Source organism: Mustela erminea, chromosome X (genome assembly GCF_009829155.1).
Source record: "Mustela erminea isolate mMusErm1 chromosome X, mMusErm1.Pri, whole genome shotgun sequence".
Taxonomy (NCBI): domain Eukaryota; kingdom Metazoa; phylum Chordata; class Mammalia; order Carnivora; family Mustelidae; genus Mustela; species Mustela erminea.
Genome location: NC_045635.1, coordinates 88,424,506 through 88,496,594, shown reverse-complemented (window position 1 = coordinate 88,496,594; position 72,089 = coordinate 88,424,506). Strand labels below are relative to the sequence as shown.

Below are 72,089 nucleotides of genomic sequence, written 5' to 3'. Positions count from 1 at the left end.
TTGGACATTTCTGAAAAAGAAAAAACTGTAACAGGAGAGCAAATGCAGCTCCTTGCTGATTAAGTAGGCAACATTCAGTTCAGGGGAATTGATCAATTGTAGCCTAATTTTTCCCCCACTCAGACTTCTACAATGTCAATTAGTACCTAGAATGATTTCTGTAATTTGTCTTTTGGGACGTCAAGTGTTAAAATTACTTTTCAGTGTAACCCACACAAACCCTGACTGGGTTTATCTGTTGTTAAATGGGATAAGAATTCACGGAATAAATCATGGTGGGCAGAAAGAATTTTTCAAATGAGACAGAACATAAGAGAGAATTCAGCTACTTATGTGAAAAATGAAGCCTACAGACTTTAAAAAAAAAAAAAGATCTTATTTATGTATTTGAGAGAGAAAGAGAGCACAAGCAGGTGGAGGGGGAGAGGGAAAGGGAGAAGCAGACTTCCCCCTGAGCAGGAAGTTCTATGTGGGGCTGGATCCCAGAACCCTGAGATCATGACCTGAACCGAAGGCAGATGCTTAACCAACGGAGCCACCCAGGTGTCCCCAAAGCTTACAGACTTTTAAGGGAAATAAGACACACACACACACACACACACACACACACACACACACACACACACTTCTAATAAAAGGTACTATGTGATCAGGACACAAAGAGAGCCACACAATGCATGTACTCACAGGTGGCTTTGCCTAGAAGAGTAGATGACACTGGATTTTTTTTTTTAAAGGGCAGGATTTTGGAAGAAGAAGGAAAACCAAATATCTGCAAGAGAGAGTTGTTCAGAGAACAGCCAGTAGCCCCATTAGGTTGAAGCTGAGTGTGTATGACATGAAAGGCAGGCAGAAGCTAGCTAGAAGGGTAGGTTAGAGTCAAATACTAAATGGTTAGATGCTGAAAGGATTAAAGAGGGGTGAACACCAGAGATGAAGAAACAATCCGAAGACTACTGCAAAAGTCTAGCTCAGGTTGGGTGCCTGGGTGAACTCGGTTGGCGTTCAACTCTTAGTTTTGGCTCAGGTTATGGTCTCAGGGTGGTGAGATGGAGCCCTGTGTCTACCTCTGTGCTCAGCAGGAAGTCTGCTTGAGATTTTCTCCCTCTCCCTCTGCCACGACCCCCTCAAATAAATAAATAAATCTGTTTTAAAAAATATTTTATTTCTTTGACAGGGAGAAACAGCAAGAGAGGGAATGCAAGCAGGGGGAGTGGGAGAGGGAGAAGCAGGGTTCCTCCTGAGCTGGAAGCCCAATGTGGGGCTTGATCCCAGGACCCTGGGATAATGACCTGAGGTGGAGGCAGATGCTTAATGACTGAGACACCCAGGCACCACACAAATAAATCCTTTTTCTTAAAGGTCTAGGTCAGGGATGAAGGCTTGAACTGGGGTCAGCAGTATTGGCTTGAAGAGAGCACAGTGGGAGAAGCACCATGAAGACAGTTTGGGAAGCCCAAGTGAAAGAGATTATAAGCCTCACATAAAGGTCTAGATAATCAAGAAACCCTGTCACTGTACCAATGTCTAAAGTCTTCTCTCAAAGTGGGAATCCACTATGATAAAACCATAAAAAAACAAATGAGAGATTAGTACGGGATACCCCAGTTGATGGAGTCAGGGAGTTAAATGAACATGCAGTTGTTTCAGGGGCTCATTTGACTATTGAAAAGATGTGCACACGGTGCTGAAGAAGGATGCCGGATGGCAGCAGCAGACAGCAGAGCTGGCAGGGTGTTCTCAAATCTGATACAGTACTATGCCACTTCCCTTCCCCCTCCATACTATCAATAGTTCCTTGGATGGTATTTATCCTCACCCTCAATCCAGCTGCTCCAAGATCCCATCTGGGCATGAAGTCTCCACAATTAGCAGGGTGGTCTTAGAAATAACATTTGTGCCTGCATTTCTGTTGTGTAGGATTTTTAGAATAATAAAACTGAAGATTGGAAAGGACTTTACCATTCAGCTGGCAAATCCGAATCCTCTCCATAAAATTCCCACAGTGTTGTCATGTAGTCCGTCTTTGAACATCTCCAATGATGGACACCTCATTCCATTTTTGGCTTGTCCTAAATATTATTTCTATGTATCAACCCTTCTCTAACAATTATTGTGTTACTACTTTACTGTGTAACTACTCTTGGTGGCTTTATTAACTGGATGTCATTTAATCCCCAGAACACCTAATTTTACAGATGAGAAAACTGAGGGTCAAAGTGACTTGTTTAAGGTCACACAACCAGTGAGTGGCAGAACTGGATGTGAGCTCCTAAACTGATCTGACTCTGATGCTCCCTCCATTAGAACTCAGTCTAAGTCAAAATCTGTCTGCCTCTAACTGCCAGAGTTATACCATCTCCTCCTGGAAAGAGGGTGGCTCGATGAGGTACAGTTGGAGATGTAAATCTGGATCTCTTTCATCACCAAAACACTTGAGAAATGCTGAAAAGACTATCAAAATAAAATGAGATGAAAACAGAGAGAAAGAGGGGCAATCCATAAAAGAGACTCTTAACGATAGAGAAAAAACTGAGAGTTCCTGGAAGGGAGATGGGCAGGGGGATGAATTAAATGAGTGATGGGGATTAAGGAGGGCCCTAGGTGTTGTATGCAACTGATGAATCACTAAATTCTACACCTGAAACTAATAATGTAGTATATGTTAATTAAATTGAATTTAAATTAAAAAAAATTTTAAAAACAAAAAAGGCAAACAAAGCCATGCAGCAAAGCCTTCTGATAGAGTGACTGTCCTTATTTTCTCTTGACTTCTCCAATCATGGTAATCAGTCTTCTACTCTCTCAATGCTCACCAATGAGCCTTCTAATCAACAAATCTATGGTCACTTTCAAGTCTTCATCTTCTATGAAACTCCAACTTTTTGTAAGTTTTCTCCTCCCTTAGAGTCTGCGATACTTCCTTACAGCTGGACTGGCTCTTAAAGGAAGAGTAAGAATGTGCTATGCAGAGGAGGATAGCACATATTCAAATTCCTACTCAACATTATCACTTACATGCCTAATAGTCAATGTATAAAATATGAAGATTATTCTTACATCACTTCATACACAAAAATAACTCAAAATGACCTAATTGAATACCTTAATGTAAAGTGAAAACTATAAAACTCTGAGAAGAAAACACAGGAGAAAATCTTCATGAAATTGGAATTGGTAATAATTTCTTAGATATAACACTAAAAGAACTGGCAACAAGAAAAATGATAAATTAGACTACATCAAAAATTTTAAAACCTTGGACATCAAAAAGACACTATCAAGAGAGTTGAAAGGGTAACACCCAGAGTGGGAGAAAATAATTGCAAATCATCAATATAGGATACTCAGCTAATGTTACAGAACTACTTGGATGTGGGAAAACCCCACCCCAGACACACAAATCTGGTGGCAGAAGTGTTATGGATGTGGTAGTCGTGTTTTGTATGAGTGGAAAAAGAGACAACAGGAAGGAAAAGTGGGGCTTTTCTCATACAGTTGGTGTTAATGAAGTGAGATTTCCTAGATTGGCTCTCAGTCATGGAAACATGTGGTTTGGGAAAAGAAAGGATGAAAAGGTGGGGTATAAAGAACTTTTGACTCCTGGGTGGCCACACAGTTATCCTTGGTATGGAGTAGCAGCTGTGCTGCAATCAGTTACCAATGGAATTTGGAGATGGATCCAACTCCTTGGGAGATGGTTCACGAATGGTTCATTTTATAAGAAAGTGCAATCTAATAAGAAAAAGGAAAATATTCAATCCCTTGGTTGTTATTTGTAATACCTAAAATGAAATTAAAGAGAGTACTGGGTCCAATCTTAATGTTAGACCAAGCTCAGATTTTAGTCAGTCTGAGCTTTGGCTACTAACCTCAAAGCCAAGAAAAAAATTATGCAAGGACACAAGAAAGTCCCTCTGTGATCTCTGGTCACCAAGGAGTAGTCAGTGTTGGTGGAGGAAAAAACCAAGAAACTACTGAAACTAGAGTGTGGCCTGATGAGCTGAGACCCCAAGAGGGAGGGCCACAGGCTTCTCTTCAAGAGTGTTCCTTGTTGTGCATGAGAGAGAATTCGGGAACAAGCCATTTAGAGAAAGAGACAAAGATTTATTAAGTCTAATGTTGACTAACATAACATAATAAAAAAATGTAAAAAAAAAAAACAAGAAAGGACCTAATTCATAGACAAAGTAGTGGTCTCTACTCCCAGATGAGGAAAAAGACCACCCTTTCCTCTAATGAAGGGTTTTATAAGTTTTTAAATTTATCTAACCATATAGGGAGTGACTTACTCTTTAACTTTGGGTTTATCATTTGTATTGGACAGCACTGTCTTAGGACCATGAAATTACTCACAGGGCACAGTTTTTTTTAAAAAAGGCATTATTTATTTGACACACAGAGAGAGAGAGAGTGCACTAGCAGACAGAGCAGCAGGCAGAGGGAGAGGGAGAAGAAGGCTCCCGTGTGAGCAGAGAGCCTGACATGGGACTCAACCCCATGACCCTGGGATCATGACCTGAGTGGAAGGCAGATGCTTAACTGACCCATCCAGGTGCCTTCCCCACCACCGAGGGAGCAATTTTAAGAATGTCCAGGCTTTGTGGCTTTTGCAGCCAGAGGGAGTGAGGTGTTGTGGTCTTCCATGAGTTCAATATTGTGACTCATTTTATAATCTGCTAGCTTTTAGGTTAAGGGTCAGCCTAAGATCAAAATAACTTTACTTTCATCAACTTGTCTCCCGAGTTTCCTTTCCTCCCTGCCTCAAGAGGATATCGTGTGAAGAAGTTGTTTCATTTTGTGGATCAGTATCATCAGTTTCCTGAGGAACCTTTATGGAAATGGATTTTGAGAAGAACTAATATGGGGGCTGTGTCTTTGGCTGTGAGTGCTGCAGAGTGGAAATGTGAGAGGCAGTTAGTTTGGTTCTAACAGGAGGCCTGGAAATCAGCAAAAAGGAAGTCATTGCCCACCATGGGGAAAGTCAGAGCCCCGTCCTGGCAGCACTCCACAAGGAACTGGATCGAACCAAGATGGGGGGGAGAGGTTCTATGACAGGAAACCTCAGACCAAATAAAGAAGAAAATGCATGAAACCCTGCTTCCAAGAAATCCCTGCCTCAATTGATTAATATTTCACTCTCTTGTAAACAACTGTCAGTAAGAGATAGAGACCCAAATACCAGGGCTTGCATATCTCTGTCTCCATCTCTCTGTCTCTCTCTTAAACTTGCCAACTCTCACATCCTGAGAGTATACTTTTGCTTTAATAAACTTTATCGCTTTTGTCACTTATTCACTGTGTTGTGTCTGTCCTTGAATTCTTTCTCCCTGAAGGGACTGAGAGCCTTTGGTGACCTCTTGGGGATAGGCTGGGTTGAGGCCTCAAGGCCCAGGGTTTTCTCAGTTCACCAGGCAACAGAAAAGCCTGTTTGGGTTGATGAAGGACCCACATGGCTCACTACTGAACATTCACAGATGATGGCTATATGAGATTCAGATGCACAGGAAGTTATTCACAAGGGAATATCTAGTCTGTTGGACTGAATAAAAGCCACTGTAAGACCTGTTTATCCTGAGAAAGGGAATTCACCCCTTATGAATGCCAAGTAGAATATCCCAGAGGAAGCTTCTAATATGATTTATATGCAAGCCAGGTGAACTGGTTTTATGAAAGCTGAAATATTTTACCCACTAAATATGCTAATTACTCAGGTCATGGTGTATGCTGTGGTTAAGGGGGCCTTTTTCACATGGACACCCCAAAACATCTTACTGCTACAAAACCGAGAGACAGTTTAGGAGCTTATTAAACTTGCTGTCCCAGCTTCCACTCATGGGTCTTATAGATGCTAATAAAACATTAGGTTAGTTAAAAAGAGAATAGGAAGAGACAAGGGGAGGGGCAAGGGAATTCAAGAAAAAGCAGAAATTTTTAAACAGTTATTATGGAATAAGGTGAATAAGACAAATATTGATAGGAGTGAAACAAAAAGAAAAAAGAAAGGAGACAGTCACAGGACTTGTCCTACAGGGTAAAAATCTTTAGATGGTTAAGAAATGGGATGAATAAAATGGACATTAATGGGGTTAAAATGAAGGTTTTAATGTAGCACTACCAAAGGTTGGGAGAGCCAAAGGCCCTCTTGCTGGTCCACCAACATTAAAATGCTCCTAACAAGTCTAGGCTATTTATCCCAGTTTGAAAATTTTTAAAAAGCATAAAGGCTGAGTTTATAATGAGAAACCTGACCAACAATTGCTTGTGCTTGTGGCAGTGGTTAGGCATTTTAATCAAGTTTAAGACTGATAAAAAGGGCCAGGGTGCTTGGCTCAATCCCTTACTGGACCTTCAATGCCCTTTGTACAAAAGTGGGTAAAATGATCAGAGGTAGTAAAGAGGTTTTCAGGACTCACTAACATAGGAGCCTTATGCATTGTGGTACCAAAATCTATTAGTGAAGCCCAGACATAGGCTATAGTTAGAATGAGAGAACATTAAAAATATAAGTTAATAAGATTATGAAAACTGAGAGAGGGAGGCAAGATGGTGGAAGAGTAGAGGACCTTGTTTCATCTGGTCCCCTGGATTTATCTATATAACTATCAAATCATTCTGAACACCTATGAATTCAACCTGACATGTAAGAAAAGAATATCTGCAATTCTACAAATAGAAAAGCAACCACTTTTTTTTTGCAAGGAAGAGGTGCAGAGAAGTGAATCTGAGGGGATATATTGGAAGATAAATTGTGGGGGGAAGGGAGCCTTGGTAAACCAGCTATCAGAGAGTGATATAGCTCCAGAGTACAAAATTGGAACTTTTAGAATTCTGCTCCAGTGACAGACCTCCCTGCCTGAAAGGTGCTCAGGTAGCAAAGCAGGGCAGAATCATAGGTGGGACATTGTGGTTTCAGGATCTCTGGGGTCACAGAACGAATGGGAGTGCCTGAGCTTGTAGAGTTCCCAAGCATTGGAGTGGGGAAACAGGCAATGCTCAGTGGGCTCAGGAGTAAAGTCTCAGCTCGGTTTGCCATAAAACTTGAAGCCCGGGGTACATTTGGTGACTGCTTTCCATGCAGGGACCCTGCAAAGGGCAGGAACACAATGACCCTCCTTCTTCCCCCAGGAGGATCAGCACAATGTACAACATAGGAGTCTGCAGAGTTTGGTGAACACAAAAGTGAAGACTGCTTTTCCCTGAGGGTTTACTGAAGAGTGGGGGCCTTGATCTTACAGTTCCAGGACTCTGGATCCTGGCCCTCCAGGCCATTTTCATCCTCTAAAGTGGGGCGGAAAGCCTTCAGGGAACAAAAGCCACTAAGAAGGATGCTAAGCATTTTACACTGAGCACGGCCCCCCTGGTAAGGTGTGATGCAACTCTGCCCAGGCAAAGACACCAGAAAATCAGCACAACAGGCCCCACCCCCAGAAGACCAGCTGTAACATCAGGGGAACACCAAGTTTACCAAGCACACAGAACTGCAAAATTCCAGTGCTAGGGGAAAACAATATATAGAATTTGAGGTTTTTTCACATGATTCTCTTTCTCTCTCTCTTTTTTTTTGGTCTTTTCTAATTCTTTTTAAAATTTTATTTATTTTATTTTTTTATTTATTTTCAGCATAACAGTATTCATTATATTTGCACCACACCCAGTGCTCCATGCAATCCATGCCCTCTATAATACCCACCACCTGGTACCCCAACCTCCCACACCCCCCCCCGCCACTTCAAACCCCTCAGATTGTTTTTCAGAGTCCATAGTCTCTCATGGTTCACCTCCCCTTCCAATTTACCCCAACTCCCTTCTCCTCTCTTACTCCCCATGTCCTCCATGCTATTTGTTATGCTCCACAAATAAGTGAAACCATATGATAATAGACTCTCTCTGCTTGACTTATTTCACTCAGCATAATCTCTTCCAGTCCCTGGGAATAAACCTAACCAAAGAGGTAAAGGATCTGTATTCGAGGAACTGCAGAACACTCATGAAAGAAATTGAAGAAGACACAAAAAGATGGAAGACCATTCCATGCTCTTGGATTGGAAGAATAAACATTGTTAAAATGTCTATACTGCCTAGAGCAATCTATACTTTTAATGCCATACCGATCAAAATTCCACCGATATTCTTCAAAGAGCTGGAGAAAATAATCCCAAAATTTGTATGGCATCAGAAGAGACCCCGAATCGCTAAGGAAATGTTAAAAAACAAAAATAAAACTGGGGGCATCACGCTACCTGATTTCAAGCTTTACTACAAAGCTGTGATCCCCAAGACAGCATGGTACTGGCATAAAAACAGACACATAGACCAGTGGAACAGAGTAGAGAGCCCAGATATGGACCCTCAACTCTATGGGCAAATAACCTTCGACAAAGCAGGAAAAAATATACAGTGGAAAAAAGACAGTCTCTTTAATAAATGGTGCTGGGAAAACTGGGCAGCTATATGTAGAAGAATGAAACTCGACCATTCTCTTACACTGTACACAAAGATAAACTCAAAATGGATAAAAGACCTCAACGTGAAACAGGAATCCATCAGAATCCTAGAGGAGAACATAGGTGGTAATCTCTTCAATATCAGCCACAGCAACTTCTTTCAAGATATGTCTCCAAAGGCAAAGGAAACAAAAGCGAAAATAAACTTTTGGGACTTCACCAAAATCAAAAGTTTCTGCACAGCAAAGGAAACAGTCAAGAAAACAAAGAGGCAACCCACGGAATGGGAGAAGATATTTGCAAATGACAGTACAGACAAAAGGTTGATATCCAGGATCTATAAAGATCTCCTCAAACTCAACACACACAAAACAGACAATCATATCAAAAAATGGGCAGAAGATATGAACAGACACTTCTCCAATGAAGACCTACAAATAGCTATCAGACACATGAAAAAAATGTTCATCATCACTAGCCCTCAGAGAGATTAAAATGAAAACAACATTGAGATATCACCTTACACCAGTTAGAATGGCCAAAATTAGCAAGACAGGAAACAACATGTGTTGGAGGGGATGTGGAGAAAGGGGAACCCTCTTACACTGTTGGTGGGAATGCAAGTTGGTGCAGCCTCTTTGGAGAACAGTGTGGAGATTCCTTAAGAAATTAAAAATAGGGGCGCCTGGGTGGCTCAGTGGGTTAGGCCGCTGCCTTCGGCTCGGGTCATGATCTCAGGATCCTGGGATCGAGTCCCGCATCGGGATCTCTGCTCAGCGGGGAGCCTGCTTCCCTCTCTCTCTCTCTGCCTGCCTCTCTGTCTACTGTGAACTCTCTCTGTCAAATGAATAAGTGGAATCTTAAAAAAAAAAAAAAGAAAAGAAATTAAAAATAGAGCTCCCCTATGACCCTGCCATTGCACTACTGGGTATTTACCCCAAAGATACAGATGTCGTGAAAAGAAGGGCTATCTGTATCCCAATGTTTATAGCAACAATGGCCACGGTCACCAAACTGTGGAAAGAACCAAGATGCCCTTCAATGGACGAATGGATAAGGAAGATGTGGTCCATATACACTATGGAGTATTATGCCTCCATCAGAAAGGATGAATACGAACCTTCTGAAGGATGGCTTTTCTGGATAAAGGGTTCTTAGCTGCATGTTTTTCTCATTTAGTCCCCTGAATATATCATGTCAGTCTTCTCTGGCTTGCCAGGTCTATGTGGTTTGGTCTGCTGCCAGTCTAATGTTTCTACCATTGTAGGTTAAGGAGTTTTTACCTTGAGCTACTTTCAGGATTTTCTCCTTATCTCTGAATTTGTAAGCTTCAATATTATGTCATGGTGTTGATCTGCTTTTATGATTTTGGGGGGCATTTTCTCTACCTTTTAGACTTGAATGCCTGTTTTCTTCTACAGATTAGGGATGTTTTAGCTATGATTTGCTCAATTAACCCTTCTGTCCCACTCTCTTCTTCCTCTGGGACCCCCAAAATTCTAATATTGTTTCACTTTATGGTATTGCTGAATTTTCAAAGCCTGCCTTCATGGTACATTGGTTGTTTTACTCTATTCCTCAGTTTACTTTGTTTCCATCATTTTGAGATAAAGAGATTCCAGGAAAACAGAAACTAAAAGAATTTGTGATGAATAACCCCGCCCTGCAAGAAATATTAAAGGGGATCTTGTAAGTGAAGACAAAGCACAAAAATAACATAGACCAGAAAGAAACAGAGACAATCTATGAAACAGGGACTTTACAGGTAATACATGACACTAAATTCATATCTGTCAATAGTTACTCTGAATGTAAATGGGCTAAATGCTCCAATCAAAAGACACAGGTATCAGATTGTATGAAAAAGCAAGACCTATCCACATGCTTTATACAAAAGACTCATTTTAGACCTAAAGACACCTTCAGATTGAAAGTGAGAGGGTGGAGAACCATTTATGATGCCAGTGGACATCAAAAGAAAGCTGTAGTAGCAATCTTCATATGAGACAAATTAGATTTTAAATCAAAGACTAAGGGATGAAGAGGGACATTATATCATACTTACAGGGTTTATCCAACAAGAAGATCTAAAAATCGTAAATATATGTGCTCCTAACTTGAGAGCAGCCAATTATACTAACCAATTAATAAGCAAATTAAAATAACACATTAATAATAATACAATAATAGAAGACTTCAACCCCACACTCAAAGCAATAAACAGATCATCTAAGCAGAAGAACAACAAGAAAACAAGGGGTTTGAATGAAACACTAGACCAGATGGATTTCAAAGATAAATAGAGAGCATGCCATCCTAAAGCAACAGAATACACATTCTTCTCAAGTGCATACAGAACATTCTCCAGAACAGATCATATATGGGGTCACAAATCAGGGCCCAAATGGTACCAAAAGATTGGAATTATTTCCTGCATATTTTCAGACCACAATGCTTTGAAACTGGAACTCAATCAAAAGAGGAAATTTTAAAGGAACTCAAACACTTGGATATTGAAGAGCATCCTACTCAAGAATGAATGGGTCAACCAGGAAATTAAAGAATTAAAAAGAATCATGGAAATAAATGAAAATGAAAATGAGACAGTTCAAAGCCTTTGGGATACAGCAAAGGCAGTCCTAAGAGGGAAGTACATAGCAATACAAGCCTTTATCAAGAAACAAGAAAGGTCTCAAATACACAAGCTAACCTCACACCCAAAGGAGCTGGAGAAAGAACAGCAAATACAGCCTAAACCAAGAAGGAGAAGAGAAATAATAAAGATTAGAACATAAATCAATGAAATAGAAACCAAAAGAACATTAGAACAGGTCAACAAACCTAGAAGTTGGTTCTTTGAAAGAATTAGTAAGATCGACAAATCCTTAGCCAGACTTATCCATAAGAAAAGAGAAAGGACCCAAATTAATAAAATCATGAATGAAAGAGGAGAGATCATGACTAATACCAAGGAAATACAAATTTAAGAATATATCATCAGCAATATATATGAACACATTAGGCAGTCTGGGAGAAATGGACATATTCCTGGAAATGTATAAACTACCAAAACAAACAGGAAGAAATAGGAAACCTGAACAGACCAATAACCAGCAAGGAAATTGAAGCAGTAATTAAAAATCTCCCAACACAAAAGAGTCCAGAGCCGGATGGCTTCCCAGGGGAAATCCTAGAGGAGAACACATGCAGCAGCCTCTTCAACCTTGGCTGTACAGCTTCTTGCTAGATACTTCTCGAAAGTCATGGGAAACAAAAGCAAAAATGAACTCTTGGGACTTCATCAAGATAAAAAGCTTTTGCACAGAAATAGAAAAAGGCAACAAAACTGAAAGACAACCTATGGAATGGGAGAAGATATTTGCAAATGACTTATCAGATAAAGGGATAGTATCCAAGGTCTATAAAAAAAGTTACCAAACTCAACACAAAACCCAAATTATCCAGTGAAGAAACGGGCAGAAGGCATGAACAGACATTTGTCCAAAGAAGACATACAAACGGCCAAAAGATACAAGAAAAAGTGCTCCACATCCCTTGGCATCAGGGAAATACAAATCAAAACCACAATGAGATACCACTTTACACAGTCAGAATGGCTAAGATTAGCAAGACAGGAAACAGCAAATGTTGGCTAGGATGTTGAGAAAGGGGAACCCTCTTACATTTTTGGTGGGAATGCAAGCAGGTACAACCACTCTGGAGAACAATATGGAGATTCCTCAAGAAGTTAAAAATAGAGCTACCCTATGACCCAGCAATTTCACTATTAGGTGTTTACCACAAAGATACAAATGTAGTAATTGGAACAGGCACCTGCACCCCCAATGTTTACAGCAACAATGTCCACAATAGCCAGACTGTGTAAAGAGCCCAGATGTCCATCAACAGATGAATGAATAAATAAGAAAAGAAGATGTGGTACACACACACATACACACACACACTGGAATATTACTCAGCCATCAGAAAGGATGAATACTTATCCTTTGTACTGACACGAATGGAACTGGAGGGTGTTATGCTGAACAAAGTAAGTCAATCAGAGAAAGACAATTATTGTATGGTTTCACTCATATGTGGAATATAAGAAACAGTTCAGAGGATCATAGGGGAAGGGAGGGAAAACTGAATGGGAAGTCAGAGAGGGAGAAAAACCATGAGAGACTCTTAATTATAGGAAACAAACTGAGGCTTGCTGGGGGGGTGGTGGGTGGAGGGATGGATAATTGGGTGGTGGACATTAAGGAGGGCAGGTGATGTGATGGGAATTGAGTGTTACACACAATTGGATTATTGAACACTATATATGAAATAAATGATATTGGCTATTTGAATTTTTTAAAAGGTAAAAAAATAAAAAAAACCCAAATTATGAATGTTGAAATGTTTAAAAAGGCTTTACGTAAAGAAGTTGTGTCTCCTTTACCTAATATTTTCAGGGAATGGATATTATGTCATACTGGAGAACAATTTCCCTACCTTGCAATTTAAAACTAAAAGCCTCTTAATGAAGTCTTAATGGAGGCTATGTTATTCAAGGGTTAATAGAATCAGGGTAAAAGTATGTTGGAGAATTGGTATGTTTGAACATGTTTACATTAAGATGTCATGTCTTTTTAATCTGATCACATTATGGGGATGGACACTATATCTAACTGTGGAACATTTTCCCTACCTAGTACAGTAAGACAGAAGGCATGCAAATCCATCCTTCAGGCAAGCTAATTGGACATGCTAAATGGAAACGAGTAAGATTGCCTGAGTCCACACAGTATGGAATAGAAGCCAGAATGTTGGTGGGAACAAATTCTCTATGACAAATGGCCACAAAGGCTGTGCCCTGTACAACCCCAGGGGCTACCAATTACCATTTGTACAGGACTCCTGATCCTCGCCCCTGGGAACAAGAGCAGAGGCAGGGGTGACTAGAGGCCAGCCATCAGCAGTCCCATTGTTGGGCCGGGAAGATAGTGGCAGCTGGGACTCTACTTTAGCAGTAGAGGTCTATCCATTAGTGGATCAAAACCTCCTCCCTATGACCGAGCAATTGCACCACTAGGAATTTATGCAAAGGATACAAATATAGTGATCTGAAGCAGTGTGTGCACCCCAATGTTTATAGCAGCAATGTCCACAATAGCCAAACTATGGGATGAGCCCAGATGTCTATCAGCAGATGAATGGATAAAGAAGAGGTAGTGTATATACATATATACAGTGGAATACTACTCAGTCACCAACAATGAAATCTTATCATTTGCAATGACATGGATGGAATTAGAGGGTATTATGGTAAGCAAAATAAGTCAATGAGAGACAATTATCATATGATTTTACTCATGTGGAATTTAAGAAACAAAACAGAGGATCGTAGGGGAAGGGAGGGGAAAAAATAAAACAAGATGAAATCAGAGAGTGAGACAAACCGTAAGAGACTCAACCATAGGAAACAAATTGAAGGCTGCTGGAGGGTCGGGTCGGGGGAGGGATGTGGTAACTGGGTGATGGGCATTAAGGAGGACACCTGATGTAATGAGCACTGGGTGTTATATGTAACTGACAAATAGCTAAACTCTAGTTCTGAAACTAACTAACTAAATAAGTAAATCAAACCTCCCTAAATAGGATCTCTGTTTCCTGTACTTTATTCCCTTCTATTATATAGGGTTTCTGAAGAAGTTTGGTCTGTAAATATCAGCCTGTCTTGCCTGCATTCAGATAACTATTTCACAGTGAATACAAACTATTGAATATTACATTGTACACCTGAAACTAATATAATGTTCTATGTTAATTATACTTTAATTAAAAAGATGGGAAACATAAAAGGCACATTCCACAGTTCAACCATGAGAACTGAGGTCCCCTGGTGGCTTAAAGTGGTAGTGACAAGAGCCCTGCCAGATGGGCGATAGGGACACCTTAGGGGGTTGAGGAAATGAGCCCGGATGTTGGGACATACAGGGATTCCCTTCTGTCAGGGTTGTTCCATTCTGTATTTCAGATGAGATTCAGAGGCCATGGCACTAGATCTTCATATTTGTAGTTCATTAGCTTTTCTAGTACACTATGTGACAAGACCCTGAGATAAATACCTTAGAGTTAGTGGAACATTTTCCCTGTCCCTGACCTTCCATGGTAAGGAAGAGAGATACTGCTAAAAGAGATTATAGATGTTAAAAGACAGGTTTCTGTGGGTTTTTGTGACATTTGGTCCAGACTGATGGTGCATACTCCATGCTATAAATGAAGACAGGTTAATGTCTTTACTTTTGTCAAGCAAAATTCTTGAAATTCTTTTTAGAAGAATTTATAAACAGTTGTTTCTGACTTAGACTGTTGTCAGAAAATTTCAGAAATTCATGGGAGCACAGAATCTCTGATACAACTTTCAATATGGAGCAGAGTTGCCTCTATCACATTTCTGACAAGTAGCCATTCATTAGTTTCCTGAACAGCCATAGTAACAAGTAGAGACCTCACTCCCTTGAAATACAGCCCATTATATTTTTAGCTCTATTACAAATATAAACCCTGCAGGAATTCTAGGCAGGCTGAGCATAGGTAATCCAGTGAGTGAATACATATGGTCAAGGCTGAAGGTTGTAATAAAACACCATAGGAACAAAATTTTTCATTTTATATACTTCTCCTTAGAAATAATGAAAGTTGGATAGGGGAGATAACTAGAAGAATTTCTACATGGTTTCACTTTTATTCTGTCTTCTCTTAGAAAGTCATATAAAAGTACATTTCTCCATCCTTGGAGCTGAGCTGCTACTAACATTTTATTTCTGTATTAGTGTTCTTCAGAGAAACAGAGCCAACAGAATATATAGGTATGTGTGTTACATATGAACATAGGTAGACAGGTATGCGTTTATTTATTATAGGAAGACCACACATTATGGGGACTGAGAAATACCACGTTCTGCCTTTTACAAGCTGGAGAACCAGGAAAGGTGGTGGTGTAACTTAGTCAAAGTCCAAAGGTCTAATAATCAGGGGGCTAATGGTGTAAGTCCAAGTGTGGGTCTGAAAGTTGGAGAACCAGAACCATCAGTGTCCAAGGGCAGGAGAAGATGGATATCTCAGCTTAAGCAGAGAATGGATTCACTCTTCCTTCACTTTTCCTTCTTTTCAGGCCATCAATGGAATGACTGATGCCCCTTGTATTGGTGAGAACCATCAACTTTACTTAGTCTACTGATTCAAATGCTAATCTCTTCCAGAGACACCTCACAGACATACCCAGAAATAATGTTTTACCAGCTGTCTGAATCCCTTAGCCCAGTCCAGTTGACACATAAAATTAACCATCACAATTTCTATGGAGAATATTCACCATTTTTATATAGCCACTGAGATAAGGGACACATACTTATAGGATGATGACCTTCCATGTAAGAAAAGAAAACTGGTAACAGCTCCTAGGAGTGAGGTTGCTTCAACAAAAATATTCGTTGACAAGTGAATTTAATTAATTAGAAAGGAAATGGATAATACCTTTACAAAGTAGTCTTTCATGGTAAGTTTGGGAAAAAGGCATTTTAAAGGCCAGAGTCTAAAGGCTGATCTGCTTGTCTCAATCTGTTCTGTTCCTGCCTAAGGCTAAGACTTCATTATCTCTAATTTGGATCATTAACATAGCCTTCTTTCTCTTTTTTTCCCCCTCCTTTCAGTATGATGTGTGTAGGAGTAGATTTCTTTTTATTCATCCTGCCTAGGATTCAATGCGTTTCTAGAATCCATGGAGCATTGCTTTTTATCTGCTCTGAAAATTTTTGGCCATCATCTTCCCCATTTTTCTCTCTTGTCCTACCAAAACTCAAATTAAATGTACTGTAGATCTTCTCACTCTATTCATTGTATCTCTTAGCATACATTTTCTTTTTTCCCATATAATTTGTTTCATCAGTTAGAATTCTGTATGATTTCTTCTGATCTATCTTTCAAATTAATAATTCTTTTCTAAGGGAGTGGCATGGTATATTCAGTGTGCTGGGTGGGAAAAATCTTCAGCCAAGAATACTCTGTCCAGCAAAGCTATCATTCAAAAAAGAAAGAGAGGTAAAGAGTTTTCTGGAAAAAAAAAAAAAAAACTAAAGGAGGTCATGCCCACTAAACAACCCCTGCAAGAAATATTAAAGGGGAGACTTTGAGTGGAAAAGAGAGACCAAAAGTGACAGTATAAAGATACAAAACACAAAAGCAGTAAAAATGGATATTTCTATAAAAATTACTGAAGGAACTCACAAAAAAGGATATACAATATAATAACATATACCTAACAGGTGGGGAGGAGAGGAGAAAAGAATGGGTTCAAATTTACTCAACCATCAACTTAAAATAGACTACTATATGCAGAGGAGGTTATATACAAACCTAATGGTAACCATATATTGAAAAACACTAATAAATATATAAAGAATAAAAAGAAAGAAACCCAAATGTATCATTAAGAAAATCAGGAAAACATGAGAAAATAGCAACAAAGGATCAGAGAAAATCTTCAGAAACAACTACAAAACAAATAGAAAATGACCATAAATGTATATTTATCAATAATTACTTTGAATGTAAATGGATTACATCCTCCAATCAAAATATACAGGGTGACAGAATAAATTAAATAAAAACAAAACAAGACCCACCTATATGCTGCTTAGAAGAGACTTCTTTTAGACCTTAAGACACCTGTAGATGGAAAGTGAGGGGATGGAGAAACATGTATCATACAAATGGATGCCAAAAGAAAGCCAGGGTAGCAATAATTATATCAGATAAAGTAGACTTTAAAGAAAGATTATAACAAGAAACAAGGAAATCATAAAGGAGACAATCCAAGAAATAAAATAATTCTAAATTTTTATGTGCCCAACATAAGAGCACCCAGATACATAAAACAGCTAACAACAAACATAGAGAAACTTACCAGAAATAATACAGTAATAGTAGAGAACTTTAACACCTTACCTGTATCAATGGACAGATCATCTAAACAGAAAATCAATAAAGAATCTGGCTTTCAATGTCACATTGGACCAAATGAATTTAACAGATGCATTTAACAGAGCATTCCATCCTAAACAGGAGAATACACATTCTTTTCAAGTGTGCAGAACATTCACCAGAGTAGATCACATTACACCACAAAACAAGCCTCAACAAATTTAAGATCAAAGTCATACCATGCATGTTTTCTGACCACAATGCTGTGAAACTAGAAGTCAACCACAAGAAAAAATCTGGAAAGACCAGAAGTATATGGAAGTTAAATAACATGCTACTAAACCATGAATGGGTCAATTAAGAAATCGAAGAATATATTAAAAAGTACATGGAGAAACAAACTGAGGGTTTGGAAGGGGAGGAAGGATGGGGCGTTAGGTGAGCCTGGTGATTGGTACTAAGGAGGGCATGTATTACATGGGGCACGGGGTGTGGTGTATAAACAATGAATCTTGGAACACTGAAAAAATAAAATAAAAATTTTTAAAAAGTACATGGAAACAAATGAAAATGAAAACACAATGGTTCAAAACCTTTGGGATGCAACAAAAGCAGTCCTAACTGGGAAGTATATAGCAATATAGGTCTATTTCAAGAAGCAAGAAAAACTCAAATAAATAACCTAACCTTATAACTAAAGGAGCTAGAAAAAGAAAAAACAAAACCTAAAACCAGCAAAAGAAAGGAAATAATAAAGATTAGAGCAGAAATAATGATACAGATAGTTTAAAAAAAAACAATAGAAAAGATCAATGAAACCAGGAGCTGGTTTTTCTTGGGGGAAATAAATAAATAAAATTGAAAAAAATCAATAATACTGATAAACTTCTAGCCAGACTGGTGAAGAAAAAAAGGGAAGGACTCAAATAAATAAAATCACAAAGGAGAGAGGATAAATAACAACCAACACCACAGAAATACAATTATAAGAGAATATTATATAAAACTATATGACAACAAATTGAAAAACCCAGAAGAAATGGATAAATTCCTAGAAAAAGACTACCAAAACTGAAACTGGAAGAAATAGAAAATGTGGACAGACCAATTACCAGCAATGAAATTGAATCAATAATAAAAAAATTCCCAATGAACGAGAGTCCAGGACCAGACAGCTTCACAGGCAAATTCCACCAAATATTTAAAGAAAAACTAATACACATTCTTCTTAAACTATTCCAAAAAATAGAGAAGAAAAGAAAAGGAAGGAAAACTCCCAGACTCATTCTATAAGGTCAGCATTACCCTGATAAAGGGTAAAACCAGATAAAGACACCACTAAAAAAGAGAACTAGAGGCCAATATCTTTGATGAACATAGATACAGAAATCTTCAACCAAATATTGGTAAGGCAAATCTAATGATACATTTAATAAAATCATTCACCACAATCAAGTGGGATTTATTACTGGCTTGCAAGGGTGGTTCCATATTGGCAAATTAATCAATGTGATATACCACGTCAATAAGAGAAAGGATAAGAACCATCTGATCATTTCAATAAACAGAAAGCAGAGATAAAGAGAAAGCACTTGAAAACATAGAGAAAGCACTTGATAAAATATAATATTCATTCATGACAAAAACCCTCTGAAAAGTAGTTCTAGAGGGAAGATGCCTCAACATAATAAAGGCCATATATGAAAAACCCACAGCTAACATCATCCTTAATGGGGAAAAACTGAGAGCTTTTCCCCTAAGGTATGGAACAAGACAAGGATGTCCACTCTCACCATGGTTATTTAAGTACTGAAAATACTGAAAGTCCTAGCCACAACAACTGGACAACAAAATGAAATAAAAGGAATGCAAATTGGCAAGGAAAAAGTAAAACTCACTATTTGCAGAGGACATGATACTATATACAGAAAACCCAAAAGACTCCACGAAAAAACTGCTAGAACTGATGAACTCAGGCAAGTCACAGATAAAAAAATCATTGTACAGAAATCTGTTGCATCTCTAATAATGAAGCTACAGAAGGAGAAATTAAAAACCAATCCCATTTACAACTGCACCAAAAATAATAAGATACCTAGGAACAGACCCAACCAAAGAGGGGAATGATCTGTATTCTGAAAACTGTAAAATATTGATGAAAGAAATTAAAGATGGCACAAAGAAATGGAAAGACATTCCATGCTTATGGATTGGAAGAACAAATATTGTTAAAATGTCTATACTATCCAAAGCGATTTACACATTTAATGCAACCCCTACCAAAATAACAACATTTTTCACAAAACTAGAATAAACATAAATTCATATGGAATTGCAAAAACCCTGAATAACTGCAGGAATCTTGAAAAAGAAAAGCAAAGCTGGAGGCATCACAGTTCCGGCCCTCAACTTATATATTACAAAGCTGCAGTCATTGTATGGTAACTGGCACAAAAGTAGGCACAAAGGTCAGTGACAGAATAGGAAACCCAGAAATAACCCCACAACTGTACGGTCAATTAATCTTTGACAAAGCAGGAAAGACTATCTGATGAGAAAAAGGCAGTCTCTTAAAATGGTGTTGAGGGGATGCCTGAGTGGCTCAGTTGATTAAGCAGCTGCCTTCAGCTCAGGTCAGGATCCCAAAGTCCTAGGATCAAGTCTTGCATCAGGCTTCCTGATCAGTGGGGATCCTCTTCTCCCTCCCCCTTTGCCTGCTGCTCCTTCAGCTTGCTCTCTCTCTCTCTGTGTATGTGTGTCAAATAAATAAATAAAAGTCTTTAAAACAAAACAAAAACAAATTGTATTGAGGGAACTGGTCAGTGAGATGTAAAAGAATGAAAACTGGACCACTTTCTTAATAGATTAAAGACCTAAAAGTAAGACCTGAAAGCATAAAAATCCCAGAAGAGAACATAGGCAGTAACTTCTTTGACAGTGTCCATAGCAACTTTTTTCTAGATAGGTCTCCTGAGGCAAGGGAAACAATTGCAAAAATAAATATTGGGACTATATAAAATTAAAAAGCTTCTGCACAGCAAAGTTAACAATCAACTAAACTAAAAGGCAACCTACAGAATGGGAAAAGATATTTGCAAATGACATATCCAATAAAGGTTTAATATCCAAAATATATAAACAACTTCCACAACTCAACAAACAAACAAACAAAAATCCAATTAAAAAATCCAATTAAAAAATGGAGACATTTCTCCAAGGAAGACATCTAGATGGCTAACAGACACATGAAAAGATGTGATGATGAGCATCAGGGAAATGCAAATCAAAACCACAGTAAAACACCACCTCACCTCCTTCAGAATGGCTAAAATCAAGAATATAAGAAACAACAGGTGTTGATGAGGATATGGAGAAAAAGGAATTTTTTTGCACCATTGGTGTGAACACAAACTGGTGCCGCTTCTTTGGAAAACAGTATGAAAGTTCCTCAAAAAGTTAAAAAGAGTAGTATTGTATGATTCAGGAGTCATACTACTGGATATTTACCCACAGAATACAAAATCACTAATTCGAAGGTATGCATGCACCCCTATGTTTATAACAGCATTATCTACAATAACCAAATTATGGAAGCAGCCCCAGTGTCCATGAATGGATGAATGGATAAAGAAGAGGTTGTATACATATGCAATAGAATATTACTCAGCCATAAAAAGAATGAAATCTTGCCATTTTCAATGGCATGGATGGAACTATAGAGCATTTAAGTGAACTAAGTCAGTTAGAGAAAGACAAATACCATAATGACTTCACCATATGCACAATCTGAGACGCATAAGAGTAGAGGGGGAAGAAAGAGAGAAAGATAAAGCAAGACACAGATTTTTAACTCTAGAGAACAATCTGATGGTTACCAGAGGGGAGGTGGGTAAGGAAATGGGTGAACTAGGTGATGGGGATTAAGGAATGCACTTGTGATGAACACTGGGTGATGTATGGAAGTGTCGAATCACTATATTGCATACATGAAACTAATATAACACTATGTTAACCAACTGGATTTAAAATAAAAACTTAAAAAATAATTCTTAAGTTTATTTTTCTTCATTGTACTTATCCTTGTCCAACAGTTGTGTTCCTCTTCTGTTAAACACATTCACCAAATTTTCAATCATTATATTTTTTTAGTTCTAGATACCCTGTTTGATGACTTTTCAAATCGACTATGTGGCTTTTTAGGATTTTTCTGTTCCCTGCAGACATTTTAAAGCTTATCTTTTCTTTTTTGAACTACTGTAAATCACAGTCTATGTCTCATAATTCTGATATTTGAAGTCTCAGTGAATTTTTTTTCATTGTCTTTTTTTTTCTTCTGGCTGTCACAGTGTATTTTTCTTTGTGTGCCTACTAACCACTACGTGCTGATGTATTATTGAAAAATTGTTTGTGAGACTGATTTCAGGCCTAGGAAGACAGAATATTTTTGCAGAGAGTATTTTCATTCGCTGTTGACAAATGCCTGGCAATAGTACCTGTCCAAAACTACTTTAATACAAGTTTAACCAGGTGATCCTTGGTAATAAACCCTTGTGATGGGTTATCTTGGCTGCAAGTTCATGCAAGGGCTTGTTCCTTCTCATTCACCATTATCCTGAAGGGATAGTCACATAGTTTCAGCCTAAAGTGGCTGAGTGACATTAAATCTATTCATCTGGGATGTGGGGTTCCACTTTATGTCCCCTTTGCCCATGAGGTCATCAAAACCACAACTCAGTTTCACAATACTCTCTTCTGGATTCAGCAAATGCCCGTGGACAAAAGTTGTTTTGAGTGCTGGACATTTCCATCTAGGTCCTTGTCTTCTTCTAGATTTTGGCCTCATTATTTCTTAACTCTTTTCTTTTTTAGATTTTATTTATTTATTTGACAGACAGAGATCACAAATATGCAGAGAGGCAGGCAGAGAGAGGAGGGGAAGCAGGCTCCCCGCTAAGCAGAGAGCCCCATGTGGGGCTCGATCCCAGGACCCTGGATCATGACCTGGGCGGAAGGCAGAGACTTTAACCCAGATGCCCCTATTTCTGAACTCTTAATGAAGGTCATTTCTTGTTATATTTCATCTAGTTTTTTTTTTATTTTTAATTTTTTAAGAAAAATATTTTAAAGATTTTATTTATTTATTTGATAGAGACACAATGAGAGAGGGAACACAAGCAGGGGGAGTGGGAGAGGGAGAAGCAGACTCCCTGCTGAGCAGGGAGCCCGATGCTGGGCTCAATCCCAGGACCCTGGGATCATGACCTGAACCAAAGACAGATGCTGAACGACTGAGCCACCCAGGCGCCTCATCATCTAGTTTTGTTGTTGTTGTTGTTGTTGTTCTTATTTGGGATGGCTAGCCCAAATAACTCAGTCTGCCATTACCAGAAGCAGAGATGTACATATATCCTCCTCACTGCTCTCCTTATCCCCAGTCTCTCTCTTCCTTCCAGTTTCTCCTTCTCTTTCACAAGGTAACTGAAAGCTTCTTCCTTATTGTGTTATTTCCTCTGCACAAATCCTTCAAAACTTACTGTTGAAGGTAAAACAGAAATTAAATTCCTTAGTTTGGACAATCAGATCTGAAACTCTCTTTCGTTTTACTTATTCACTGAGTAGGTATTTACTGGGTACTCACTAGGCCAGATGCTACCTATTCTTTTGATTCTTACCTCTTTTACTGCTTGTCTTACCTCCTAACTCACCATACACTTCAGCCAAACTGGAATGCTCACTATAATGTGGCAGAGCTGGGTCAAAACACAGATGGGCTAACTCCTAGGTCAGAGCCCTTTACACCATGAGCCCATATGCAGGTTTAAGTGCATTCGGTCTGAGTATTTATGTATATTGTTTTTTAAAAAAAGATTTTATTTACTTAATTGACAGAGAGCAAGTGAGCTCAGGAGAGAAGTAGGGAGCAGGGAGCCCAATGTAGGACTGGATCCCAGGACCTGAGCCGAAGGCAGACGCTTAACCAACTGAGCCACCCAGGCACCCCTATTTATGTATATTCTAGTAAAATAACTAGACAAAAGCTCAGCACATAAAAATTATAATGGCTTTTATGTATTTCTTGTTGCCTTTTAGGCTATCTGTCGTGTGAGTCTGGAATGTAAGCTCTGAAAGTGAATTAAGTATTACCATCAAGTTTTTAGCAATCGCTATAATCACAAGGACACCTGGGGTGGGGGGAATGAAGCTTGCTTCCTTTGACAAATATGGCACTGATTGTGGAATTTGTTCCGGGGGCTAGGAAAAATGAGCTTGCAAACAAATCTTCTCCCACCTGCTGGCAGTTGCCTGAAATACCAGTCAAAACCAACTTTCACTGAAAAAACAAAACAAAACAAAACAAAAAAACAGTTCTGGAACTAGGCCAACCCAGAAACAGGATTCTGGGTTTGGCTTTTTCCACTATATAACCTTGAGCCAACCCCTCTTCCTTCTCTAGGCTTCAGTGTCCCCACATGTACAACTCAGGTGCTTGGCAAAATTACTTGGAATGGCTGTTCCATTTTTTGTAAGCAAGAATTGTCCCCACAAGGATGCCTGAGTGACTGGGGACAAGGAATGAAGGATTACAAGCAGGAGGGGTGGGCTTGACTGACCCGCTCTTGCAAGTGATGGTTAGTGATGCTCCCACGTTTTTTTTTTTTTTTCTAACCTTGCACTCATGTGGGAAGGAAGCATTTGCTGCGATGGAAGGAAAAAGAGGGGAAATGAAGGTACTAGGGTGCTCTGCTGGTTATAAGAAGGCAGGAAATTATGAGACATATTTTTAAAGTGATTCTAAAATGGTAAAAAAAAAAGTGTGGGTGGTTGTTGATGATGGGTAAAGACTTAAATCCTTAGCTGTGACAAACAGCCACCCCCAGGAGTTCCACACAACTGAAACTTTGCAATATGTTGGGCACAAACACTTCCAACTCATTTACCAAATACTGAAAGAAAGAGAAAGGGAACAATGTTTCTGCTGGAATGTTCTAGTTAACCAAGAGTGAACTTGAAATCTGTTTTGATTTCAACACTTTTAAATGGCATGCCTTAGGATGTTCAAAGCTGAGTTCTATTTGTTGATTGCCTATTTGGCTTTTGTGCTCTGAAGAGGCCTCTTGCTAAACTTGTTTTAAATTGGACCAGAGATGGGAAGGAGAGAGGGTAATGAATGGAGGCATTTTCTCATCTCAGATATCCTTTTATCCCACAGAGCTATCTATATTCAGGATAGTAGAAAGAATAAATACCCTCTAGTAAAAATGCCAGGCTTTTCCATACGATGGGGCCAGAATGCTGGAACATTAGACTGGCCAGCTCTCCAGAGGCTAATTCCCTTGAAGATACACTTATCTTTGCCTTCTTTTCCCCTTTTATGGTGTCAACCAGCAACACTCCAACGCTGTATCCTCTGGTTTGGGGTGTGTGTGTGTGTGTGTGTGTGTGTGAGCGCGCACTCCAATTTCTGTCCTACTGAAGGGTCACTCCTGCTGTGGCCAGAACCCTGTCATAAAAATTTATTTGGTGATCCTCGTCCACTCCACCCAGAGGCTCAAGCGTCTGGAAATGACCAACAGTCTTGTCCTGCTTCCCCCAAATGTCTAGCTCATTCAGAATGCAGATTCAGCCAGGGCAGTCAAATCACGGCACTTATTCACCACAAAAAACAACCTCTTGGCCACAAGCTGTTCCAAGAGAAAAACAAATTTTCCATTTTTGCGGGGGGGGGGCGCGGGGGAGGGGTACGTCGAGCAGCGGACCCTGGCCCAACCCTCCTGAGCCAAGGTGCTGGAGCTGGCCCAAGAGATACTGCAGATGCCTGTAAGAGCAGAGGACTGGGCAGCACTCCAGTTGGGGAAGATAGTAGGGTTGTTTGTCTTTTTGTATGGCTCCTGGCATCTGCACAATTGGCTAGGCTGGCGCGGCCATGGAATGGGCGGAGCCAGCGGCGCGGCTGGCTCAATGCCCGCCCAGTTGCGGCGGGAACTGGCTTCAGACCCAGCGTAATTCAAAGCGGTCGACCCGTCCTGTGGGCGCGGCGTGGAGTAGACCTCCTGCGTGGCTATTCCTCTCGCCGTGCAGGGCTCCGGACCGACGCCCGCTCTTTCTGCTCACCTTTGCCCTCTATGCTGAGCTCCTAGAGGTGACTCTGCGGAAGAGCTAGCGCTCTCACCCCATCTCATTCACCGCCTGACCCCCGCCCCCCCGGCTCCCTCTAGCCTCGTGCTTCCCGCTCACCTCCTTCTGTCCTTTTCCTGATCCGCGACCTTCTTATTCTCCGTAGGTCCCAGCTATGCCATCCCGGGCTTGCTGGGATCCGCTGTCTTCCAACTGCTCTTCAGGACCTGGCTCCTGGAGGGCGACACCACCCCCCCCCCCCCGCAACCTAGAAATTCCACTTTGACCTGTAATGAATCCTCCTCCAACGTTCCCAGCGTCGTCTTGGACCCTCTTTTATTGGTAAGCTGGTCGCTAGGCTACCGTGAGCCGGCAGGAGGGGCGAGTGGGCGGTCTTTTGGTAGGAGTTGGCTTGGGGGCGCTTGGACCTGGGCTTCTGAGCCCCTGCTAATGCACCTGCCTGTCAGCCCCTGCAGGGGTTGGTGGTGGTAATGAGGGTGGCCAGTCCTGTGTTTCAGCCCATATGTTACAGTGGCACCTGATAGCACCCAATTTCAGTGTGTGCCCAAATAGCAGGGGGTGGGGATACCACCACCCCAGGGTCCAACCATCTGTCCCCAGGGACTAAGGTCCCAAGCGTTTTGGAGTCATGGGCATTGGCCCCCGTGTGTGTGTGGTGGGGGGGGGAGTGGTGAGGGTTGTGGGGTGTTAACTTCAGAGCAAAGAGCAATTTTATATAAGTAAAAGAATGAGATTATTTGGGAATAGCAGAGGAATTGCAATTTGTGACAAGCAAGCTATGGCAAAACACAAGCAAGTCCGAAGAGACAAAGGGAAGGTCAGCTTTTATAGGTTTTAGGAAGAAATTGGGGAGGGTTCTGGACAAAAGTTGACTGGAGAAGATGGGAGGGGCGGTTTGAAGATGGTCAGGGTTTCTCATTGGCTGCAGGTGGTGATTAGTGTGCAGCTGAATCAGGGAGGGGTCTTCCTTTTCTTAAAGACAGGAGATAAATTCCTATGTGGAAAGTGCTCTCTCTCGTCAATGTAATTATCTTCCTTCTTCCTGCTGGTTATGTATGCTGCAGTGAGAGGTATGTACTTGAAGGGTCCCGCTTTGGGGCTTCCTGACTCCATTTTAAGTGTTTCCTTTAATTATTTTCACATTTACCCCTTTTGATCAAGATCTTTCCTTGAAAGTATTGCTGATCAAGAGTCAGAATTTTCAAATTTCAAATTTAGTGGTTTGTTCTTCGATAGCAGGAAAGATCTTTCCTGGTTGTCATTGGCCCACACTGGAGAGAATGTGCCTAATGATTGGAAGCCATCGAGGCCACATTTGAGGAGTAAGGAAGGGTAGGAGGGAGAGCTATCAATCACTTCCCATCAAGAGTCTGTGTCTGGGGCACCTGGGTGGCTCAGTGGGTTAAGCTGCTGCCTTCGGCTTGGGTCATGATCTCAGGGTCCTGGGATTGAGTCCTGGGTCGGGCTCTCTGCTCGGTGGGGAGCCTGCTTCCCTCTCCCTCTCTGCCTGCCTCTCTGTCTACTAGTGATCTCTCTCTGTCAAATAAATAAATAAAATCTTTTTTTTTTTAAAAGAGTCTGTGTCTTATCAAGGTCCTAAACGTTGGAGATTATCTCAAAGTGCAGAGCTAGCATCACGCTACTTGATGTATTACTTCTGAAGAGATTTGATAAGCAACAGTTAAAGTTTAAAAATAATTATACAAGCAGAATTAAAAGTAATGACAAATCCAGTTTCCAGGATGGTTCCAAACCAAGATCCCAAACCCAGCTAAATATATCGAAAGACCAGGGGTCATTAGGTCAGATTTGTTTTAATCAGCGCATATGTCCCCTGATCTCACGTAATTGAATTTCTACTTCTCCAGAGGTATTTACCCACGTACAACAAGTGGTACCTGTTGTTGCACAAGCACCTTGCTCAGCAAGTAGATAATCAAGGGCTCTACGATTGTCCAAAATTACATTAGTCAATGAGTCAAATGATGGCTGATAGGATGCTATTGCTTTGGAATTGGCTGTGGAATTGGCCAGCTTTGCTAATGTTAGGGGGAGATATCTGATTCTGTGTTCATTGGCATTTACTCCATCAATCCAAGGAAGTAAATATCTTCCTATGGAGGCAAACCAAGGGACATGTATACCTCCTAGAATTTCCCATTTATGATGGCTCTGGAGGTCTAATGGGGCAGACCAATGGGAAGTCTCTTGATTTGTTATAGATGTTAACAGGAATGTTATTAAGTAACCCAGTAACATTGACTTCCAAGTTGCCAGCTATCTAAGCATTCATATGCCCATAGGAAATGCTGTCCCTTGCAAACAAAACCAGGTGGAACATAGAAGACTAAGGTCTCATTATTGATAGATTCCTTAACTGGAAATTTCCTGATTGATCCTTTGTAGCCATGGTTCAGAGGAGTTAGGATGACATTCTATGAGAGTCCCATCTTTTCCTAAAGGGCTTTTCTAAAAACCTTGCAAAGAGGCATAAACTTATTTATATTTCCCTTGGGTGCAGGGAGACAGATCACAGTTCTATAAGGAAAAGAACCTGGGGGAGTGAAAATTGTATGACTGGCAAAGATGGAGGGATTTGGCGGAGGTAGTATGATTATGTCTAAGGAAATGTTGAAGTAAGGTGTGTGAACACCTGGTTGCAATAAGCCAACCTGCTAATTAACATCTCTAGGCTTTTGGTTGTAATCAGCAGTGGCATTTCGTTCTAGAAAGAAAGCAGTTGTAGGTAATACCGTGGGATCTCTGACATCGAGATCAGGTTGGAGCTTCTTGTGACAGATCCAACAGTCAGAGAGGTTTCTCCCTTTTGCAAAGGATTGGAAATATGGATAAGGACACTGTCTTTTCCAGGAAGAGAGGGCAAAGAAAGTACAAGCAAAGGAAAGAAGGTATATAGATGCCTGGTCCTGTCATCTTGAGAAAGCTTTTTCATCTGCTTCAGTTCCTGGAAATCTTTATTTTTGGGTCACCAGTTGGTGTGTAGGTCCAGTAAAGGTTTGGTGCTTTATTTTTTTTTTAATTTTATTTCTTTTTTTAAAAGATTTTATTTATTTATTTGAGAGAGAGAGAGAGTAGGAGCAGGAGGAGGGAGAAGGGCAGAGGCAGAGGGAGAAGCAGACTCCCTGCAGAGCAGGGAGTCCAATGCAGGGTTGAGGGGTTTGATCCCAGGACTCTGAGATCATGACCTGAGCCAAAGACAGATGCTTATCCATCTGAGCCACCCAGGTGCTCTGTGTGCTTTCTTTAGAAGTGACATGGGAATCCACAATTCTGTTCCTTGGAATTCGACAGCACAGTGGTTGTTTAGCAGCACCTGATACAGGTCCATTTCAATGGGGATGAAGAGAGACTTTCTCGTCCTTGTGAGTGGATATAGTTCACCTTATGCGGAAGTAGCCAAAGATGTCTCTTCAGTTACTTCCAAGGGAGTTGGAATTATATATCCAGCACCATATTTGCCATTTTCACCTTTCAAATAAAAACTGCCAGTGAGCTATGACAAATTAGCATCAACCAAAGGAGTTTCCTGTAAGTCATCACAGGAGTCAGGAGGTGATCTATCAGAGTCAAACAGTATTGTCTGGAGTATTGCTCTAGAAGAGGGAAGGAGAGTACCAGAATTAAGGTTATTACGGTGAGAAAAAATTATGTGAAGAACTGTGAGCAAGAGGATTTCATAGGTGGTGAGATGATTGGCTGAAAATTGTTGAGTGTGATGAGAATTTAGGTAGGGATGGAGGCTGATAGAGTTTGAGGGTTGAGAACAACAGGATGATGAGGGATAACAATACTGTATTGTTCTGAGATCCCAGATAGAACCCCATTCACAGTCATTAGAATTTAGGAAGGTTTCTATTTCCTGGGGGCACAAAGATGGTTAGAGGGGATCCCTGACTATTACTTTAGTGGCCTTAACTAAAAGGGCAGTGGCAGGAATGGCTCTGAGGCAAGGGAAGGTATTCTCAGGGCACAGGGTTTAGCTGTTGGCTATATTACCCTATTGGTTTATGATGGTCCCCATGTTTTTGGTTGAATACCCCCAAGGTCCTTCCCTTCCCTGTTATACATAAAAGGGAAAAAAGGAAGTTGGTAATTGGGATGTCCAAGGGCAAAGAGATTTATTAAGCTTTCTTTTAAGATATTAAAACTAGGATAACCTGAGCATACCAATTAATGGGGTCAGGTTTAGTGTTCTTTAGTAATGTATGTAAAGGCTGAGCCATGAGAGGAAAGTTTGAAATTCATTTCTGACGCTAGGCCATCAGCCCAACTGAGAGAACCTTATAATGGACACTTAGTTTTGGGGAAATTCAGCATGCTATGGAGCTTACTTGGATCTACGTGGAGCCCTTGTTCTGAGATTAGGTGCCCTAAATAACAAATTTGAATTTGAACAAAATGCAGTTTTTCCTTGGAGACCTTGTGTCCCTTTTAGGCTAAAAATCAGATGGATGCTGTCTTCCTGTGAAAAGGGGACACATGATTAGTGTCCTTATAACTAGCTCTAGTGTCATTAGAGATGGAACAAATAAATGACATTAAAGGTTCAGAGACGGAGACAAACCATATGAGACTCTGGGGGAAAAACTGAGGGTTATAGAAGGGAGGGGTGGGGGATGGGGTAACTGGGTGATGGGTATTACAGAGGGCATGTGTTGGGATGAACACTGGGTGTTATACACAACTAATGAATAATTGAACACTACAACAGAAATGTATGTACTATATGCTGGCTAACTGAACATAATCATAATTAAAAAAAGGTTCATTTGCTTCATCTAGTTGGCTATTTTGGTTGTTGCTGTCAAATTATAGAACTTATTTCCCCCTTTTGAGAGAAAGAAATTCTAGCACAGTATTTCTCCAAGAAATCCTGGCTCAACAAGTGAATAGAGGCAGAGAAACTAAGGAGAAAGTTGGGTATCTCTCAGAGGGCTTAAATAAAGGGGGATAGGGTTAGAGACAGGAGCCAGTTGAGGTTTATTTGACACACATTTCCCATTTGAATCATGTTAATACTTGAGGCAAGGGCTATTTGATAACAGACGGGTTGAGAACGGAGGGCATAGCTCTGGTGTCAGTAATGGCAGAGAGAGAGAGTTATTCCTAATCTGGAGAGTTGTTTCTCTAAACCAGCTAAGAGCAGGATTGGGAAAAGCCCCTGTAGTTCTTGGAGTTTCATTGTTGGGAGTTAGGAGGAGGACACTTGGAAAGGTTGGTTAAAACACGGAGGACACTTGGAATGCTTAAGCTTATAACGGTCTTTTTTCCAATGCTGTGGCTTTTTGCAATAATGACAAAGATCATCAGGAGGGTTTTGTTTAGGGGCCTCCGTTTGTTTTGTGGGAGTTGTAAATTACCAGCCTATTCTTAGGGCTTTCGCAAAACCTGTTGCCTGCAATAAGATTCAGGCTTGTACCCAGAAGTCCAATGAGCCCATGAATAATTATTATGGCTGGTTCCAAATTGTTTTCAGAGAAAATTCTGTTCTTTTAAATGTCAGATCCACGGGAGTAGCTTTTAACTCTGCGGTTGTGAATGGGCTGAACTGGGATCTTTCTTTTCTGGTTAAAAAGGACCAACACGGAATGAGAAACTATGTCCACTCCTGGTTCAGTTAATTTAACAAATCAGCTCATCCACGTCTTAGATGATTCAACTAAAAGGAAGACCACTAAAGTCCCTAATTTACAACTCCAACAAATGCTATTTCAGGTGTACAGTATAAGGATTCAGCACGTCCATATATCACCCCATACTCATCACAAAAAATGCTCTCCTTACCACATAGTCTATTTAATTCTAGGTTCACAGTTTTTTTTTTTTTTGTAAGATAGTACTTGCGTGCACATGTATGCACACATGCGGGGAAGGGGCAGAAGGAGAGGGAAAGAGAGACTTAAGCAGGTGAGGCTTAATCTCAGGACCCTGAGATCATGACCTGAGCCAGAATCAAGAGTTGGATGCTTAACCCACTGAGGTAGTGCCACTGGTTCACTGTGTTCTAATTTGGTTCTCAGAAAAACGAGTTTGGGGAGGTCATTGAAATTCTAAATTATTTTTGGTTAAGTTGGTCCAGACAGTTAAAAATGTGCATGAGGAGGGACCATAGTTTTTAAATATAAAACCAGACAGGATCCCAGAAGAAGGACCTTTTTGAGAGTGTTTAGAAGATTGGGACCCCATTATTCGAAATCAGGGATTCATCATCACTAGCCATCAGGGAGATTCAAATTAAAAACACATTGAGATACCACCTTACACCAGTTAGAATGGCCAAAATTAGCAAGACAGGAAACAACATGTGTTGGAGGGGATGTGGAGAAAGGGGAACCCTCTTACACTGTTGGTGGGAATGCAAGTTGGTGCAGCCACTTTGGAAAACAGTGTGGAGATTCCTCAGGAAATTAAAAATAGAGCTTCCCTATGACTCTGCAATTGCACTACTGGGTATTTACCCCAAAGATAGAGATGTAGTGAAAAGAAGGGCCATCTGTACCCCAATGTTTATAGCAGCAATGGCCACGGTCACCAAACTGTGGAAAGAACCAAGATGCCCTTCAATGGACGAATGGGTAAGGAAGATATGGTCCATATACACTATGGAGTATTATGCCTCCATCAGAAAGGATGAATACCCAACTTTTGTAGCAACGTGGACGGGACTGGAAGAGATTTTGCTGAGTGAAATAAGTCAAGCAGAGAGAGTCAATTATCATATGATTTCACTTATTTGTGGAGCATAACAAATAGCATGGAGGACAAGGGGAGTTAGAGAGGAGAAGAGAGTTGGGGGAAATTGGAAGGGGAAGTGAACCATGAGAGACTATGGACTCTGAAAAACAATCTGAGGAGTTTGAAGTGGCGAGGGGTGGGAGGTTGGGGGAACCAGGTGGTGGGTATTATAGAGGGCACGGATTGCATGGAGCACTGGGTGTGGTGCAAAAACAATGAATACTTTTATGCTGAAAACAATCAATCAATCAATCAATCAGGGATTCAGAAAAACAAATGAATACTCACCAGAAAGGATGGAGTCTTTAAATAGATTCCGAGTAAAGGCAAAGAGTTCAACCAAAAAGAGGGTGCTCAGAATCCAAGAGGAGAATTACTGAACCTGAAGTAGATGGAGACTTGATGAGCAGAGGGGGCTCTGTGGGGATGTCTCACTTGATTCTGAGGGTTGTTGTCTTTCAGGGTTTGTCTCCTTAAGATCCCACTTCCGACCAATTTTAATGGGATTTCCTTTATTTTCACGGGGGGGGGGGGGGAGGCAAAAATTACTCTTTTGTGCTGCATTGACCTTTTGTAAAATCAGGAGGGCCTTGAATGGTCTAATCATAAGTTCCCTTTCCTACTTTTCTCCCCAGTAGGGTCCCCTAGCCAAACAACCCTTCTTATCAAATGGACTACATGTATTCCTGTGTGTTATCCCTGAGTAGTGGTTTCAGTTCCCTGTCAGCACAGTAATTCAAACAAGCCAATTACATACTCTCCTAAGAAGCAGGGGGTACCTCTTAATACTACACCCTCTTAATACTATAAAAAAAGCTGCCTCTCACGGATCCTTCCAATTCATGCTGCTTCGGAGTGCAGCCCTCTTGTGTCCTGCATGGTATGCAGTGCCCTCCTCTTCGAGACTGTGAACTTAGGTGACTGTTGATCTTTTCTGTCTAGAATTAGGTGATGTGTGTTTGGCCATCCCCGTAACTCGAGGGTGGGACTCCTGCCCTCCTTAAAGGGGTGATGTGGAGATGATTAAAACCATTGTTATCACACATGATGATCTAACCAGTCAAGGGGGAGCTGGTCAGTTTTACTAGTTGCTCCCTGACTGACTGTGCCATGATACAGTGAAGGCTGCCTAGGATAGGACCACCAGTTGCCAGTGGGCTTGTGCTCTGGCCTGTGTGGTACAGTGCTGTTTTTGTTCAGTGTTGCCATCTCTTCCTTCCCTAAAACATTCTCTCCTTAAAATAAGAATTGTAGTTAATTGACCAGATCTCAGTGTGAAGTGTCTTTGCATTTGGGTTGTGTGTACCAGAGGTCTCTGAGGCTTCCACCTATAAAAGTGGCAACATCACAGCATCCTAATTGGTCAGCACTTGAATCCTTCATACCAGTGGTTGGGTTAGTGACTTGTTAGGCAGTGACCACTGTTTCTAACCTGGTGACCACTACTAGATACTTGTGGCAGCCAGCCATGTGGTCATTGTGACTGTGTACTTCTGGGATGACTCTTTATGAGGTTTGCAGATAGGAATAGGTCTCTTAACCACAGGGAGAACTAATTAAGCATGATACCTCTGGTTGCCTTAATAGTCCTTGTTCTGGGCAGGATCATGAGCTTGTGTATCTCCTGTGATGTTGCTTCCCTTGCTGCTGCCTGTACACCCTCCTGACTTCCAAGGGTATTGAAGAAGAGCACATCCATGGTGGATTTGGGCCCAGGAATGGATGAGAAAAGGGGGAAAAGCATTCACTATTCAGCTGTTCTCCCAATGTAAGACCCCTATCCAATCCCAAACATTGCTGTAAGGGAGGCCCCTAACCCTAATGATCTGATTCTGGATGAAGAAATGTATAAATATGAGCAGAGTAGAGTGGAACCCCCTGGAACAGAGTATATCAAGTGAAAAAACAAGTAAAAAGAAAGAAAGAAAAAAAGACTGCAACAAACCTGAGTACAGGCAACTGTAATATTGTGATTTGTAAGAAAGAAATAGGTATTTGGTCATTCAGATGACCAAAATATTTTTCATATTTATTTGGTCTTTGTCCATGGTTTCTGACTCACAGCTCCTAAAACACGTGGAATATCCTGAGGTAAGAGCTTTAAGGTTATCTTTTGTTATGTTAATGAGGTGACTTTTGGTCCTTTCTTAGATAACCTAAGAATGGGGGCTATTTGCCTCAAGGACCAACCATGTGGAAAGAGGGCTGAAACTTACAGTCTCACCCCAGACCTCCAAGGAGGAAAGAGGGGCTGGCTAGAGGTTGAATCAATAGCCAGTGGCCAAAGATTTAATCAGTTACGCCTATGTAATGAAACCTCTATGAAGATCAGAAGGATAGGGTTTGGAGAGCTCCTGAGTTGGAGAACAAGCGATTTTCAGAGAATGGCATGCCTAGAGAGATCATGGAAACTCCCCACCCATTTCCACATACCTTTCCCTATGTATCCCTTCCATCTGGCTGTTCCTGAGTCATATCCTTTTATAGTAAATGGTTATCTGGAGAGTAAATGGGTTTCTTTGAGCTGCTCTAGCAAGTGAATCAAATCCCAGGAGCAGGTCATGGGAACCTTTGGTCTGTAGCTGGTTCCTCAGAAGCATAGGTAACAACCTGGTTGTAACAGGTAACAACTGGTATCTGAGTTGGTAGGGAGCAAGCAGTCTTGTAGACTGAACCCTTAACATGTGGGATCTGATGCTCTCTCTAGATAGTGTCAGGATCAAGGTGGACTGGACACTTTGCTGGTATCTGAAAATTGCTTGATAGTGTGTGAGGAGGACCCTCACCCACGCACCCACCAAGCTTCACGTGTTGAAATTAGGTCCAGGAACCCAAGAGAGGGAGGAAAAAAAATAAATTGAAACAAAGGTCCACAGTTTAATGCAATTGGAAATCCAATATTTACTGAAAGAATTTATACAACACAATGATAAAAGCCTCTTCCAAAAAACAAGACTGTAGAATCTGTCCAAATCTGAATCAGTGGACACTCTTGTTGGTGTCTTGAGAGGTTACTTCATTGTAGAGGCTTTAGTAACCCCCTGTCATGCTCTATGGAGTCTTTGGACCACCCATGATGTTGGGTTGGACAACAGGTAAATTTGGCTGTGGGCTTCTGATGCAAGAAACTGCCTGTCTTGGCCTTGCACTATACACCATTAGAGTGACAATTGCTGGCTACATACTGGACTATCCTCAAAGTAGAGGCTCTCAGAGATCCTGAGCCTATGACCCTCTGTACCCCATTGCCCAGTATGCCTTGGGTCATGGAACTGGCACCCCATAACCTCAGCATGGCTAGTGAGGCCTCCTCAATAGAGGATAGAGCCAAACCTGAGCCTTCTAGCCGCAAATCTCTCTTGCAGGAAGGCATGGCCTTATCTGTTTTTACTCCCTTACCAGATGTCATAATGGTCCAAGAAACTCCCCCTACCCCACCAACCTCTTGGCTACTTGAGAAGCCCTTTGCAATCAACTGATTCAACAACACTGGGAGTCTGTACACTACAGATGGTATTGTCACCATCATAGATATTACTGCTTCCCATCCCTTAACTAGGATAGTAAAATAGAGGACAAAAGTGTCAGCACAATTGGCCAAACTTCAGGTAGTCATCTTAACACTAGATGCTCTGGACATCAAATAGCCCCAGCTGCACATCTTTATAAACTCTTGGGCCGTTGCTTATGAGTTGCCCCCTTTTGGGGTAAAGAACTCTGAGAATCACTTGTCTCACAGATACCCAAAATATAAATCAAGACACTATACTGAATTGGGTCCCCTACAAGTTCACATGTTGAAGCCCTAACCCACAATGTGACTGTATTTGGAGCTATGGCCTTTAGGGTGGTAATTAACTTTTAATAAGGTCATAAGGGTGGGGCCCTAATCCAATAGAATTGGGTCCTTATAAGACAATGAAGAGACCCCAGAGCTTGCGCTCTCTCTCTCCCCACCCCTTGTCTCCCATTCTCCCTCCACACTCACATAAAGGGAAAGCTGTACAGGGACATAGAAGACAACCACCTGCCAAGGATAGAGGTCTCATCAGAAACCAACCCTGTTGGTGCTTTGATATTGGACTTCTAGTCTACAGAACTGTGAGAAAAAAACAATTCTGCTGTTTAAGCCACCCAGTCTGTGGTATTTAGTTATGACAACCCTAGCGGACTAATTCACAGGATAACAGATATCTCTCTATATACAGTTGTTTGTTGTTATTTGTGGTAGTTATGTCCTGTAAAAGTCACCATGAGTACAGAATTAGTGAATAGGAAACTGTCTCTCCTAGGGGAAATAGAGGATTAGGTTCCTGGGAGCCTCTAGTCACAACAACATATTCATCCACCAATCAGTGCGTAAACTTTGTTTTTTGTGTTTCTAGTTAAAGACATCTTATTTTGTATATACTGTTGATTTATTTAAATTGATATTTAACATGTTGATGATTTACACTGAACTCACTGATAACATCCCTCTAATTCATGCCTAAAACGTGTATTTTCTCCACAAGGCACATCACAGCCTTCTTGTGTTTAGGAAAAGTCTACAGTTTGTCAGCATTAAACTTGGGGGCCGATTTAAACAGTGAAACCACTAACAAAAAGCACACAAATGTGAACTACATGGTACTAAATATACTGTTGGAAGGTCACTTGTTTATTGTATGAGAGATGAAGTAAGAAGCTGGAATGCTGCTTTGTCTAAACCTAGCTGAGAACTTGTGGGTCAGATGATTCAATTTTTTTTTTTTTGTCACTCTGCACATGTTTGCAAATAACCACAAAAGTGCTAAGTGTTGATTTTGCAGTTACAAATAAGTTTTAGCAGGTAGACAAATTTGCAAAATAATCAAGATCGGGACGCCTGGGTGGCTCAGTTGGTTAAGCAGCTGCCTTCAGCTCAGGTCATCATCCCAGCGTCATGGGATCGAGTCGCGCATCAGGCTCCTTGCTCCGCAGGGAGCCTGCTTCTCCCTCTGACTCTGCCTGTGCTCGCTCTCGCTCGCTCTCTCTCTGCTAGATAAATAAATAAAAATCTTTAAAAAAAATAATCAAGATCAAGTGTATTAAGGTTACAGTGTAAGGGCTTCAACAGAAAGATCTTTGGAATCCAAGATCTTATGGTTATGGCCAAAGCATTCATTTCAGGTGTCAATACACATTGCTGGGCTCTTGAAAAAGGCAGTAAATGGAACTGGCAACTCCCCTATTGGCCTCAAGCTGCTTGCTTAATTGACAGCTGTAATTAGCTCCTCAAAGAACTCCTGCTTAAGTTACAAAAGTGGTAAATAGACCTCCTCTACACACATTGTTGTAAGCATTGGTTAGCCTAAATTCATGTCCTCTAAGTACTCACTACACCAATGCCACAGTTGCCTTTATTAGACATGAGGGTGGGTACTTTTAAAGTTCATAGTTTTTGATAACCTCTCTCTTTTTTGGGCAAGTGACTATTCCATTTCCTAGGGAGGCCCCACTACTCCCTAAGAGTCTCAGTTAACACCAAGATTTAAACTGATGTGAAGGCATCAAGGACTCAGTTATGGTACAGGGACTAAAATTCAGGTTCTATATTGTCTTGACATCTGGTAAAATTGGAAGGACCTCAGATGGTCTAATCAAAGTTCTCCTCCCCATGCTGTGCATGTAAATAAGTTCTCTTAGCTAAACAACCCTCCTTTCTGAACAGACCAGGAATAGTTCCGGCTTATCCCTAGCTAAGGGTTTCAATTCCCTGCCAGTTGTGGAATTATTCCAACAAGCCAATAGCATTCTCCCCTGGAAACCAGAGGTACTCTGTCCTCAACAGGGCAAAGCCTGCCTCCTACAGACCCTGGTTGTTCACTCTGCTCCTGAGTGCAACTAGAGTGCAGCTCTCCCTGGTGCATTGTGTCCAGCTGTCTCAGGCTGGGAATATATGTGACTGACACATGGTTGTCCTTGCATTTGTCCAGTGTCAAGTGTTATGTGTTTGGCTATCCTTACCACCATAGGAAAGAATCCTTTCCTCCTTAATGGGGTGAATAGGAGGTGATCAAAATGGAGGTACAGAGCAATGGGAAAGACACAAAACAGAGAAATGAGAGACAACTGTTTGAGGACAGATTTTAGCCCACTTTCAAGGGTGTGTGTGTATGTGTGTGTTGAGAACCTGAGGGACCCTACTCAGTGCTACCAATGGAAATTATTAGCCTTGGATGTGCAATCTATAGAAGTATATTCATGTGGCCAGAGATGGGTATACTTTGAACTTATTCTTGTGAAACATTTGAAGGTACAGATTATTTTTTGTCTGTGTTTTATTTAAGTTTAGGTCTGTAGATACCTGAAGAGTTGTTAAATAGCTATGTCATGCCGATCATGCAGAAATATGTATTTGTTGTGGCCACAAGATGCTGAGCACTGGCACATGGGTAATGTATGATTGGAAACGGGAATACATTGCTTTAATTCAGGAATAATTCATCAACATAATTTGGAATATTGCAAAATGAAATTCTGTGACTGAAGATAATCTGGAATAAGTTTTCAAATGGCAAACGAGAAATGAACATGTACTGAAGGGGAAGGAAAGGGAGTTCGGCATTTCCAGGCAGCAGCTCTGCATTGTCCACAATCTCATATATCAGAGTGTGCTAGTGAATTCCCCCTGCAACACACACAGATTTGTGGGCTGTGATGTTTCTTGGCCAACATATGAAAGATCCCATTTCCTAGTGATGCTCAGGACCTGTTCTCATTCACAAGCCCCTTTTGGGGGTGAGTGTGTGTGGAATGGTCTCACTGAAGGTCTCAGGTGCCTTGCACGAACATTTCAGAGCTCTTTAGAAACACCAGCTAAATTAGGTTCTTGGGTTCAATCCCAACATCTAGGCCCCATCCCAACATCCCAGTTAGGTTCTTGTTTGAGAGTTCAGCTCAGTTATGACATTATCTACTAATTGCATCATATTGCATGGGTTGAGTGTTCAGTCCCACAAGACTGCCCTCCCCCTACACCAGATGCCAGTCGCAAGTCTAGGTTCTTACCTGTGCTTCTGACTGATTGCCTATAAAGGAGACATTATCAAAGCCCTCTCCTAGGGTTTGACTCATTTGCTAGAGAAGTTCACAGAACTCAGAGAAACATTATACTTACTAGATACAAAAGGAAGTAACTCAGGAAGAGCCAAATGGAAGAGACACATAGGGCAAGGTATAGGGAAAGGCTGCAAATTTTTTATGCCCTCTCCCAAACCACTGCTCTCCCTAAATCTCCATGTGTTTACCAACCCAGAAACTCTCAAATCCTGTCCTTTTGGGTTTTTTTATGGAGGCTTCATTGTATAGGTGTGATTAATTAAATCATTGGCCAATGGCTAATGATTCAACTAGCTTCTCCTCTCCCCAGGAGGTTAGGGGAGTAGGGCTGGAAATTTCAGCCCTTTAATCACGTGGTTGATTCTCTTGGCAAACAGCCTCTGTCTTTAGGTGCTTCTAAAAGTCACCTCACTCACATAATAAGAGACACCTCTGTCACTCTCAAAACTGAAGAAATTCCAGGATTTGGGGAGCTTTGAGCCAGGACCTGAGGAGGAAGACCAGATACATGTGAGAAATATATATTTGGTCATCTCATTGAGATATATATTTCTCATAAATCACAATATCATACCAGTTCTTTGCAGGGCTACTGCTAGTTATTCATACTCACCTAAGACATCTTGAGGCAGAATGTACATGGTTAATGAGAGATTCCAGATTCCAGAATGAATGTCTTTGAGAAGATAGCCAAGAATCTGAAATGGGTTTGTTTGGGTGAGGATCAAAAGGTTTTTTATGTCATATGCTATATGTCCTAAAAACAGGTGTACAAGAGCAAGGTTGACATAGATTTGATAACAAAATGCCCAGTCCCAGCCCAGGGAGGGGAAGTGTGACTTTGAGCTGGAGAATGTAAACTGGTCACCACAGCTCAAGAGGGTGTCAAGGGTGGAAGATTACTTTTCCTGGTTCTAATCAACCAACTTAGAGAGCTGTGTCCATGCTGATTGCAAGGTGGAGCTCTTTAGGGATTTGAATACATTTATCTGAGGGCTGCCACCTGCCTACTTCTTCCACTCTCCGGTTCCCAGAATGTCTGCTGCTCCCCCATCATCCTATCTGATAACATGGACCCAGTCTTTGTGCCCAAACCCTCTGGTTAAAAGCTGAGGAGGAAGAAAAAATCTGCCTCATTGCTGTGCTTCTGGCTAACTCACTGTGGGAAGAGAGTTGGGTGGGAGAGACGGTATGTACGCATACAACTGTATGTTTGCCTGTGTACAGAAGGGAAAGCTCTGGAAAATTTACAGCTGGTGTGACCTCTGCTGTTTGTTCTCTGAGAAACAATATGGCATTTACTGATGACCAGTGACTTCTCTGTTTCAGCAAAAACTACAAATGAAATTGATTAAGAAGGTTTGGGGCAGGATGCTGACACAATATGATGTTCATCTGAGTCCAGCTTTTGAAGGTAAGCCACTTCTAGACCTGAGATCTGTGTATTAAGTTGAATAGAGCTGAGACACAGCACACCAGTCCCATGAGTTAAGCTGACCAGTTACATACCTCCAGGATTTACACTTCTACCTCTCCAGATCCCACCTTCCTGACCTGCATAAGAGTACTCCTGGGATGCTAGTCCTCAGGCCATTTGCTCTGACTCTGGAGTTTCTCCCACTTTTCTGGCTTCATGTGCAAGATGCCTTCTGCTCTCTCCACACTCTCTTAGGAGGGTACAAGAGTTGAGGCACATTACCTAGTGTGACTGTAGGAACACAACCCACAGAAAGAGGTGTGCAGGCCAGATTTCCTATGTGTCTCAAGCTAGAATTTTCTGTACCATCTGCCATGCTCTATGGGGAGGGCACTTGAACACACATTTTTTTTTTTAATGTCATGTTATTCACCATACAGTACATCATTAGTTTTTGATGTAGTGTTCCATGATTCAGTGTTAGCATTTAACACCAAGTGTACCATGCCATCTGTGCCCTCCTTAATACCCATCACCAGGCCAACCCATCCTCCCACCCCTCTCCCTTCTAAAACCACCATTTGTTTTCCAGAGTCCATAGTCTCTCGTGGTTCCTCTCCCCTTCTGAATCTCCCCCTTCATTTTTCCCTTCCTTCTCCTAATGTCCTCCATACTATTCCTTATATTCCACATATGAGTGAAACCATATGATAATTGACGTTCTCTGCTTGACTTATTTACGTAGCATAATCCCCTCCAGTTCCATTCATGTCAGTGCAAATGGTGGGTATTCATCCTTTCTGATGTCCAAGTAATATTCTGTTGTATATATGGGCCATATCTTCTTTATCCATTCATCTATTGAAAGGCATCTCGGGTCTTTCCACAGTTTGGCTATTGTGGACATTGCTGCTATGAACGCTGGGGTACACATGGCCCTTCTTTTCACTACATCTGTATCTTTGGGGTAAATATCCAGTAGTGCAATTGCTGAATCATAGGGTAGCTCTATTTTTAATTTTTTGAGGGAGCTCCACACTGTTTTCCAAAGTGGCTGCACCAAACTACATTCCCACCAACAGTGTAAGAGGGTTCCCCTTTTTCTACAACCTCTTCAACACTTGTTGTTTCTTGCCTTGCCAATTTTTGCCATTCTAATTGGTGTAAAGTGATATCTTATAGTGATTTCAATTTGAATTTCTCTCATTGCTAATGATGATGAACATTTTTTCATGTGTCTATTAGCCATTTGCATGTCTTCTTTGGAGAAGTGTCTGTTCATGTCTTCTGCCCATTTTATGACTTATTTGTTTTTTGGGTGTTGAGTTTGAGAAGTCCTTTATAGATCTTGGATATCAGCCATTTGTCTGTAGTGTAATTTGCAAATATCTTCTCCCATTCCGTGGGTTGCCTCTTTGTTGACTGCTTTCTTTGCTGTGCAGAAGCTTCTGATCTTGATGAAGTCCCAAAAGTTCATTTTTGCTTTTGTTTCCTGCCTTTGGAGACGTGTCTTGAAAGAAGTTGCTGTGGTTGATGTTGAAGAGGTTACTGCCTATGTTCTCTTCTAGGATTTTGATGGATTCCTATCTCACATTGAGGTCTTTCATCCATTTTGAGTTTATCTTTGTGTATGGTGTGAGGGAATGGTCAAGATTCATTCTTGTGTGTATAATGGTCTAATTTTCCCAGTACCATTTATTGAAGAGACTATCTTTTTTTCCATTAGATATTTTTTCCTGCTTTGTCAAAGATTATTTGATCATAGAGTTGAGGGTCCATATCTGGGCACTCTATTCAGTTCCATTGGTCTATGTGTCTGTTTTTGTGCCAGTATCATGCTGTCTTGGTGATCACAGCTTTGTAATAAAGCTTGAAATCAAGCAACGTGATGCCCCCAGCTTTGTTTTTCTTTTTCAACATTTCCTTGGCAATTCAGGGTCTTTTCTGGTTCCATACAAATTTTAAGATTGTTTGTTCTAGCACTTTGAAAAATGCCATTGGTATTTTGATAGGGATGGCATTGAAAGTATAGATTGTTGGGCAGCAGAAACATTTTAACAATGTTTATTCTTCTGATCTATGAGCATGGTATGTTTTTCCATCTTTTTGTGTCATCCTCAAATTCTTTCATGAGTGTTCTATAGTTCCTCAAGTATAGATCCTTTATCTCTTTGGTTAGGTTTATTCCAAGGTATCTTATGGTTTTTGGTGATATTGTAAATGGAATTGATTCTCTAATTTCCCTTTTTACAGTTTCATTGTTATTGTATAGGAAAGGAACTGATTTTTTTGTATTGATTTTGTATCCTGCCATATTATTGAATTACTGTATGAGTTCTGGTAATTTGGGGCTGGAGTCTTTTGGGTTTTCCACATAAGGTATCATGTCATCTGTGAAGAGAGAGAGTTTGACTTCTTTGCCTATTTGAATACATTTTACTTCTTTCTGTTGTCTGTTTACTATTGCTAGGACTTTTAGTACTATGTTGAACAATAGTGCCAAGAGTGGGCATCCTTGTCATGTTCCTGATCTTAAGAGAAACGCTCTCAGCTTTTCCCCATGGAGCATGATATTCACTGAGGATTTTTCATAGATGGATTTTATGAAATTGGGTAATATTCCCTCTAATCCTATACACTGAAGAGTCTTTTTTTTTTAAAGATTTTATTTATTCACCTGATAGAGATCACAAGCAGACGGAGAGGCAGGCAGAGAGAGAGAGAGGGAAGCAGGCTCCCCGCTGAGCAGAGAGCCCGATGCGGGACTCGATCCCAGGACCCTGAGATCACGACCCGAGCCAAAGGCAGTGGCCCAATCCACTGAGCCACCCAGGCGCCCCTACACTGAAGAGTCTTAATCAGGAAAAGATGCTGTATTTTGTCAAATGCTTTTTCTGCAACTGAGAGAACCATGTGGTTCTTATCTTGTCTTTTATTTATGTGTTCTATCACATTGATTGATCTGCGAATGTTGAACCACACTTGCATCCCAGGGAAAAAAATCCCACGCGGTTATGGTGGATAAGCCTTTTAATGTACTGTTGGATCCTATTAGCTAGGATCTTGTTTAGAATTTTGGCATCCCTATTTAGCAGGGATATTGGTCTGAAATTCTTCTTTTTGAGGGGTTCTTTCCCTGGTTTGGGGATCAAAGTAATGCTGGCATCATAGAATGAGTCTGGAAGTTTTCCTTTTGTTTCTTTTTTTTAAAAGAGCTTCAGGAGAATAGGTATTATTTCCTCTTTGAATGTTTAGTAGAATTCCCCAGCGAATCCATCAGGTCCTGGACTCTTGTTCTTTTGGGAGATTTTTGATCACTGCTTCAATCTCGCTAATGGTTATTGGTCTATTCACATTGTTAATTTCTTCCTTTCAGTCTTGGAAGTTTATAGGTTTCCAAGAATGCATCCTTTTCTTCCAGGTTGCTTAATTTATTGTCATATAGCTGTTGATAATAATTTCTGATAATTGTTTTTATTTCCTTGGTATTAGTTGTGACCTCTCCCTTTTTATCCATAATTTCATTAATTTGGGTCCTTTTTTCTTTTGGATAAGTCTGGTCAGTGGTCTACCAATCTTATTCATCTTATTCATTCTTTCGAAGAAGCAGCTTCTAGTTTTGTTGATGTGTTCTACTTTATTTTTGGTTTCTAATTCATTGATCTCTGCTCTAATCTTAGTTATTTCCCTTCTTGCGCATGGATTAGGCTTAATTTGTTGTTGATTCTCTAGTTCTTTAAGGTGTGAAGACAATTTGTGTATTTGGGATTTTTGTATTTTTTTGAGTGAGGTGGATGGCTTTATAGTTGTCCTTTAGGACCACCTTTGCAATGTCCCATAGGTTTTGGACTGAAGAGTCTTCATTCTCATTGGTTTCCATGAATTAAGTTTTTCTTTGATTTCCTGGTTGATTCAAACATTCTTAAGCAGGATGGTCTTTAGCTTCCAAGTGTTTACATTTCTTCCAATCTTTTTCTTGTGATTGAGTTCCAGTTTCAAAGCATTGTGGTCTGAGAATATACAGGGAACAATCTAATTCCTTTGATATCAATTGAGACCTGATTTGTGACCCAGTATGTGGTCTATTCTGGATGGAGTTCCATGTGTGCTTGGGAAGAATGAGTATTCTGTTGTTTGAGGGTGGAATGTTCTGTATATATCTATGAGGTCCATCTGGTCCAGTGTATCATTCAAAGCTCTTGTTTCTTTGTTGATTTTCTGCTTAGTTGATCTATCTATTGCTGACAGTAGTGTGTTAAGATCCCCTATAATTGACGTATTCTTATCAATATGTCTCTTTATTTTGGTTAACAGTTGGCTTAGTAGTTGGCTGCTCCCATGCTGGGGACAAAGATATTTACAAATGTTAGATCTTCTTGTTGGATAGAGACTTGAAGAATGATATAGTGTGGTTCTGTATCTCTAACTATAGTCTTTAGCTTAAAATCCTAGTTGTCTGTTATGAAAATTGCTACCCCATCTTTCTTTTGAGGTCTGTTGGCATGGAAGATCATTCTCCATCCCTTTACTTTCAGTCTGGATATATCTTTAGGTTAAAAATGAGTCTCTTATAGACAGCGTATGGATGGGTCCTGTATTTTTATCCAATCTGTAACCCTGTGCCATTTTATGGGAGCATTTAGGCCATTTATGTTGAGAGAGATTATTGAAAGATATGTTTTTATTATCATCATGTTGCCTGTGAGGTCCTTGTTTCTATAGATTGTCTGTATATTTCTGTTCTGTATCACTCTTGGGGGCTTTCTTATTTTATAGAACCCCCCCCCCAATATTTCTTGCAGGGCTGGCTTAGTGGTTACATATTCTCCCCCACTTCAGGAAGGGCAACTAACCTGGACCACACAGCTTTAAGGTACAGTAAAACCTATCCTGTGTCCACAGAACAGGAGTGATGTTCTCTCGCCAGGGGACACCCAGGAAACCTAAACCAATGGCTGACATAAGAAAGGGTACATTCAATAGAAGTTCTATGGGAGTTTGAACTAGATACCAGTTCTAAAGGATTAATGAAGGCTAATGGTTCACACATATGCAAATAGATAGAGTTCTTTTGAATATTCATTGCCTCAACCCTAAAGAACACACAGCTGTGATGATTTGGCACCTGAACGTAGATCACTAGGGCCACTATGTTTGTCATGGGAGCTACCTTGAAAGCAAAGGCCATTGCTGTAGGCCCTGAACTTTGAAAGTGTGTCACTTGATTGATTTCTCTTGACTCCACTGCTCCCTGCAGAGTGTGAGGGGATAAGGTGTGGTGCATATATTCCAAGGTGAGTGGACATCTGGGGACTGGGAAGCTGGAGTGGAGAGGGCAGAAGGCAGGCTTTTAAAATAACTTTACTCTATAAGGAACCAGTGCCTTTTTTAGGTGGATTCTCTAGGGAAGAGGTCAAAACTCTTGAGTGAGAGAGGGCTGGATATATGGGACTTCAGCTGTTAGAGCACAGCCAACTCCCTTTTTGCATGATACCAACATTTGGATCAATTGGGCCAAACACTGCTGGGTGTCAAGGGGGTAGCTCCCTCATTTCTTTCTTTCCTTGTTCTCTTGTATCTTAGCAAAAAGCTAACCAATGAGCATTTAGGTACCATGCTCATTCTTCCTCTTTTTTTTTTTTTTAAAGATTTTATTTATTTATTTGAGAGACAGTGGAGAGCACACAGCAGGGGGAGGGGCAGTGGGAGAAGGAAAAGCAGACTCCCCACTGGACAGGGAGATGTGGGGTTTGATCCCAGGACCTTGAGATCATGACCTAAGTCAAAGGTAGATGCTTAACTGACTGAGCCACCCAGGTGCCCCTCTTCCTCTGTTTTAAGGCAGGCAAGGTAGCTATATCTTAGCAGGCATCCAGGGCCAAGGTGAGTGAGGGAATCAAGGGCCAACCTCTGGGGATTGTCAGGTGTGGATAGTCTGCATTATGTCTGAGACACCCCCCACCCCCCGCCACCATCTTTCAAGCTGATCTGTTTACAACCTGGTGCCTAAGTGACAGTGGGGATTAAGGGTGTGTGCTGGGTTACATTAAGCTTTCTTGGCATGCAGACCTGGAACATGGGAGAAAAGGTGGGTCCTTGGACTGATTTAGTCAAATGGTAAATGAAGGGGGAAATGCAAGAACAATGCAGGACCTTCTTTAGACAGAACAAGGCACTGCAGGCTCTAGGCCTAGGGCTGGTGTTTGTGTATGTGGGGAGTAGGGAGGCCAGTAGATGGGGCAGCTGCAGTCTGAATGGAGTGGGCAGCAGGGATGGAAGAAGCAGAGAACAAAGCAATAACACCATGGCACAAGGTGTCCCACTTAAGGAAATAGCTTCCCCAACCCGGTCAACAACCCTCGTGTGCTCTAGGGAGAGAGCTTAGCCCAAGGAAGCAGGAGAAGGAAGGTGAGCACCTGCCAATGGCCTGTAAGTACCAGTGAGGGGAGGTTAAAGTTGTTGAGGGGAATGTTTCACTGGGAGAAAAGAGGGCCTGGGCAGAGATTTACAACTTAAATCTGGAAGAGAGTGAGACTCCTGCTATCAAGGAGTGAACATGCTAGATTACATTTTCAATTTCACATAATCCAAGGAGGAAAGATACAGCAGGAAAGTGAGAACTGACACTGGACAGAGATGAGCAGGGAAGCCAGGACAGAAAGGAAGAAGGATGAGGGTAAAGAAGAATACTGAGTATAAGAAGGGAAACACCCAGAAATAATTAGTAGTTGGTGTATCAGTATCCCTTAAAATCCATTCAAACCATCACCTGCTTCAAAAGCAGGTTGAGCCCAAGCCTGTACCCATATCTGTGAGGTCATCAGTGGCAAGCAGGATCTAGGCAGTGGCATTTACCTCATGAGAGTCACCTCCCCCACACCTATTCCTCTTTTCAAGCCAGGCTTCAAGGAAATTAGGCCGAGGGCATCAGCATTTAGGGACCCCTAGATCTCTCTATGAGACCTCCCAAAACACTTCAAGTCAAATCTCTTTTTGTGTCTGAGTTGGAGTTGAGTTTCAGGAATTAACCCATTTTCTTCCCCCACAAGCTCACAAGCAGAGGTCTTAGTGACTGTGACCTGTTTAGTTTTACTTCCTTTAGAAGGAGGGGGCAGTGAGAAGAAGAGGAAGAGCAGGAGCCAGGGAAAGGTAACATAGCTGCTTCCCTCTGAGCAAGAGACCAGGAGCCACAGTGTTGTGAAAAGCAGCTCCTTGGGGGTTTCATTCAGCCCAGCACCTGGCATGACATAGGCAATGCCATATTGTGAAATGAAGGAATGAGTGAGCCATTTTCATCACTCCTTTTTTCATCTTGGAGCACTAGAACTATGATAAATACTAAGGAGGGAGAGAAGTTGTAACAGTGATGTTCTGAAGGGGGAGGGAAGTAGTTATTCCTTCTACTTTTCTTGCCTTCTTGAACTCATCAGGGAGGACAGTAAAGGGATATGGGGCTGAGGCCACCACTCCAAAGATGGGTTTTAGGCACTATACCTGGAGGCTTTTGTTTTAGTTCTGGCTACTATGAGAAATACTGTAGACTCAGTGTCAAGGACAATACATTTATTTCTTTTTCTTATACTGTTGGAATTTGAGACGTCCAAGGTCAAGGTGCTGGCTAATTTGATTCCTGTCTTGTAGATGGCTGCCTTCTTGCTATGTGCTCATGTGGTGGAGAGAGAGCATTCTCAGGTTTCTTTCTCTTCTTCTAAGGGTACTAAGCCCATCATGGGGAGCCCACCCTCATGGCCTCATTTAGGCCTAATCATCTCCTACAGGCCCCACCTCTAAATACCATCCTATTGGGGGTTAGGCCTTCAACATAGGAATTTTGGGGTGCACACAAATATATAGTCCATAACACTTCTCTTTTCAGTTATCCTTTTAGAGATGTGAGGATCCTTTAGCTAAGTTTTCATACTGATCACTGTTAGCATGTAATGTGGCCTTTTGAGGCAGATCTGTGCCAGGGCTCATGGCTTGGTGAAGGGAAAGCAGACTGCCTTTCAGCTCCCCCTTGCTCTTTTAGCTGGAAGCCCTTGGACAGGCTCTGTGCTGGTCCTTTAGGGTCCCCAAGATTCCTCCAGAAGGGATGCGTGGAATCATTGATAGAATTGTTTGTGGCACTAAATAGTCTAGAATGAAATGTATGACGCTGAGATTAGTGGGGGGCCCTGGCTGCCTGATTCTGTTCAAGTTCAGCATAATACCACTTCCATTCTTCCATTCTTCCAAGGTATGTGGGGGGCCTGAAAGGCTATAATAGAAATCTGCATCTATAGAAATCCCTGTCACTAAATAGCACTTTGCTGGGGCTTGTTCATAATAGCCTTAAATGCTGGCATTTGGGCAGCACCTTAACTCAAAGGCCCGTTTACTTCTCCATTGTCATCCAGAAAATTATTTCCAATAGCACTTTGCTTTTGGAAGCACTGAGCTTGGAGTAGCATGTTTCTCTCTTTGCTGCTCAGCTTCTGGGCCATCAGCCTGCAGTGAAGCCAGCAGGCTGAATCACAGTGGTCATGCATATTTCCATAGCAGCAGTGTGATGTAATGCATAAAGGATAATGTGGCTTTGCTTTAGAGCTATTTATAGGCAGCTTTGAGCCAACAGAGAATAAAAATTTATTCATGCGCAGCACCTTACGGTTCACAATACGCTTTTAAATCCGTGATCATATTTGAATCCTGCCAGTGGAAATAGGGGCCTGAAAAAAGGCCCCAGGAGGAAGAAACATACTCAAATATAGGCTTACACATCCAGTTACCTTTGCACATTAAAATAACACACAGTCATTCTCATTCACTCACACAAACATACTCACATGCTTATATGTTCATTCACGCACACTTGTACATACTCTGACATTTTCATATTAACAGGCTCACACATTTCTCACACATGGACATGCTAGTACATTTACATAGAGACTCATACACTCGCATTCACTCACATATGAACATGCTTCCACACATGGACAGACTTGTATATTTACTGAAACAAACATGAATATAAACACACATTTATACTCACAAGTATTGCTTATGAACAAGTTCACATATTCACACACATACTTACATGTACAGGCAAGTTAACTCTGTCAATAGGATGACACAGGCACAATGACATAGCACACAGTCACTTGCACACAAACATGATCACACACACTCATGATCAGACATTCACTTACATACATGAACATGCTGATACATCATTGAAGTACAAACACAAAAAATTATGCATTCATTCACACTTGCATGTGGACAACGTCACACAAACAGACTCATAATCCCTCCCCCAAAGACATACTCATGCATTCAGTCATACTTATGAGCATATTCCCACATTCACTCACACACAGTTACACTCATTACCATCGCAGGATATTCTCACACATGTATTAAAAACATTAATATTTTCACTGACCTGTACATGTTCAAACACATAAACTTATTCCTACAGTCATTAACATGAACATATTTATATATTCACATGTGCATCTAGTCGTATCTTTACTCACATACATGAACCTAAATCAGCATGTACATTAACACATTTTAATGCAGTCATAGGTATAGTTATGATTGCTCACACATGTATCCATGTTCACATTTGCTTATTGATCATATTCACATTATAACATCATCATACAAAAACCTCATGAATTTACAAAGGAAAATGTTCATATAAATGTACACACATTCACACACAAAATGATCAGACATTCATGCATGCACTAAGACATTAACATGATCACAGACATATCCATACATTCATTCACATGAACTTGGTCAAAAATTAACTCTCACATATAGACACTAACACATACAACTTCACTTAAAATTGTACATTGTAATTTTCACATTCATGAACTGGCTTATGCATTCAATTGCACACAGGAAAAATACTCCTAAGTTAATGTACTCACACATTCCAACTTGCTCATGTATTAATTCACACATAAACATGAGCACATTCATGCATATGCTCACTAGTTCAAGCATAGACATGCATGAACACAGGAATTCATTAATACACAAACACAAACTTTCACACTTGCATGTTGGCATGCTCAAAACACAAACATGTTCACACTTTCATTCACGTATGTTCATGTGCACACACATGTGCATTCCCAGATACTCACTCATATAAATATAAACAATATTTTTAGATCCACAAACATGGTCATACAGTATCTCACAACAGCACACTGCCATTTTCACTCACATTCACACATACACACATGCACATATGTTTACTCATTCATGGACACAATTGCCCACACTTACTTCCAATATTCACCCCATTCACACATGTGGACATGCTCACATACACTCACACAATTACACATGCATGAATAAGTTTACATGTTCACATAGTTGACATGCTTATAAACACACATGCAATGCATTAACATATTCACTTGTCCCCAACATTCACTGACACATATGAACATGAGCACACATTCACATACATACAAGATCATATTCACTCACACAATCATACAAAAACCTACATACACTCAGACACTCACATTCACTCACACTTACACATGAACACACAGTATATTTCCACACAAATGAACACACATCAAGTCAGTCACACACAAACATGCTCACATTCACTCACATACACACATTACAAACATGTTTGCATATTCACTAATTCACATGCATAGGCTCTTGTATTCATTCAAACTTGCATTTCAATAAATAGCTACGTCCTCATGCATTTTCTCAGACATAGATATCTTTTCACATTCATTCAAACACAAATACATAAAAACAGAGATACAGAGCCCATGTTCACTCATATTCACTTATGAATACACACATATGCTGACACATTCAACACATGAGCACACTCAAATGTACATACAATCACTTGCACACAAACATGGACATATTCACATATACACACAATGAACCTGCTCACATACTCATGTACTCTCATTAACACCTTCATGTACATGGACATGATCAACACTTACACAGATATTTTCACATATGCACACTCATACACTCACAGAAATATATGTACACATTAACTAGCTCACATGAATGAACGTGGATACATATATACTTGCAGATAAGCATGCTGACATAGTCTTTCACAAATTTACTCATACACATGAAGACACAGAAACACAAATTCACATTAACACATGTGAACAGGCTCACTCATACACAGATGTGCTCACACATATCCACACAATTCTGTCTTTGCTCACATGAACATACTAACAGATTTACTCCTTTTCATAGACACAGTCACATACACTGACACATACATTCATTCAAACACACATATATACTCAAATTAACATGTTTATACATTCAGTTACCCATTATGTCTCATGTATCCTGTGTCACTCACATTTACTGATATGCATGATCATATTCATCTTTAAGATGTTCACACACTCCCATGTACAGATGTTCAACCACACAGACACAAACATGGTCACAAATTCCTCACACAGACACCCTTACATATAATCATTTGCACATACACACTCACATGTATAACTATGGTCACAGTTCTCTCAGATTCATAAATATATTCATCACAAACACACTCAAAAATTCCCTAACATTAAAACATATTCACTGACTTACACAAACATGTTCACAGATGTATTGCATAGACATACAGTCATGCTCACATGTTCACTCACTTACAAAAATGTTCATTTGCTCACATATAGACATGCTTACAAATTCACATACAGATACTCATGCTCACAAGCATACACTTAATTGCATTTGCACACGCATATTAACATGCTCACATTCACTCGAATACACATTTTCTCATACTCATCACAAAGCTTACACATTTACTCATACAGATAGACTCACATGAATATTCTCATATATTCCTCACAAAAATACATTCACACATTAACAAGCTCAGACAGATGAACACAGTGATATATTTATTCACACAGGCATGCTTACACATGCATTCACTCAAATAGAACTTGCTCACACAATCACAGACACACTCATATAAGCTTACAGTTATGTACTCACACATTTCCTCACACATTAACATAAAACAGTATCATACTCATCTATTCTCACAAATGACTATTCACATACCACAAAGCTCACACATTTACTCCCACACAGATAGGCTAACATATACTCTTAAGCCCTTCTTGCACATTAACTCACAGAAATATACTCAAACATTAACATGTTCACATAAACCCTTATGCATTTACTTACACACATCAATATGCTAACATTCATGCATATGCTTACAAAATCACTTATACATATGAACAGTCCCACTCATTTAAACACATAAACTCATACTTGCTTAGGTTCCCACATTTATTCCCACACACATATGCTTATATGCATGCACAGTCATATTCACTTATACAAACATGTTCACACACTCACTCACCAAAACTTGCTCAAAATTTCACTCAATTGAGTGTATTCACAAATTCACTCAGTCACATTCACATATGTTTGCATACATACACACTCACACATGTACATGGACACACTCACAAATACAAATGTGCCCACACATTTACTGGCACACAAAGATGCTCACATTCACCAGAGGCTCACAAATTTGCTCACATATATACACAAAGATGCTCACAAATTCAATGATTCAAATATACTAATATTTTAAAAATACCACACAAATATACATACTTACAAATTCACTCACAAACACAAATACACTAGTATCCATTCACATGGTCACCTATTCACTCATACTCATGTACATGCATATTTACCTAATCAAACAAGTATACTATTAACACATTCCTATTTGAACAGGCTTATACATTCACTCTCCGATGTTGTTATATAAAGGTGGCCTCTGTTTATTGGCCCTATGTCTATTATTTTTTTCCAGTAGCTTAGAACCCATGAACTCAAAAGCTGGCCAACACCAACTCAAATTTTTACACATTAAGTGTTTTAAATAGATCCCAAATAAGCAGATGTTTAACCATTTAGAGCTTGCCTGCTTTGCATACCATGCAAAAGTGCGTCCAACCTCTGCTGGCCATAGATAAAATAAGCCCTGTAGCTATAAAAGACTTCAAGGGAGGGCTGCCCTTCAGCTGTCTCTGACCCTGAGACTTCTTGTTGTATTGCTGAATGTCCTTGCCAAGACACATAAGTCCCTACTCTGATTCTGTTCTTTTATGGGAGTTCCCTTGCTTTCCTCTCCTTTTTTAAAAGTGGATCCCACCTGGCAGCCTCTGGAAGGTCTCCTGGTATGAGAGAATTCCCCTGCATGCACATCTGTGAAAGCTTCCTCCAAGATAAAGTCATCGTATGCTCCTGCCAACTTTTGGCCATATCTTTTTCTGTGATCAGCCTCTAAACCCTTATAGCAGTTGCTACTAGTGGTGGTAAGGATAGGGGAGGATTTGGGTGATAAATAGGAAATCAATACAGGGTTCATGTCCACTGAGTCATTGGGACAATTAGTTGGTAAAATGATCCTGGACTGTCTTATATGGTTGAGACTCAAACTTTAGAATGCCTCCATGTCAGTTTGGTATGACCTTTTTCTTTGCTATACTATTCTTGTATTTTCTCGTGGTCTCTCCTTGTGTGTGTGGTTTTATTTTCTGGGATTTGTTTGTTTGTTTGTTTGCCTGACCAAGCAATAGCACCAGAATTTGAGCCAACCTCTGTCACTGCAACTGACTTTTGGGGTTGTAGGCTCTAAGTTCCCTAAGGAACTGCCCACCTGGGCCCCTCAATAGGCAGGCACTGGACATTGTAAGACCTCTGGGCCTGAAGAGGAAAAGGAGAGGAGCGCAAGTCTTTGGACTGAGTGGGCTACCTCTGACCCATTACAGGCTTTAGCAAGAGGAGCTCCCTGCAGCTAGGCTGGTGATTTGGGGTATTCTGAGATGAGAAGACATCTTTGTCCCTGGGGACAATTTTGGCAGGTAAAGGAATCAAAAGTCCAAGATGTAGGTTGAGGCTGGTCTCTTCAGACACCTTTGTAAACAGCAAGCCTGCCTCTGCTGCCGTCTCAATCAGATCTGTTGCCAATGGTATCATTCTAGTCACTCACCTGAAAGATATGGAGACCTAATCCCTGGGCTGAGCCAGCAAAAGCATCACTTAAAATGACTGAATGCCAGGAAGTTTATGTTGCGGCTCCTCCCAGGGCTCCAAAGGAGGTGGCTATCCTACTAAACAAGTGTTCCAAACAATGAGACATGTGTTGGGCTGTACTCATGGTAGCTTTTCCCCAGCCCACCACCTGGAGAGAAGGGGGCAGCTCAGCTGTCAGCTGAGGGTGTTAAAATGAGCTTATCAGGCAATGGATGGCCTGTAGTCTGGTGACAGGGCAAGTATGAGGAAGCTGAATTGAACCCTGAGTCTACCCAGTTGTTTCTCAGGTGCAGGGGGAGCTCCTCAAAAGTGTAGCTTCTCTTTATGGGCTATAGTGGTTAGTGCTAAGACAATTCAAGAGGACATAACTGCCCTGGATTTAACAGAAACTTATAAAAGACAAATTCAGAATCAAGTGTTGCCTATTAATTCTACAAACAATACCCTACTTGGCCTACATCAAAATTAGTATCAACAGCGAGACTGCCCCCTTCCGGCGCCAAGTAAACCACTTATATAGCCAGCTCCCTTTTAAGTGTGTACTCTAAGATGAACAAGAGAAGTTGTATTGGACACTAAGGGACAAGGAGAGTCCCAAATTAGATGATCTCTGATAAATCCATGGAAAAATTTTTATATTTAGGAGCATTAGATTACAATCTGGGTAGGCTTCTCCTTCAGAGATAGTCCTGCCTTCCCTCCCTACCCTTATCTCTGCTAGCAGCACATCAGGGTCTAGTGGTATGAGAGTAGGTCCCTTCCAGGAGACAGTTACCTTTTTACCACTTTAACTATAGTTTGGACTCCAAAACACTAACAGCACTGGCTGGCTCTGACGGACACAGGTACCTAAAATCTCCTAATCCCAGGAAGCACTCAGACTTTAAAAGGAACTCACCAGGAGATGACTGATTTGAGAGGATTAATTGAAGTGTTAGCTATCTGCTCAACTAATAAAATTGGCCCAGGGGCACCTGGGTGGCTCAGTGGGTTAAGCCTCTGCCTTTGGCTCAGGTCGTGGTCTCCGGGTCCTGGGATCAAGCCCCACATCGGGCTCTCTGCTCGGCAGGGGGCCTGCTTTGCCTTCTCTCTGCCTGCCTCTCTGTCTACTTGTGATCTCTCTCTCTGTCAAATAAATAAATAAAAATTTTAAAAAATTGGCCGAGTTTTGCTAAAAAAAAAAAAAAATGCTTCTTACCTGGCTGTTACCCCCAAGACTATCTCTTTTCCCATGATTAGAATGGACTTGTTCAGTGAGGAGACCACCTCTTGAGACAAATCTAAGGGTTACATGCTACTTGTGGGCACTGGTCAATGAGAAACATTCAACCTTCCCCTCCCCATGCACGAGGTTAATATGCCACAGTAATGGCTAAGGCAAAGCACTGAAGGGTTATGTCTTGTCATATCTGACTTAGTTCCCCCATGTGGCCTGCACTTAAAGCCACTACTAACGAGGGGAGGCTATCTGTATAATGAGTACCATAAGACTGTTCCCTGTATTATAGTAGCTCTAATGCATCATCTTAATGAATGACATTCCAAATAATTGGTAGGTGTTCCAGAATCATAGATTGGGCTAACAGGTCCTATTCATTAAAAATTTTGTAGGAGAGTAACCCATGGTTTGCTTTCACCTTGAAGATCAATAGTATATCTTTTCCTAATTGTCTATGTGGTACATCAATAGCCCTGTGATAGCATACAGAATTTTCAGACAGGACCTAGATGTCTGCCATGCACACCCCAACCCCCAGAACTCAGTTTTGGCATTCTATCAGTGACACCCTCTTCACTAGACCTGGCCAAGCCTCTCTCATAGGCTCTCCCAACCATGAGTGGCCCTCTCACTGAGAAAGGAAGAGCAGTTGCCCCCCATAAGGTACAAGCTTCCCCTCCAAGTCTGTTAAATTTCTGGGCTAATTTGAAACTCAGAGGCGTAAACTAGTCCCAATCCACCAAAAGAGGAGCTCATAGGGCTCCAACTTCCTACATTCGTGAAAGAGGCCAACGTTTTGTAAGAATGTTTGGATTCTGGTGCCAAATATTTGCTGGCCCCCATCTTCCAAGGCATTCATAAGTCTTCCTCTCTTCAGGGGGGGCCTGATTAAGAGCAGGCACTAGGTAAATTAAACGAGGCTATCACTTCAGCTATCCTACTAGTGCTCTGGGAACAGAACTTACAATCAGAAGGTTTAGCCTCTCTAAAGTTCACTTCTGGGAACCTCTGGACCAAATGGACAGACAAATGTCTGACCCAGGGACTTTTGGTATAGGTGACTCTCAGACTCAGGCCAAAGATTTTTGTCACTAGAGTGCCAACTACTGGAAGGGTACTGGGCCTTTACTGAAACTGAAGCCTTTAATGGAGCAGAGTGCCAACTACCTTATGGACTGAGATTCCTATTATGTATGCCCTTGTGTTGGGGGACCTGGAGCTGGTGCAATAAATTAAGAATATGCAGATTTTGAACTGCTGCACCACAAGGAGGCATGAGTCACCCACATGGGGTTGTCAAGTATCTCCCTCAGCTTCTGAGCTTCCACTTTAGGGAAATGAAAACCTAAAGGTCATTTTGATTGAAGGTGCAGTTTCAATGTACTTGCATGAAGGAAGAAAGAAGACAAGTCCCAAGATTTATTACTTACGGTTCCCAGAAATGAGGCAAGAGTGGGGTAGGGAGCACAGCTAACCAGGGGAAGGGTGGTCCTCCATCCCAGGTCAAGATTAAGCAGAAGGTACAGAGCAGGATAGCGAGTTCCTTGTAAGGTGGTTGGCACAGAGGGTACTTTTTGTGGCCTCAACTCTAAGTGGTTATTTTAAAAGGTACCTTGGAAAAAGCAAAGTGGGAACTTTTGGTGGGAACCCTAAACTCTGGGTGTGACCACGGTTGTTATACTATAAAATGCCCAGACAGCAACTCAAAATAGTTGTTTTCTCATCACAGCCCTGGGTAATAGAAACAGCTCCCAGGAAATCTGGATCAGCAACAGAGGCCTCTTTATTAACATGGAAGCAGTATCTACTGGATTGAGCTAAACCCAACCTTGCTAGAGTGTCACAGCTCCATTAAAAAAAAAAAAAGCCACATACCTTTCCACTGAGGTTAATTTGCCAAAACTTCTAGGACTTCTGTTGGTTTACCCATGCAAGGCACCAGCCTCTGCTAATGTTACTGAGGGGCTAACAAAACAGATTTTATAGCCTTTGGGACTGCCACAGGTCAGTCAGGCTTCTAGTCCTGTTTTGCTGCAAAGCAAGTACAACAATGGGCTTAACAAAATAATTTGGGGGTTTTTCATACCCTTTCATCCTGTAGCATCAGGTTATCACAGAAAGACTTGAATCAAGGGCTATTGAGAGAACTTTAGAACCTGAAGTGTTCAAAGATACTGCTCATAGTCCTCATTATATTAAATTCATGCTCCTTTGACATAACTATACCATATTTAAAATCACAGCAAGTGGTGAGACCACCAACAGAGTCATTTCTATCTAATGGTGTATACCCACACCAGACACAACCCAATTACAAGCTCTCACAGAGGAGGTAGCCCTGGCATTGTCATCCACAGATAAGGAACATTTATCTGGGACTTTGACCTTTCCTTTCCTTTCCTTTCTCCCTCAGATAAAAATCAAAACTTAGCCATTTCTTTGATCCTAATGAGGACTTGACATGGACCAATGAATCTGGAACCATCTTCAGCCTGTGATCAGTCATAATCCAGAAGAAGCCAAGCAGACCACCCATCACTGTCTGGAGAGAGAGGTGCCCTCACCTACCACCTGCATCCTTTGCTCCACTGAAGGTACTGTGGAACCCATGAGGGGGAGCTAAAACTCAGGCTAGGTAACACCATTTTAACAATACCCAGAGGACAATCAGTCCCTTACCGCTGGCTACAGTTGACCTCTGACTTTAAGCCCTATGCTATTACTGTGCTCCTTCCTTACCTGAGAAGTTTCTACCCTTACCAGTGTTGATTGTATGTCATTCACCCAAGCCCTGGTAATCTGCACACTTCTGTAGACAGGGTCTATCTGGAAACAACATGCCACAGACACACCATAGTGAGAGACACCACACAGGTGAGACTGGGGGCAATAGGGGCCATGCTGTTGGCTATTCAGGTTAGTCAATCATACTATCATGACCAAGGACATCAACACGGAGGTTAGCATTCTTTTTCCTATCTCTACCTACTGTTACTAGGAATACCCCTTCTGGCTAAGCTGGACTCTTACTGCTAATGACTCATAGATGCTTTCTAAACCCTGGAGGCCTACTGTTACTTCAGATCGGTAAGACCCACTGTTAACAATTAGTGCCATCAAACAAATAGAGTAATGGGCCACTACTTATCAAGTCTCACTTAAGGACTGCCCAGAAATAATATGCATCCAGTATTGCAACGATGCTTGTTATTGTTCGAGTTAGATTAAAAATACTGTCATCCAGAGCCAATACCAACAAACTGTATGTTTACAAAGATAAAATTATAGATCTTAACTAACCCTTGGTATAACGACATATGTAAACCCTGCCAAAAATTTTTGCTGTCATAATTTTTCATCTCTTTTCCTATTAATTACAATGCCCTCTCCCTCTCTCTCTTGCTCTCTCCAGTATAAGCCCCACTTATTGAGGCAGAAAAATATTGCACTAACCAGGTGGCCAGGTTCACTTTACCATGGATTTCCTCTCTGGTTGCTAATCAGTATAGACAAAGAAGGAAAGGCATACAACATAAAATTAACCAGGACAAGGCCTGCCTAAAATGTCAGGGGCTACAACCAGCTTGGGAGTTCTTTCCTAACCTAAACTCACCATACCAACATCAAGATTTGCATTACACTCAGAGAAAGCAGGTTCTTAGAATTAACAGGCTAACTACCTGAAGTAAACAATCATAGCTTTGGGTTGTTTTTTTTTTGTTTGTTTGTTTGTTTTGAAGAACAGCAAAAGCAGTTCTTCTGAAAAACATATTTGATACCTTGTAGAAATCTAATCACTCTCTACATGGCAATTTCTCCATTCAAATTGACAGCTACCTGTTTACAACCATTACAAAATTTGCCAGGCCTACCAGGACCATCATTAGTAAGAACTTGGGGAAATATTTAAGGGAGACTGCCACCCAATGTTACTCTTGTACGGGATCTTTTATTTTTTTTTAAGATTTTATTTATTTATTTGACAGAAATCTCAAGCAGGCAGAGAGGGAGGAAGGGAAACAGGCTCCCCGCTGAGCAGGGAGCCTGATGCGGGGCTCAATGTGGGGCTCGATCCCAGGACCCTGAGATCATGACCTGAGCCGAAGGCAGAGGCTTTAACCCACTGAGCTACCCAGGTGCCCCGTACGGAATATTTTAAAAGCATCTACACCACACCTTGTGGGATAAAGCAATGAGAAGCTCAGCAGCAAAGCTAACTTGGGAGGGAAGCTATTGGTATTGTCACATGACTGCCTCCCAGGAGTCCACTTCTGAGGCTATTAAAGCTATATGAATAGCTGTCCAAGAAAAATTTCCACTAGAATGGCAGCAGTGGAGCAGGTGGTAGTCTCCCACTGAAACACAGCAACGTTATGATAAACAGGGACAGAATTAGGCTGGATATACAGCGCAGTGGATGTCTATTTTGAAATAATTTGGCCCACCTGTGAGGATCCTGTATGTGCATACTCCACATTTCAGGGTCCAATTTAGTGCATTCCTAAATTAATGACTTTTTCCAAACTGCCAAGAACACCTGCTACGTTTGTTCGGTGCCCATGGGAACACATTGGTGCTAATTGTTATTGGCAGCTGGCAGGAAACTCAAGCAACAATTACACCAATCTGAATAAGGAGGAACATACAGTTGCTCATCAGAACAAACCTACATATTACCTTAGTCACAGCAATACATAAAGATGGCAAATTGAACCACATTCTGGGCTTAATTATGCCAATCTGCTTTTAGTACACATAGCATATACCTCTCTCTGGTCAAGCTCCCCCATAAACCTCATTTATCAAAAGGAACCTAGTCCTCTAACCATCCATATCCAACACAATATCCAGAGGCTAATCTCACATAAGAATGGCACTGGTGGGCTGAACCCATACCATTTTTATCTGACTCAGGTGCTGAATGCAAGGAAGGTAGAATGCAAGCTTATTTGTATCGTTATATGCTTCTATTAATACCACCTGCAGTTGCACCAAGCCACACAAAATCACCTTTATGGGAACAGAAGGAAGTAGAGGAAGCCTGATGGGCCTGTTAAGGGAATCAAATGGCTTTCCCTTGTTTGACCCTGGAGAATGTTTCTTATACTTGGGTTTGGCTCCAAATTCTAGAGTTTTACTTAGCAGCTGAACTCTGAGTACTTCCCCCAACAAACCATGCTAGACACAACTCTCCAATGCCACAGATGTTTCACATACATATACTCACTCTCACATTCATTCACACATGCTCACATGTGCATCCGCACACTTATATATGCACATTAACACACTCGCACAAGAACATGCTCACACATTGACTCATATACACTCACATCCACGCTGACATTCCTCACATGGATACACTCACATATCGACATGCTCACACCAACGACCCTACTGATACTTTAACTTACGCACAGAAACTTGCAAAATTCCATGCACACGATCATAGATTCACTCATAAACATGAACACACAAGCATTTACTAAACTACACAAATAAACGCACATTAACAAACTCCTATGGATTGCCATGCTTGTTCACACACTGGCAGATATTGAGATATTCACTGGCTCACACCAGCGTGCCCACACTCATAAGCACATATATACACATTCATGCTCACAAATTCTGGAGACATGTATATACTCAGACTTGAATGTTCACATATATAATAGTGCTTAATCACTCACTTGCTAAATATCCTATACATAGTTATTCACACATTCTCTCACACACATCAGTGCACTTATATTCTCTCACACATATGACCATACTTAAACATGGTCACACACTCACATACTCATCCATTTACTCACCCAAACATGCTTATAAATTCATTCACACACATAAACATCTTCAAATTATTTCCATGTAAGTATATTCCCAGTTAAACTTGTACAGTAACATGCTCTCATGTATATATTCTCCATTCACTGGTAAACATGTATGTTCATATACACAAAGATGCCCACAAATCGACTCAAACATGCTCATAAGATATACATATTCACACATTTGTAAACCCTCATGTCAATTTATTCACTCATGAATATGATCACAATTTTATTCACAAACAGCATATTCATAAACTACTCATAAACATTTCAACCCATGTGCTCACACATTCATTCAATCACATGAGCTTGTTCACAAATTCACTTACATACTGGCACACTGGTATTTGCTTAAATTCACACACCCATATATTCACTTATATATGCATATTAACCTCACAAACAGAAAAATACTCACATACTCAATCACATACAAATATACTCTCATATTATCATGCTACTAAAATTCACATTTACCCATTCAGTCATACATGAACACCTATACATGTACTCACACACATACTCCATCCCTCATACACTTAAATATGCTCAGGCATCCACATAATAACATCCTCAATTAAGGACATGCTTGTACATGTATTCACTATTAACATCATATACATAGACATACTCACATATACTCACATGTTGATTCTCATTAACATTCTCACCCCTAAGACGTTGATCATGTATAATCATACATATTGGGGTGATTGGCTAGCTCAGTTGGTCAAATATGCAACTCTTGATCTCAGGGTCATGAGTTCAGGCCCCACGTTGGGTGTAGAGCCTACTTTAAAAAAACAGACTCTCCCGTATTACATGGAGCACTTGGTGCGGTGCATAAACAATGAATTCTGGAACACTGGAAAGAAATTTTAAAAAATAAATAAAAATAAAAAAAGTCTCTCTCTAAAAATGAATAAAAGATGTGAATAGACATTTAAAAAAATCATGCTCATGTATTGACTCACTAGAGAACCTGCTTCCTCATGAACATGCTTACACATGTACTCATGGAAATGATTATTCTCACATATTAGACACACATTCACTTGTACACAAATTCATTCACATGTTAAAATATACTCACATATTAATGGTCTCATAGAGGAAATTGCTCATATATTCACTCACAGATATGAACATACATACAAATGCACACTCAGTGACACATAAAATAATATGTTTACACATTTATTCACCCCAACTGGCTCACACATTTAGTCAACTGAACATGATTATGGTATCACTCATAGACAAGACACATTCATATATGTCACATGTACACATACATTCCCTCACTTTTGCAATAAACACTGAAACATGGGCATGCTCACACATTCATTTGCGAAGGAACATAATTCCAAACACATATTCACACATTTATTCATAGGAATGTATTTTTCCATTAAGAAGCTCACGATGAGGCACCTGGGTGGCTCAGTGGGTTAAACCCTCTGCCTTCAGCTCGGGTCATGATCCCTGGGTCCTGGAATTGAGTCTCACTTCGGGCTCTCTGCTCAGCGGGGAGCCTGCTTCCTCCTCTCTGCCTGCTTGTGATCTCTGTGTCAGATAAATGAATAAAATCTTTGAAAAAAAAAAAAGCTCACGAGATGAACATACTTGCACATTCACTTACATATACAAAAATACCCAAACATATGATCATTCACACAAAAATGTCCACAAATTTATTCCAACATAACAACACATGAATGTGTGCTCACATACACACATGCACAGATCCTGCATGTATGAACATATGAAAATTAACACACTCACAAACAGGAACATTACCCATTTATTTGCAAGTAAACATTTTAACACTCATCATAGAGCTCACACATTCAGATGTACACAGGAACATACAGTCCCAAGCACATGCTCACATGTTCATTCACACACGAATTTACTCACATTAACAACCTCATGCAAACGAGAATGGTTACACATTAACACACAAAGGAGAATGCTTATACAGTAACACATAAATGAACATGCTTACATCTATGTACAGATTCACAAATTTGCTCATACACATGAACAGGTACAAACACTTAACCACACAAGTATACTCACACTGACACTTGTAAATAGGCTCACACATCAATATCATACATGGGCATGCATGGGCACACATTTATTCACTGACATGATCATGCTCAGAGGTTTACTCACACTGGTGGGTACACTTATTACTCTCATGGATATGCTCTGTCATTCACTCACTCAAAACAAATATACTCAAATCAACATGGTTACACATGTGGAATACATTCACTCACTCACCCATACATGCTTGTATACACAGTTACTTAAATGGTCACTCCTATGTATCAATGCTGATACATTTATTCATGTGTATGTGCATTCTTGAATTTATGTTCACAGACACATAATCACTTACAAACTCAAATCTGCTTAAAAATTCATTCACGTGGGGTGCCTGGGTGGCTCAGCTGGTTAAGTGTCCTACCCCTGATATTAGCTCAGGTCTGGATCTCAGAGTCTTGAGCTCTAGCCCCATGCTGGACTCCATGCCCATGGAGCCTGCTTCAAAAAAAATTCACTCACATACATAGACATTCACATATAATCACTTGTACATATTCACACACCCAGTCACATGTGCCTATCAAGATACTAACTATAAAAACCTGGTTATTATTCAGTCATATATATTTGTGCTCAAACACACAAACTTATGAAGTTATGAAGTCATGCACTTATAGATAATAGACATGCACATACTCACACATTCAGTTACTAATAAAACATGCTAACAGTTTACTCAAGAATGTAGTGACATTTTAACTCACATAGTTACACACATATATAATATCATTCACCCTCCCAATTACACAGACATGCTCATTCACTCACATAAACATGTTCACAAAATCACTCACATATCCAACAGACTTATTTATTCTCACATGTACATACTCACCCTTTAACTTACACAAAATCACATGATTATAGGAGCATGCTCATATGTTCACTTGTACATGAACATGCTCATACTTAACAAATGCTCACACAGTCACTCACATGAATACACACATTAGCAAGCTTAAAGATAAATCCACATTCACTCACAACATGCTTACAGGTTTACTAACACATAGCCATACATCTACATGCTCACATGTTCATTGAGTCACATGAACATGCCCACAAATTCATTCCCACACAGGACACATTCATATATTCTCACATTCACTCAATCACATTTTTTCTTACCACTCACAAATAGGGACATACTTATACATTTAATCATACACTTGTCCATCCTTAACATAATCACAAACTCACACATTAACACATTCAATTATACACACAAGTGTTTGCAAAATCATTTGCATATATAGACATTCTTACATGTGAATATTTATACAAATCACATGCTTAGTCTTACAATCATATAAATTTATATTATAAATTTATAAATTTATATTTACATGCTCAAAACCAGGAACATGCTTATAGAGACACACAAACATGCTCATATCCACCACAAAGCACAAACATTCACTCAGAGAAGAAAATACACTCACATGTGCTTATGTTCAGATGCTAACATTTCCCTCATACAGATATACTCACATTAACTACTTTATGGCAGTGACACTCACATAAATACTAATATCCACGTACATGGCCACTCACACTTGAACACTCACAGACACACACCTCAACACTCAAATATCATGACACTAACGTACTCATATGTTCAAGTGCATATATTTACTCTCTCAAACATTCCTGCTCATATATATGCACACATTCACTCACACAAATATGCTCACACTTCACTTATTTGAATGAGCATTGTCACACATTCATTCACACACCAGATACTCAGGAGATTTATACACACACACTCACACATTCACTTATACGTGTGAATTATCACAGACACAAAGAGGAATATTCTCATATATTCACTTGCACATGATCATAGTCACACTCAACAGGAAGCTCACAAATTCAAACACAGAAGTACACTTACATTCACTGACACACACATACATTCATGCCTTTACACAAATAAAGTCATATGTTAATAAGATCATACCCCCCAATCTACTGACACACTCACTAAACAGAAACATGCTGATATGTGTGTTTATACTCACAAATACACTCCTACAAATAAGTACACACAAATATTCACCTAAAATACAAATTCATACACAATAAAACACCCTCACCTATGACTAGTATTATACACATACTGTCATACTTATGCTCACATGTATACAAATGCTCAAACATGCACTCATAAGAAAAGCTCATTCACTGACTCACACAAGCTTGATAAGCATTTCATTCACATGCCTTTGCATACTCAGACGGCTGGTTTGCAATCTCAGGAGGTCTCTGGGTGAAATTTGAAACCAGCCCCTGTACACAGAGAGCAAAGAGAGACCAAGGAAGAGGCAGACCACTCCAGGTTGGTAGGTGGCAGTTTTAATAAGCAAGGAAACTTGCATACAAGACTTGTATTGGGTGGCCAAAAGAGGAGTAGACCTCTATACATGCCTGCCAGAATCTTAAAAGTTTGTATGGAACCCTTAATGGGGTTCAGTCACATATGTAGTCCAGATGGTCTCAGAAACACATAACTCTCAAGGCTACATCCATGAAATGGCTCCTAGTGGGTAATGGTGGGCAAAATGTACATTCTAAGGACAGGGGAGGGGATAAGGAGCTTCTGATTGCCCAGGTCCAGCTTGCAAGTCAGTATGCAGTCACATCCTCTTGATGATCTTCTTGAACACTCTGTCCTTTATGACTGACTCTTACGATCTTATATACCCCCTTCTTTCACATTGTGTCCCAAGTGGTCAGCAAATGATTTTCTTAGTCTGGAGGTAGCTCATTGGGTGGCTATCTGGCCTCACTAGAGGACGATGCCATGGCAATAATATAAGCACATGCAAGAGAAAAGACAGATGAAGATAATAATTTCCAATAAGTAACAGATTTTCTCACCAAGAGCCCCATGATCCAAATCACTGATTTAAGTCCCCTGGGCTGGGGGTTGGATCATCCAAGGCATTCATTTGTGGCCTTATGTGATTTAATAAAGATGATAAGTTAGCAGGGCCTGAACATATAACATTCTCTTCGGGTAATGGTACATGCTTCTTCTTGTGAGGCAGTAGTAAAGTCTAAGGCCATCCTAAGGAACTACAGAGTGGTAACTGCCTGCATACCCAACATTTGGATTGATTCCTTTGCTGGGCACATGAATGGGCCTACTAAAGAAAGGTATTTCCATCATAGCCCACCCTGGGCCTGGATTCCAGAGCAGCAGAAGTCTAAGGCTGAAAGACAGATATTTAGTAGAAACTTGTGTGGGAAGGACTTCCCCATCTATAAGAATTATATTTGTGGACTGACCAATCCTTAGATGGTAATGTGGCCACAGCATTAGGAATTTTACCTGGTTGTATATACCATACATGAATACAGTACATGTTGGCCAGGACTGTCAGATATGAGGAAATGGATTAGGGGTAGGATATGTCACACCAGGACCCCTACCTTTCCCCCACTTTTTATGGTGTGTGTTCCATTCTAGGTATAGTATACAGGTCTGGTGTGCAGCAAATAATAGGATCCCAGTGGAGATTGAGTAATTCCCTTTCACTCTGGGTTACAAAATAAATGACCTATTTCAGTGAGACATCCCACTTCAAATTCCAGTAGATAATATCTTTCCTAGGTGTGATGGTTTTTGCTATTCTCAGCAGCATTGCATGTCTATCCATGTGAAATTTGGAGGCAATAGCTATTTTCTGCAACTTGCATACCTTTCTGGTATTGGGTGTCTTAAGAGTCTCCAATCTGGCATATGGGGCAATCAGCCCTACTGGTTGATCATTCAAATGTATGAAGACCAAGGATAGTACTTTAGTCCTCCCAGTCAAGATGGTTTTACTTGTTAGTAATTTGATCTGCTGCTTTAATATTCTATTTTTCCTTTCTGTCAACCCTGATGCTTTCAGGTTAGAGGGGAGATGGATTCTTTGTTCAGTGTCTTTTATCCAGTCTTGAACATCATGACCTTTGAAATGTGACCCCCATCATTGTCTATTCAGTGAGGGTATCTGTATATAATACTCAGCTTTTCCAGTCCTCTAATGGTGATAGTCTGGCTTTCATGGCTGTAGAAGAAAGCTTAGGATAGAGCAGATGCAGTGTCCACACAAACTAAAGCTTATTTAGAACCTTCACGCAGATGGAGAGGGCCAATGTAATTAATTTGCCCATCCCTCTCTGGTTAGAAACTCTAATGGATGGGCCCAGATGCTTTTGGAAGTTGTCTGAATATTGTTTAGAACACATAACACATGCTGTTACTGCTTTAAACAAGTCACTGTATTTGAAGGGCAATCTAGCATCCTTGGCAATACACCATCACACTTGGGCACTATGGTGGCTGCTCTTTCTATGTACCCAGTCTACTGTGTCTACTGAAGAATAGATTGCTAGAGTTCATACCAAGACTGGAACACAGATTCCTGATTGCCAGGGGCTGTCAACACCTTATGAGCTGGGATGTGGGTAACAGTGAGGAGTGCCTCAGGTTCTTGCAGGCAAATCCAATTGTCTTTCTACATATCCTGACCCCACAAGGGCTTATTCATGATCATCTACCCCCTTGGTTTTCCCATTGATCAAGACATAGTACTAATCACTATAGAACAGCCCAACTGTCGTTGTAATTGTTAATAGCCAAGACTCAGGAGAGATCACAGGCAAAACTGCTCTCTTCAGTTCACCGGCTGCAGTTCATTCTTTCGCACATCCAGAAGGTGTCAGTGTTGGGCCAAATAGTGACTCGACGCTGTGATGATGGCTTGCCTTGACTTGAGACTAGACCCCTCTGTATACCAGGTATCAGTAGGAATTTTCCTTTTTCTATCTCTGCAGGCCTCAGGGGCTGCCACAGGAATGGAGTGGGTGCCATTGGAGGATTTACATAGTCTACAGGGCTTAGTAGCATTCATGTTTCTAGAGACAGTGGGCTGGTGAACAGGGTGCTCCACTGATGCAAATAGGCATGCCTTTTAGTAAAAGTGGGAGTTTGAACCATAGCAGAGGTCGGTAAATGGAATATATTCTCAAATACTCCTTGATAGGGAGGAAGATGCTTACCACAATGTATTGTTCATTAAAGCTATCTGGTCATATCTGAGTCTACGGACATTCTCAAATATGACATTCCAGTCAAAGCCTTGGTAATATAACCAATGTTTCTAAGTGTGTCTAGTTACAAGAATAGATTCTTAGTGAACTTATGCAAATAAATATATTGCCATGAAAGTAAAAATACGAAGAGTTTCTAAATTCTGGAAGAATCAGGTAGGGAGAATAGATCAACGTTTCATCTTTGTTTATAAAGGTGTATGTCAGCAAAGTTTTGATAGCTTAAGAGAGAAAAGTCTTTCTTGAATCTGCAAAAACAAAACATAAAAGAATCAATGTTTCAGATAAAAAAATCATAAAAATTATAATCTTCCTCATCAGTTCATTCAATTTATGTAATTCATTCTTGTTACTCTCTTGTTAGCAGCTTTATGAATTCATGTTTTTCCCATTAGAGTTCTGTAAATTTTTATTTTACAGTTCATACCAGTTATGTGGTAGGATCTCAGTTACCACAAAACCTGTACTTGTCAGAGTCTTTCCATAAATTTCTTTGAAGATGAAGCACTTTTGCAGGACTGCTTTTCCAAAAGCATCAGAGTAAAACAATTATCTGTAGGGCGCCTGGGTGGCTCAGTGGGTTAAGCCGCTGCCTTCGGCTCAGGTCATGATCTCAGGGTCCTGGGATCGAGCCCCGCATCGGGCTCTCTGCTCAGCAGGGAGCCTGCTTCCTCCTCTCTCTCTGCCTGCCTCTCGGCCTAGTTGTGATCTGTCTGTCAAATAAATAAATAAAATCTTTAAAAAAAAAACAATTATCTGTAAATGACAAAACATTTTAGCATGGCCATGATTAAAGATTTGATGAGAGTTCATTATAATGCAGTTGGCAGGGCATTTGGTTATTTCTGTGACATACATAAAAATACAGAGAGACATGGAGACCCCACAACTTTTGTTCCAAAACTTTAGCCATGAATTAGGTACAATACAAAAGGTACTATTTTATAAATAACAGCTGAATCCAAACTGTCTCTGGAGATGGAGCAAGTTAAGGTTACCCACTCATGTGGCTAAAAATTTTAAGGCTTTTTAGCCTCAAATATTAATTTGAGGAGACTTTTAAGGTTTGTATTTGCCCTTGAGTAATCTTATGGAGGCTGTGGTCTAGAGTTTGGGCAAGGGAGCTTCTATAATGCTCTGGATTTTAAAAAGCCTCTTTCTCCCTTTTTTTTTTTATTCAGTCTCAGACAATTGGGGGCAGTGTTTTGGGCATTTCTTAGGATGTTTACATTTCAAACGCACAGTAAAATTTACAACTGCAGGATTAGATAAAGAATGCAAGCTTTTCTCCTAGGAGATTTGAGGTATATTTTTCTATTATTGGAAGTCTAGGGTGATTACTAAAATTTTCCTTTGTTTTAGGGACTAGACAACATAGAGTGCTTTGTCCCTTATTGTCAACCACCACAATATTCTTCCCTTGTTCTCTTCACCTTTCCAGAAGTTCCAGCTCTTTGTCACAAGTGCTGGGACCTTAATCCAGGTAATTTTACACCCTCCTAGCTTTGTCAAACAGCATGCTGAGTATTTGAACTTATCCTGCTTTCCCACCTTTCTACCAGCCCCAAAGCTAGCAGAGTCACTGATCCCCACACATCCTTCTCAAAACTTGCCTCTTCTTCCAACTTTCTAACTTGAGATTTAGCCTTTAATTGGACTTCAGTAGCCAGCCTAACTGCCCACAGTAGAGGACAACCCATTGCACCAGCCATATTTTCCCTGCTTTTGCCACAATGCACTATGTGTTGTTACTTAACATAAGTGCATTAGACCAGCTGGCATTGTTCAAGGCATCCTCATACTCACACATGGCCCACAAGCTTCTAACAAACAGGCCACCCCTGTCCACATAGAGGTTGAAGACCAACCCAGGATTTTCCTCATGAATGCCTTTTTCCCAAGACCCATTTCTTTGGTCTTCTGGCTGGCTCGCCAGTTACTGCTTTGTAAGCTTGGGAGGTCCTTGGGTGAAATTTGAAACTGTCTTCCGGTTATGGAGAGCAAGGAAAAATGAAAGAAGGCCGCAGACCACTCCAGATTGGTAGGTTGCAGTTTTAATAAGGAAACTTACATTTGAGGCTTGTTTGGGGTGGCTGCAAGAAGAGTAGATCTCTTCACCCATCCACCAGAATCTTAAAAGTTTATGTAGAGGCCTTAAATGGGGTTTGGTTATATACCCAGTCTAAATGGTCTCAACATTACTCTCTCTAGGTCACATCCTTGAAATGGGTCCTAGTGCAAGAACAGTGGGTATCATGTAAATTCCAAGGACAGGAGAGAAAGTAAGGAGCTTCTGATTGCCCAGGTCTAGCTTGAGGGTCAACTAGCAGTCAAGTCCTCTTGATGACATTCTCTAACAAAGATACATTCACATGGACTTTCACACAAACTTGCTTAAACGTTTTAGTCAGTCACATGAGTATGCTTATAAATGTACTCATACAGGGAAACAAATATATACACTCATATGCTCTTGTACACCCCTTTATTTACACATGTGCATTAACCTCAACATAAGGAGTTGATTCACACACACACTAAAACACAGACATCTACCATGAGGCTCAAGTATCCCCTCACATGTAAATAAGCTCACAAGCACTTCCACTCATATGGTTATGTTACATTCATACAAGAATTCTCACAAGTGACCGGAGGAGTCAAGATGGCGGAGAAGTAGCAGTCTGAGACTACTTCAGCTAGCAGGGGATCAGCTAGATAGCTTATCTAAAGATTGCAAACACCTACAAATCCATCGGCAGATCGAAGAGAATAAGAAAAGCAATTCTAGAAACAGAAAAACAACCACTTTCTGAAAGGAAGGACTGGCCGAGAAGTGAATCCAAAGCAACGGGAAGATAGACCCCGGTGGGGAGGGG

At 40.7% G+C, this 72,089-nt stretch overlaps 1 long non-coding RNA gene across 1 annotated transcript; it reads left to right on the top strand.

Annotated features, from left to right (window-relative positions):
- The first annotated feature begins 25,444 nt into the window (after positions 1-25,444).
- Positions 25,445-60,086, top strand: LOC116582665. Its single transcript, XR_004282489.1, has 4 exons — positions 25,445-25,560; positions 25,702-25,877; positions 40,725-40,809; positions 58,563-60,086. It is a non-coding gene; the product is annotated as an uncharacterized LOC116582665 (long non-coding RNA).
- The last annotated feature ends 12,003 nt before the right edge of the window (positions 60,087-72,089 follow it).